At 38.4% G+C, this 72,089-nt stretch overlaps 1 protein-coding gene across 2 annotated transcripts; it reads left to right on the forward strand.

The window, feature by feature from the left end:
- Nucleotides 1-16,939: 16,939 nt before the first annotated feature.
- Nucleotides 16,940-50,308, forward strand: upp1 (uridine phosphorylase 1). Of its 2 annotated transcripts, none has more exons than XM_039737637.1 (9): nt 16,940-17,005; nt 23,965-24,064; nt 29,480-29,541; nt 39,263-39,380; nt 39,466-39,624; nt 40,102-40,216; nt 46,419-46,628; nt 47,478-47,624; nt 48,634-50,308. In XM_039737637.1, the coding sequence occupies exons 3-9, from the start codon at nt 29,492-29,494 to the stop codon at nt 48,777-48,779; spliced, it is 945 nt and encodes a 314-aa protein (XP_039593571.1). In that variant the 5' UTR covers nt 16,940-17,005; nt 23,965-24,064; nt 29,480-29,491; the 3' UTR covers nt 48,780-50,308. The 2 variants fall into 2 exon arrangements, with proteins under 2 accessions (XP_039593571.1, XP_039593573.1); XM_039737639.1 differs by having other exon boundaries at nt 39,266-39,380.
- Nucleotides 50,309-72,089: the final 21,781 nt, after the last annotated feature.

The following is a 72,089-nucleotide window of genomic DNA, read 5'->3' on the forward strand; positions in this document are numbered from 1 at the left end:
TGTATTTACTCAACCAGAGGGGGTTCAATTACAGTATATTTAAGCATATACTGTATAAACATGAGCGGCAGGGAAAGGGCTCAGAAAGAAACGGAAAAGACAGCTAAAGCTTCATCCAAGCCTAGACAGGCATCAAGTCCAAGCTTAATGTACGGCCTTTCAGAGACTGACCTGGGAACAGATAGGCAAAAGCACTGATTTCCTGGGACCTGATGCTGCTGCATCGTCTCCAGCCGAGAGCGGTCAGGATAGCTCATTGATTCCAGAAGATTCAACAAAATTGAAAATGGCCTTACCTTCCGCGTTGTCAACTACCCCTCGTGAGCCGGGAACATTGACTCCAAGTGGGCTTGCCACTTCCCGCGTGAAGCATGGAGAAAACCGAAACGATCTGTTCGAGCCGTCATGGCCACCGCTCTTGTGGGGGACATAAAGGAGCTAAAGAATAACATAAAGAAGGATATACAGTGGTACCTCGGTATACGTCTGCTTTGGAATAAGTCCAACTTGGTATACGTCCTGTTTGGATGCGAAAAATTTTGCTTGGTATACGACCTTTGTTTGGAATATGACTTGCGTGCTAGAACACCGTGCGTTACCCTTGTTTACCTCTCTCGAGACAAAGCCACAACTGCTCACGAACGTCAGTGTGCCAGTTGCTAGCATTCAGTGAACAACCTGCGCTATAACTCTCTGTGAATTTTCACGTGTGTGGTATAGCGGGTCCACAGCTCCTGTCAAAGGTCAGTTTTAAAATAAATAATCACCGCGCTCGCTGCTTGGTGAGGGGGCATGGTGGTTGTGTGGCTGAAGCAGTTCTCATGGCGATTCGCGATGTGGGTGTTTCTCACCTAAGTGCACAGGTAACAACAACAACAACAAAATTTATTTATATAGCACATTTTCATACAAACAGTAGCTCAAAGTGCTTTACATAATGAAGAATAGAAAAATAAAAGACACAGTAAGAAAATAAGTCAACATTAATTAACATAGAATAAGAGTAAGGTCCAATGGCAGAGTGGACAGAAAAAACAAAAAAAATTCCAGACGGCTGGAGAAAAAAATAAAATCTGTAGAGATTCCAGACCATTAGACTGCCCAGTCCCCTCTGGGCATTCTACCTAACATAAATGAAACAGTCCTCTTTGGATTTAGGGTTCTCACGGAAGGACTTGAAGATGATGGTCACGTAGACTTCTGCCTTTTAATCCATCCATCATTTTTGGAGCATCATGATACTTGGAGTAGGTGGTGGTGGCACAGGCCAGAGAGTAGGTAAGAGACCATCCACAATCCTGATTGCTCCTGGGGCTGCTGATTTCAGCTGCCATGCCCTCTTGATAAATAGAAGCGTGAGTCGGCTAGAAGGGGAGGAAAAAGAAAGGAAGGAAGAACAGATGGACGGACAGACAGGAGGTTGCAGGACAAAGGAGGAAACAGTAGAGAGGGAGAGCGAGTGAGCGAGCAGGCTTGTGTTGCAGCTGGACAGGGAGCCTGGGTGTTGGGCCGACACCCGGGGAATAGTAGTAGTGGTCACTCCCGCTGAGTGATCATGGAGCGGGATTGACTGGGAGGAGGATGACTTTCCATGTAAGGCAGCGGGAGTTGGGACTTGGGCAAGTGTACAGTATTCCCCAACCCTGGTCGTTGTGGATCCCAAGTCGCTGTCAGGAGGAGCCTACTGGAGCCAGGGATCGGAGAGGTGAACTGAACAGCCGAAGTAGGTAGAGTAAAGGTCAGCTGCAAGTAGGGCGACTCCCCTGTTGAGAAGCCCAGACAGGGGAAGCAGGGGGGCCTCCAGGTAAAAAGGCACTGGGCTTCTTCTTTTTTTTTTTTTAAAGAATGCTTCCTGCTGTATTTTAACCTCGTTTTTAAGAAGACTTTTTTTCTATTGTTTTTAACCTCCACGTTTCACTTCTGATTTTATGGATTTATTTATTGGAACTTTGGACACTGCACTTTAATTTGAACACCTTGTTTTGTTGATTGTTTTAATAAAAGCACTTTGAACTTTTTCACCATCCCGTACTTTGTTGTGCCTCACTGCTAAGCTCATCAGTGACATTACCGACGGTGTAGGGTTCAAGGGCTCCCGGACAGCAGATGGGAGCAAACAGCAAACCCACATCGTCACAATGTGATTTTGTGTTTTTTCACGTAAATTTGAATTGATTGTTGAAAAGTATGAAGGTGGCATGCGTATCCGGGACATGGCTGTTGCATACCGTTTGCCGAGAACGACAGTATCTGCGATTGAGAAAAACAAAGATGTTATTAAAAAGTAAAGTGAGGTTAAATTTCCATTTATTTCATCTAATTGCTTTTGTATTTATGTATTTTAGTATTAAGCAGTGTTTAAATTTTATACAACCCCATCAATGTATAATATGCCAATAACAATAGGATTTTTTTTTCATGGGAATGGATTCTCATACCGAGGTACCACTGTGAATGATATAAGGAAAGAAATAAAGGACATACACAAGACAAACAAGAAGCCATTTCAGGATATTAAAGACCAGGAAAAATGTTTAAATAATCGCTTTGAAATAACCTTTAAAGGTATGCAAGAAAAAATTGAGGAACAAATACAGGAAAATGCATCTAAGTTTGAGAATAAACTGAGAGCACTTGGCACTCAGTTGGAAGACATTAAGCAAAGTTGAATTGAAATAGCTGAACAACTGGCATCTATCACTGATGGGAAAGCAACGGCTGCAGATTCCAAATGAAAATTACTCAGAGACAGACTTGCTGTACTGGAAGATGGATGCAGAAGGAATAATATTAGAATCAAAGGTCTTCCTGAGAATTGTGAAAATCCAAACCCAGTAAAATTCATAGCTGAATTATTCACTAAAATAATTGAAGAGGACTTGAAATCAGACACAGAGATAGCAGCAGTTTATTGTATATGGGGATCAAGTACCTCTAAACCTAGGACTCTTATCGTGCATTTTGAAAAATTACAATTTAAATTACATATAATGTTACTTCTCAGACAGAAACAAGAGATTATATTTGTAAACGACCACATTCGTATTTTCCCTGATTTCTCACTCTCAACAGCTGCTAAATGTGCAGTATTTTCCAACATTAAACAGCGCTTACGGAAAGCCGAGATCAGATACAGCCTCTTGTATCCTGCCAAACTGAAAGCGGACATTCAAGGCAAGCTCAACATTTTACTTCTAGGAAGGAAGCAGAAAAAGAGCTAAGAAAACTGATCCCGACACTTTTTTGAAATACGATCGTGAGTCGCCTCCTGTCCTGTCATGGCAAAGATCTTACCGGCTGTTTGATCCGCTTGCAATGATATTGTTACCATAATTATACATCCTATTTTTTAAATTACAATTATATGCATATATGTTGTGGAGCCGACCCGGACACAGACAGGCGGACATGCTCTTAATCACCACCACACGTTTATTATATATACAATATTTACAATAATGGTCACTCAGACCCAGTCCAGTGCACACTCACAAACCCCAATATACAGTCCTGGCCACAAATGCCTTCTTCTCGGGCCGCCTCCACTCTCCTCTCTTGCCTCGTCCTTCTTCCACCCGACTCTAGCCTTGAATGAAGGGAGACGGCCCCTTTTATACTCTCCCGGATGAGCTCCAGGTGGTTCCTGGCATTCCCCTCTTGGCCACACCCCAGCGTGGCGGAAGTGCCGGCTGTCCTCCCGGCAGCTCTCCAGGTAACCTTCTAAGTCTTCCCCCCAGCACTTCCTGGTGTGGCGGAAGTGCTGAGGCAACAGGTCCCCAAGGCATTGGGGCGCCTCCTGGCGGTGACCACGGGCCCCTACAGGGTGGGGATCTCATGCCCTCAACCTGTGGCCCCCAGAGCAACCAGGAAGGCATCCCCAACGTGATCCAGGGTGGGCCTTGACCCTCTTCCGGTCCCTCACGGCGTCCCGGCCGGGTCGTTGCCCCTGGCATCCCTGACAATGTATATATGTGTCGTTTTTTTCTTTTTTTAACATCATACCCTTGGTTTATTGTATTAGGGTTTACTATGCTTATCCAGGGATACTGTTTAACATCATTCTCTGGGTTTACTCTCTTAAGACTGTTTAAGATTATATTTTATGTTCATAGTATTTAGACTGTATTGTCAATAGATATCTATGTTTTAATCCTTATATGCTGCTGCTGTTGGGCTTGTTTTGTTTTGGACTTGCTCTGTCTCTAGGTATGTCAGAGGACTGGGACTTTTGAAGTGTGGTCTAGCCTCACGTCGGGAGGCCAAATGAGGGGCAGAGGAGTAGGTGGGAGAGAAAGAGAACAAGCTATATCTCATCTGTTTTTTTAATCCTTATAATCACAAGTGGCAAATTAACAATAGGCTTCATAGTAATAACTCCTGGGAAAATTGGAAATTAATATAAAGGCTGCCTTATCTTAAGTTAAGACTACAAAATGACAATAAAAGTTCAGAAGCAATGTATTCATGACCAAACAGTTAACTTTGTGAGCTGGAATGTTAAAAGTCTGAATCACAGATTAAAGAGAAAGAAAGTATTCTCTCACCTAACAGGTATAAATGCTAAAATAATACTTTTGCAGGAAACCCACTTATTAAGCAAGGATCGGTTTTGGCTGCACAGAGGCTGGACAGGCCAAATATTCCATTCCAGCTTTACAAAGAACAATCTCATTTGTAGTATCAGATGTAGTATCTGATCCTGAAGCGAGATATGTGATTGTTATGGGTAATTTATTTAACTGTAAAGTGATTTTGATAAATATCAATGCACTCAATGTGGATAATAGGGACTTCATCCAAAATGCATTTGCATCAATTCTCAATGTGAACACTTATGAAATTATAATGGCTGGGGACTTTAATTATGTTTTAAATCCAGACCTAGATAGGTCTCCTGCCACAGGTGCGATGACATCTAACACTTTAAAGATAATTACACAATTTGTAACTGATCACAATTTATCAGACCCCTGGAGATTTCTAAACTCAAACTCAAGTGCATATTCCTTCCACTCACCACTGCATCACTGTTACTCAAGAATTGATTACTTCTTTATAGATAACAATTTCTTGCCTATGATTAAATCCTGTAAGTACAATGCCATTGTTATCTCCAACCACTCCCCTCTGATCATGGGGCTAAAATCATTATACCTGACATACTCATCTCATGCCGAGTGTCTTAACCCACTTTTATTAGAATACGAGAAATGCACATAATTTATATACAAGCAAATCACTTTTTTTATAGACACATACACTGGGAATCTCTGAAGGCTTTCTTAAGAGGAAAAAGTATGTCATATCTTTCCCTCAGAAGTCAATTGGAAACTAAGAAGGTATCTGAGCTAATCAGTGAAATTACCAGAATAAAGCAAGATCATGTCAGGTATCCAAATGAGGCACTTCATAGGAAAAGACAGGCTGTACCTTTTGACAACTAAAGAAACAGAACAACTCATGTTTAAATCAAGACATCATTATTATGAACATGGAGAGAAAGTTAATAAGATATTATCTCAACAAATCCACAAGCAGAAAGTTCGCAATGCAATCCCAGCAATTACCAACACAGACGGAGACAAAATCATTGACCATAAAAATATAATGCACACATTTTATAAGTCCTTATATTCTACTGAGTTTAAAGAAGACAAGACACAACCTAATGCATTTCTGGATGCATTACAGATACCACAGCTCTCAGTGCAGAGGAATTGGGTAAATTCACATTGGAATTACTAGAAGCTATAAACTCACTTCAGAGTGGGAAAGCAGCAGGCCCAGATGGCTACCCTGCCAAATTTTATAAAATATTCTCATTTCTCAATTAAGCTAGCTCCCCTTTTATTAGCAACATTTACAGAAGCTAGAAACAATACAATTCTGCCTCAAACTTTTTGCCAAGTATTAATTACTGTCTTTCCTAAGCATAATAAGGACTTATTACAGTGTGCATCACACAGACCAATTTCACTTCTGAATAATGATGTTATGATACTCTCCAAAGTCCTAGCTAGAAGAACTGAAAAAGTGCTTCCTTCGGTAATATCACAAGACCAAACTGGATTTATTAAAGGTAGACACTTTGCTTCCAATCTTCAACGCCTGTTTAATGTAATATATTCACCCACACAGTCTAACACCGCAGAGATATTATTATCGTTGGATGCTGAAAAAGCATTTGATATGGTGGAATGGAACTACTTTCTCACTACGTTGGAGAAATTTGGGTTTGGACCGAACATTTGTGCATGGATCAAACTACTGTATACCAGTCCAGAAGCTTCAGTTTGTTTTAATTCAGACTACTTCAAACTAGAACATGGTACTATACAAGGATGCCCCTTGTCACCACTGCTTTTTGCAATCGCCACTGAGCAGTTCACTGTTGAAATGCTTATGAAATAAAAGGGATTATCAGAGAAGGACAAAAAATTTCACTATATGCAGATGACATGGTACAGTATATGTCAGATCCACAAAACACTGTGCCTGCAGTCCTAACAGCACTTGCAGAATTCCAGAAAGATTTGTGGTCTAAGAATTATTTTGAATAAAAGTGTGCTCTTTCCAGTGAGTTCTCAAGCACACAATATTAGATAGGGCACCTTCCCTTTTATTATTGCAGATCAGTTTAAATACCTAGGGGTAAACATCACAAGTAAAAATAAAGCTTGTTATCAACAAAATGTTGCCGTCTGCGTGGAAAAAAATATGCAAGACTTGCAAAGATGGTCTACCCTTCATCTCACTTTAGCTGGAAGAAATAACATCATCAAGATGAATATCCTTCCTAAGCTTCTTTTTCTATTTCAAAGCATTCCAATATATATTAATAAATCATATATATTAATAAAGGGCGACCCTACAAAGACCTAAGGCAGAAGGTGGCATGGCTCTACCTAACTTCAAATTTTATTATTGGGCAGCAAATATACAAAGATCCCAGAGTACAGTGGGAAAAGGATCTCTCACTCAACATCTCAGAAAAGGAGAGGAAGGTAGCAATGCTCCATATGTGCAAAGCATACAATTATTCAACTTAAAATTATATACTGAGCACATCTGTCTCACTTAAAATTGTCCAAAATGTTTCCAGGGCAAGATCCAGCCTGCAGACATTGCAATAAAGTTCCAGCCTCATTGGGCAAAAAATTTTGGGCTCACACCAAATTAACATCATTTTGGACCAATATCTTTAAATGCCTTTCAGATATCCTTGGTGTCACAATCTCTCCTAATCCACTAACAGCTGTGTTTGGTGTACTCCCAGATGGGCTTAAAGTGGGGAAGGTCAAACAAACTGTAATTGCTTTTACTTCACTATTGGCACATAGATTTGTCTTATTGAAATGGAAGAATCCTAACTCACATATTTTAAGAGAGTGGGTAACTAATATTATATATTATCTGAAATTGGAAAAAATCTAATTCTCACTTAGAGGATATATACAAAACATTTTCAAAACCTGGCAGGATCTAATCAATAACATTTTAGAACAAGCATTTAAATTGAGGAAGCGGATTCTCTTCCCTCTTTTTTATTCTATTTATTTTTATTAATTTCTTAATTTATCTTTTTACTAGTTTAAAGGTTTACTCGTTTGGCCTAGCTCTCTCTCTCATGGGTGGGGGTTGATTTGTATTGAACCTAGTTTTGTTAAACTTGATTTGCTTGTATGGAATGTTATTTGATTTAAATAGAATCAATAAAATGTTTAAAACAAAAAGACTCCACAACCCTAAAAAGGAAGAAAGGATAGAAGGTTTAAAAATGTAAGACTTGATAGGCAGTGTTTGACACATTTGATATGGCATACAGATGATTTACCATGTTTATTCAGATATAGAAAGCTGGATGGATAGAAGCATCTGAGCCATTACTATGTGATGTAGTCCTCTTAATCTAAGAGAGTTCTGTTCTTCCATTGGACATTGTTCAATTATTTCATCAACAGCCGAAAGCAAGCAATAAAACTCTAAGAAATGGTGAATAATTAGATCTGCAGCTATAAAATTTAAACATTAGAATCTTGTACTTTTAAAAGCGGCAATAAAAAAGGAGCAGCAAACTGATTGTGGAAGTGCACGTAATGAAGGAGGGGTTGCTTAAAGGCATGGAAAATTGCCAAAGCAATCAATGACACATCTACTGTATGGCTACAGGCAGGGATGATTAAATACCACAGATTGCTTTCAGATCAATATGTTAGTTGTCAAAGGCCTATGACTGCACATTCTTAAAAATCCCTGTGCTCTGCCTCTCCATGTTAGGCCCGCTCATTCTTCAATTTGCTATTCAGCCCTATGAAAGGCAGTTTTTTGTATATTGTATAAAACCAGATACATTAAAACTCTTCTCTTCTCCATCTCTCCATTATCCAACCTCGAATAGTCCAATAAAGGGTTGCAGGGAATTGGTCGTATCTCTCCTGCTGGAATCGGTCATTCTGTTACTGCTTAGTTTTACCAATGGTGGGCTTGCTGCTGCAATGGTGAACTCATTTCTAATTTGCAAATGAATTCCCTCAGGAGGCAGTAGACAAATTTTAACCAATGCACTAAGTATGTGACAGGGTGTAGGCCATTTCCAGTATTGATTGGTTACCACAGTCTGCACCTTACTCAATTTGGCTGTTATAAAGTGCTGTGTTAGCTTTCTAGATTCAAAACATAAAAAAATAAGGAACCATAAAAATGTTATAAATACTCATTTATTTCTGGGAGGATGAGTCATAATGAAACATAATTACCCCTGTGATCAATCACTTATAAATATATATATATGGGGGAATTCAAACCTGAAAACCCCATCCAGCTATGCCTATGTTCACAGCACATACCTTAATATGCTGTATTTCACTTGACAGGTGCAAAACATGTCCAATTCTGGCCATCATGTTGTCCTTTTGAGTAAATGGTCCTCCTGCCTCACAAAACACAACAGTGCACAGACTGGATACCCCCCAATAGAGTTTGAAAGTCTTTATCACAGAATCATTTTTAAATTTTCATAATTAATCTGAGCAGGTGATAAATAGCCCCACTCCTCAAGTTTCTGCTGGTGAGTCACCCATTTATCCTATGCAGTTCAACTGCCACAGGTGAGTGAGCAGACCATTCACAACATCAGTGTTTGTTGCTGTTGTTGTTGTTAACTGAGAACAAACACTAAAAATGCTCTTTGATACAAATTATATCAACAGTTTTGTGTTTCCTGGATACAATTAGTTGCACTGTACTGTGTTAAAATTAATGATTTTAAAATAGTCCTTCCTCTATTACAAGCTTGCATCAACCACATATATTTGGGACATCCCATATGCATGTTTTCTCACCCTAGAAGTGTGAATATCAGGTTTGTTGATAACTGTAAATGTAAATTTGCCTCTCTTACTGTTACTAAGTGTGACTGTGACCTATGATCGTCCCGGATACGGCTGCTTCAAAAACTGAAAAAATGAATGGTTCGGTACAGACATATTTTATTTATTATATGATGCCAGTCAATCGCAATTGTATGACTGACATAAATTTTTTATTATTTCCTTATTGCAGTTTTCCTGAATTGTTAGAACACTAAACCCTTTTCTCTGAACCAAAAGCTCAGTGGCCTGAATTCATTTATTGAATCATTCACTCTTTTGACAATACTATAAATAATTTTCACCTAGTGAAACACAATTTGCAGATCACATTGCCTCTTTTTGCACAACTCTAAACAAATTCTCATGCAATAAAGCACGTTTTGCACTACGTTGCACTTGTGATGCATAATGGTAAACCGCAAGTGGCAAAAGGTAAACACAAAGCACAGCTGTCATAAATTAAACACTGTGACTCAAAATTGGTAACACTTGCTTCAAATGATGTGACACAACCAATATAAGCCAGTTCAGAGTGCACACAGGTTGTTGAAGGTTCATATCAACAATGGACAGAAACAATCAGAGATGCAGAAGATGAGTGTGTCTAAGAGGTGGGGTACAAGGAGGAAGAGGAGAGGGGCAAGGAGGAAGAAGAGGGGGCCGAGGAAGAGCAAGGCAAAGAGAAGTAATTTCTGATTAAATTTGAGATACTGTCATAGACCATGTTCTTGTCCATAGAATGACAATGAGGGAAGCAGGACAATGAGTACAACCCAGTATCAGAAAATTCACCATAATCCACAGATTCAGACAAGAGAACAGGTACAGTATAACTGTTTTTTTTGTCTTTGAAAGTTCACAGTACTACTATATACAGATGTTTCAGTAGACAGGGAGGAAAGTCCATCACTGTTTATATTGTACTGCATGAATATTTTTGTAACTGCACTTTCACTTTTCGTAGAATTGCAAGACTGAAAGGACAGCTATGTTCATTCAGCAACAAGAGGCCATTATAGTTGACATGGTCAGTCAAAACAATACCATTAAACTACAAGTACTACAGCAATGTGTTATTGAAAACAGCACAAACTTTGAAGGATTCAGTGTGTCAGCCTTTCCACCATCGACCGTGTCCTCCAATGCAACACGGTGCACATGAAGCAAGTGTGCAGAGTACCCTTTGAGCACAACTCAGAAAGAGTTAAAGAGCTGCAATTTCAGTATGTGCAAGTAGGTGTACATTCAGGCGCATTTAGAGTAGTCCAGATTGTTTACAGTATAATATTACTGTGTTCATACTACTGTCAAGCTCAATGACATCACAGTATGTACAATGTATGTAAATCAAGAGTGCATATAGTGTACTCTACAGCATAGGTCTGTCTTTCTGTAGCACTTACAAAACTATATCTATTTCTACATAGAGAATTTTTGAATTGGATTCCATGGACAGACCCCATGAATACATTTATGTGGATGAAGCAGGGATCAGTCTCACAAAGAGGAGAAGGAGAGGCCAGAATATAATTGTCCAGCGGGCCATTGTTGAAGTCCCTGGCCAGCGTGGTGGCAATGTGACACTATGTGCTACCATAAGCAACCGTGGGGTTCTATAGCATCATGTCACACTGGGTTCATATAACACCCAGTATCTTATTACATTTCTTGGTGGTCTTCAGGATGTCTTGTTTGGACTTGAACAGCAGGATCATGAGCTCAACGAGCATCCTACCTATGTAATACCTACCTAGGACAATGTCAGTTTTCACCGTGCTGAACAGATAAGAGAATGGTATAACATCAATGAGCAATTTATCGACATGTATCTGCCACTGTACTCCCCTTTCCTCAACCCAATAGCAAATTTATTCGCTACATGGCGATGTAGAGAATATGACAGACAACCCTACACCAGGGTAAATCTCCTACAGGCCATGAAATTGGCCTTTGGTGACATAGTTGTGGAATTGTGTCAATGGTGGATTCAGCACATGAGAGGGTCTTCCCCCATTGCCTGGTGAGGGAGAATATAGCATGTGACACTGATGAAATGATGAGGCTGACCCAGCCCAAAGATGTGATGAAGCCCAATGACCAATCACTTGTTTACAATCCTTTGATTTTGTACCATTTACAGTGCATCATAGCCTGTGGACTGTGGTGTACTTGTCATTTACAGTATGGAAAATTCTGTCTTTTCTAGTACTTTATTTTACTTTATGTACAGTAAATGCTGAATCCACTGAGTTATGAAGCCAGAGTCCTCACCCACACAAAGCGTTCTGCTCACATTTCCTTTGTTCCCTCCCATCTTCACTGGTTACCGGTTCCAACAAGGATTAAGTTCAAGATCCTTCTTCTCACCTTCAAAGCCCTACATAAACTTGCCCCTCTCTACCTCACTCAGCTCCTAGTATCATACACTCCTTGTCGCTCTCTCAGGTCCTCGTGCAGTAATCTCTTTACTGTCCCACGCACCAGACTCTCCACCCTGGGAAGCAGGTCCTTCAGTGTCATGGCCCCTCAACTCTGGAACTCTCTTCCTCTGTCTCTCCAAGATTGCTCCTAATTCTCCACCTCAAAACTTTCCTCTTCGACAAACTTGTCTTTTGTGTGATCCTTTTTTTGTCCATCTGTATGTAAAGCGACTTTGGGTCTGTGAAAGATGCTCTATAAATGTAACTTATTTTTATTATTATTACAGTTTTTGTCTGTTGCTTGAACACGTTTTGTAAAACTTGGCTCATCGTGTCAAAACTCTACACACAAGTAAATAAGAAACAACAATGGAAAATAAACCATTCACATCTATGTCAAATTGAAACTCTGCTATCAAAACCTAACAATCCTTTGTCAAAGTTTCATTCTAATGACATAATGATACCCATTTGCATCATATGAATACATTTTCAAATCAGCAGCAACACACTAGTCTACTTTATATAAAACACTGCAGGCTTTTGTTTGCACTGTTTTTATTCAGTTCCACAGAAGGCACGTTTTCACAACACCCAAAAAATGGAATACTAAATACTGTACATTACAGTTGTGTACTTTACAGTACAGTAAATTCAGTTAAAGCAACAATAAAACAAACAATACACTACTGTAAACACAGAAAAACATAATTGTGCATAATTGGCCTTATGGATTCTGCCGTCTGTTGGGGTCTGGCCACAGGATCTCATCAACATCACCAGCAATGTCTTCTCTCACTAAGCATCGGGCAAAATATCCCCTTGTGTGCCGAATCCATCCATGGATTGACCTTACCTCAATGTCTCCGCAGACCTATTCCATTGCCTGCAGAATGGTTGGCAGTCATATACGCTCCATCTCCAAGCGGAAAAAAACTGTTCTATAGGGTTGAGAAATGGCGAGTAAGGGGGCAAATACACAACTTCAAATTGATCATGGTTGGTGAACCAGTTCCGGAAGATAGCAGCCTGATGGAAACTGACATTATCCCAGACAACAACAAACCTGGGCTGCTCTGGTCTGTCCTGTACAACTGCATCATGAAGTGCATCTAGAAATGTGATTATGTGTCGCGCATTATAGAGACCCAGTTTGGAATGATGGTGCAGTAGCCCTCGGAGGCTTATGGTGGAACACAATGTGATATTTCCCCCGCGCTGCCCCGTGACGTGCACAATCGCCGTTTGGCCCAATATATTACAGTACATCCCCGTCGTCTACTTTTGCTAAGGTTAAATCCAGCCTCGTCAATGTAAATAAATTCATGAGGCTAAGCAGCTCCATCCATGTCCAAGACTCTCTGCAACAAAAAATACATATTGTGGATGGCATTACTCAAAACACACAACTACACTACTACACATACAGAACCACCCCACCCCACCACACAGGTATCTGTGTAGATTTCTGAATATATCTATGTGGCACTGATCCAATGGTACATATTCAGCAGTTACTGGACTGCACCCATTCTGTATTGTAAATGTAAAGGACTGTAACACTTACCTGTACATATTTATGTTGAAGTCCTTTGACCCTGACACTGTTCCTCTCAAATGGGACCCTGTACAGTTGCTTCATGGTCATGTTGTGCTTTACCAAGATGCCTCTGATAGTGGTAATGCTTACTCCATTTATGTTGTTGATGTTTATATTTGTTGCTGTAGCTGGTGGAGATGGATTGCATTTTTTGCTCTGACTAGGTTCACAATGGCAAGTTCCTGCTGTTGGGTGAACTGGCGTTGGTGTCCACCCCCAGTAGGTCTTCTAGCCATTCTGTAGAAGAATGCAACCACACATTGTTACTGTATTGGTTTGCTTCTTTTTTACAGTACTGTATATACTGTACTTTACTGTGTATACCATACACAGTACTGAAACATCTCAACATGTTATCATCATATGTTTTACCAAACTACCACTTTTGTTCGAAAAGGAGCATTACCCACCCTGAAATATAGTATATGTGATATGGCAATGTGATATGGTACAGTACTGTAAATACTCTAGATACAGTCTGAGTAGAGAAGAGAGTTGAAGACATACCTGTCTTTCAGTCGGAATTTCCTTATTATGGATGAAACTGTGAAACGGCTTAGATTAGGGTGGACTCTCTGCCCAGCTTCCCTCATAGTCAGGCCCTGGTTTATGACATGGTCCACCAAAGTTGCTCTTATGTCATCAGAAATAATGGTCCTTGCATGGCCTCTTCGACCATGTCCTCCTCTCTGTCTCTGTCTACCTCTTCCTCTACCTCTGCCTCTAGTTCTCCCTGCTTCCATGCTTGCAAAGTTCTCAAAATGGCTTAAGTGAAGTCTTTTTTTAGCTGGCTGATTGGTGTTCCATTTTGTAAGTAAGTATTTTCATGTGTGTATCTAAGTATTTTCAATTACCCAGTGTGTTTTGTATTTTGAATAGATGTGTTTTCCCAATGGTACCCTGAGATTTCATTTTTGAACGAAGTGTCTTATGTATGAAATAGTGTGTAGTGTGCAGGAGCAAGTGTGTTGTAGAAAGGAGCGAGTGTGTTGCAGAATTGCAACCAAAGTGCAAAGCAGCACTTTTGTTTAAGGTATGGTTCCACTTTGTTTAAGGTATAGTAACAACAACATCAAGTTATGTTACTTTGGTTTAAGCATATGTCTATAGTGTTCAAGGAATGGGTAAAAACTGTAATATAGTTTTGAGAAAATCGTTAGATTTTGCAAGATGAATCAAAGGTTTTATGGTAGCTTGAATTTTAGGGTTGGTGCTCAGTGTTTTGAGAAAAGGAGAGGAGATTTTATTAAATGTGTTTTAGCAATTCAGAAAAACTGTATTAAAGTTGGGACCGTTTCTGGGCATAGGTGGTCTAAGCAAGTGCCCAGGTCAGCCCCTAGTGGTTAGGGAACATTACTGCAGCCCCATGTAGAGATTCCTGTCTTTATTTTGTTTAGAAAAATTTGTCAGGACAGGACTGGAACACAAAGAAATGTTTATGTTGTGTGCTTCAGCAGCACCAGCACTGTCTTCACTATGCACAGCACAATCTGTTGCCCAGATACTGACCTGGGTGACAAGTTATTTTTTAAATAATACAGACTTATGAACACACACTCAGACTCAAAGCAAATGTATAAAAAAATGTATATTGTTTTATATTATCTTCGCACACTAGCAATGTTTGGTCTTAATGTGTGGCGACATACACACAACAGCAATGATGATGATGCCAACAATAATAATCCTTAAACTGTAGCCAGAAATAGCAAAATAAAATTAAACAATCAAAATGACAACAGGACTGTAGCTCTTGAGTGAATTGCTAAAAGCTGATTTAACCCAAACTACGATTGTCTCCCAAATGGAAATACATTAAAACTCATGTTAAAACTTAGCAAATATCGTCCTCTGTTGTTCAACACCATTTCTGAGATTCGAACTGAGAACACTAAAAAATGTGGACTTTTTTTTGGATAGGATGATTGAATTATTTGCATAGAAGCATATGGCAAAAAGAAATTCAGATCAGGTCAAGTGGGGGACATGCACATGGCGAAAGAGCTTGGGATCCTGGTTGGCAACCATATGACAGACACGTGGTCCAGTCCCACCCTCCAGAAATGACCATCTATGTGCCACAGGCTGGTGTTACATGGGCATCCCCTTGGCCTGGTCCAGCCATTCAGGTCCTCAACAAAGAGGATCCTGCGAGTTGGATCGCCCTCAGGAAATCATGCCACATGGCTGAAGTGCCGTAACTGAAGCTCCCTCAATGCAGGAAATGTGGATCATTCAGGACTCTGTGCAACAGAATGTATCTTGTGTATTGCACCTTTTGACTCTGGAGGATGATATTTCGTCCTACTGTGTACTGTAAGTATATTGTTAGGATGACAATAAAGCCCTACTTGACTTGACTTGACTTGACTAATTGCAGACTGCAGTACATCTGATGTCAGTCATGAAATGCCCCAACATTATGAAAAGCCCACAATGCCAGTCTTGTAACACTCATCGCATTAGACTATGGTTAACATCAGGACCCCATTAAACTATGGTTAAGAGTATGGTTGTGGGAGGGTTATCTGACTGAAACGGCGTTTTGTCACTGATGTTGTGGACATTACCTGACCTATGTTGTAGGTATTGCAGGCTGCAGTTAGACCCTTCTCACTCTGTGAGCAACTGCTCATTTGAAACAAAACCAAAGTCAAATATGAATTGTGGGTAATGATTCCTATCTAAAGATAATCATTATATTCTCAATTTCACTGAATGTTGTAATTATTTATTATTAAAAAAATATATATGTAGAAGTCACCATCATCAAAAGGTACATGTTTAGAAGGTGGTTTAAACTATAAATAACTATAGAAACACAAAATGTGTTTTAAGCAAACATTTAAGTGCTGTCTTTCTTGATTTTCCTTTAACATTAAAAGCAATAAATAAAGACTACTAATACAGGCTAATTCCTACTCATTTTCTGAAATGACACCCCTCATGAGTATATTTTTTCTAGACAGTCTTCTAAACAGACATTGCTATGACTGGCCATTCTCAAATTGTGAATTTATGGTCCTATATACTTCGCTGTCCCCAATCCTATCTTCAGGTCTCAATGTACAGGTCTGGCAGTGATGATTCCTCTCAAAGCGAACTTCGCCTTGGGCAGCAAAAATCCAAGAACCTGATTGGAGGTCTTACATGCATCACCCAAGTAACAAAAAGAGGCTGATTGCTTGCTGTGGTGTTATTGTGTCCCACCATGTCTGTATGTTAAACATTTAAGATTTCAATTTAATCTAAATCTTATTCCAAGGGCGTTATAATGTTTAAACATTCTCTCCTAGTAAACTAGAATGGGATGTTTCGCTTCTTCTAAATATTAATCGCGTCTGCACTCGCAATAATTACAATACAACTTTATTATCTTGCGAAGAGTGTGCCGTGAAATTCGTTTCTATGACCGCGCTCTAAACCTGACGACATTATTTATTAAAAAGGCAGGCGTGTCGTGAATACCGGAATCCGAATCCTGTTGTGCCGTTTATGGACAGGCGATGGCATCACAGGAGGCCGTCCTCAAATTCCGGAAGCAAGACGTTACAGTTACAGTAGAGAGGCAGTCGAGAGGCGGTCAGCGGTGTGGCTTCGTGACGGCGCTGCAGGTAGGAAATTGGCGTGTTCGAGCATTTCGCTTGGCGGCTTTTTCTCTGTGTCTTAGGGAGAGACATAAACACACTGTGAATGAAACAGGGAACAGTTGCACACCTGCGATTAAAATATATAAAGTAAATTTCCGGAGAACCTCAAGTATCAGAGATGCAGCACGCTAACAGGGGACACAGATCGGGATTCGCGTTCGGGGCTTAGAAAACTCACAAAATACAGGAAGAAGCTGACATACAAATAATGTAAAATTGACAGGATATGTGTCCAAACTTGACACATATTGGGTGGTAAACGTTTCTTGGTAAATTAAGGCTTTGAGGCACTCGGCAAAAAGGGACTGGGGGTGGGGGGATACATGGACAGAAATCTTGATGGAGTGAAACAGCTACAGAGGTCGCCACCTGTGTAGTCAGTGGATGGTTAAATGGACAAAAGATGACAAAAAAGGAACTTCGGCGATCTCATTGCCGGTAAGTCTTGAGCAATATAAGAAGAGTCACCTCCGGCAACACATTTTAAAATTAGGAAGCAATTCACTGATTCCGGCGTCCTGGTTATTGCCCAAAAGTCATTACACTTACGTCTCTTTTGCACTTTAGTTCAGCAAACATAAATGTTGACTTACAAGGAATATGAATATGCATTTCATTTCAGTTTGCCCATTACTCACCCGTTTACCAGTCTGATGAGTTAAATGCCGGCCGGCTTGGTGTGCGTGTCAACAAGCAGGTGACGCTGTTAGTGAGCCTGGGTGGTGAGGAAGACCGTGGACGCGCCTTCTTCTGTCGAGCTACAAGGATGCCTGCGCGCCCACTTGGAATATAATGATTCCAAGATGACTTGGCAGCACTGCGGGTTCAGCGTTCATCGTGTGAGTTGGTGCGAGTGTTAACAGGAAAACGAGGTTCATTTTTTCATCTGCCTGTCGGGTGATTTGGCAGCGAACTATAAAAAAAAACTTTTATGACGATTAAAACACTAACTTGAAAAGTTAGAGCTCTGTAGAAAGCGAAAATCCCTGCCCATGAGCACAGTGCTCAGTTTCATACTTTAGTGCACTGGATCGGATCATAATCAACCGCGAGAAAACGAGATTCTGAGGGACGACTGGAATTCGCGCAAGGTAAAGTTAAATGAATGAATAAAAATATGGGGAGACTTCCGCGCTTTAATGTGGACTTATTTAAAACCTCATATACTGGTAGAAATTGTGAAAAGAACATTGTACTGCGTAAGGAAAGAAACCTCACCGCAAGGCTGGTTGTCCTGTTGAACACGAACTGCCAGCATTGCGCAGGTCTGTGTGTTCCTTGTCAGTTTAGCGTACTGACTCAATTTCAAGGGTAAATGTGGAAACGATGGCACTAATGAGATGTGAATGCTGAGACCTGGCGCTTATCGTTTGGTTGGACTGGAAACATGTTTGCTTTGCGATTCTGACACTGATGTAAAGAGCCGAAGAAAAATAAACACCTTAGAAATCAAAGATGCACAGGACCCATAATATTACCCTACTGGTTACAGTGACCGATTTTCTACTGAGAAGGTCTTTGTGCTGGTTACTTACACCAGCATAGCCTCGTTTTGGTCTGGTACCCCAGTCAAGACAACGGATAGCTCCATTGATACCATTTGTTGTCATCCCTGAATTTGTTTAAGATATGGATAAAGGAGTTCTGAAGAAGTCAATTTGCCAATGCTTACCTGAAGAGAATAAAACTAATCTGTGGCATAATGTTCAATATCTTTTGATTTACGATTGAGTTTTAATATCTCCATTTTCTGTTTCATATGTTTGATATTTCCATTTAATATCATCTCTCCATTTAATGAAACCATTAGATCCATTTTAGTGGTGTGGAAGCCAAACTGCACACCTGGCGATGTTAGCAAAAGCGTTGCAGTGTCAGATAAAATTTACTGAAGATCTAAAAGATTATTTGAAGAAAACCATAGCTGGTCTCACTCATTTACCAGCAGATACCAGTGATTCACTTTTTTCTCAATTGCCACTAAAAAGAAGTCTATATATATTGTTCAGTGGCTGACTACTAATAGCAACAGGTTAACTATCTGGGGCTAGTGAGGACAGAATTGATATCCTTTGGTCTGTACATAAGCCATTTGGATTGATAAGTGAAAGGGGAGTAAGTGGTAGAATACTGAATGTGGCAAACTAATTTTGACTATAACAACAGCAGTATGTTTCTTGTATATCCCATAATCACACAAAGGTTGCCTCAGTGGGCTTTAACAGGCCCTGTTTTTTTACAGCCCCGCAACGTCTACTTTCCAAGAAGACAAAACTCCCCCAAAAAACTTCTAGGAATAAAAATGGAAGAAATATTGGGAAGGGCAATTCAGAGAGACCCCCTTCCAGGTAAATGGGGTGTTAAATGAGTGTCAGAAAAATGGGGGTAAATACAACACATAAAACAGAATACAAATAATCCTCTTCAGAGTAAGATGGCCAATCTATTGTTGCCACCTCAGAAATACAACAGTAGAAACTACTTTGTTCTTGCACAGCTTTTCATCCTCGCCAAGGGTAGGCACAGAACACCGTAGCAACTCTCAAGGCAAAATGCAAGAATAGATTATATAATTCACTACAGAATTACCACCTATGAGGAAATAGATTTGTTCAAATACATCAAAAACAAAGTAGAAAGTAATTAACATAAATGAAAACCAGCAGTATCTATCCATCAGAGATATTGGGAGAGCCTAGATATTAACAAATTATCAAATTTCTTATGTTCTTATAAGTTAATGGTAAAACTGTGGCCAGATGATAGAAATGGAGTCAGACAAACCTGACACAGTCTCTGAGACCTCGGTCAACTAACCACCTCCTCCCTGCTGGCCATTCTACCTCCTCAGTTTGGGCGAGCCATTCAGACAATGGGGCCTTCCTAGCCAATGTTTCCTTTGCTCCTTTATCTGATATGACTTTTCCATAGACAGGCAAACTACTTGTCAGTAAAGCAGTGTTACTGTGTGCCAGGCAAGGATACTAGGACGACAATATACAGTAGAAGACAACTTATCCATAATTGAATTTACATGAAACTTGAAAATTAATCAGCCTGTCTCCATCCTCCACAAAAAACCTTCAGTTGATTTTCGCCTAATCACCAGGATGCACTTAAAACTTAAGTGTCTTTCCACAACAAGCATATATTGGTAATGTCTGTCTTTTGAGCGTACCTCATCTTGATGAAAGCCAGCCATGATTTATGGATTTTGTTCCTGAGCATCCTATGATTTTTGATAGATTCAGACATTATGAGAGTCTAGTGAAAGAGTTGTTTACTTATCATCAACAACAGGAAAATATTTCAATGTATTAATTTTGTTATCTACTGAGTTTGAGGTCTGATCAGATAAAGAATTAATATTTTATGTCATGATCCTTGTATTATGAGATGGCTTTATGTGGAACACACTAGCTGTTTTCTCTCTTTGTACATTAAATTTGCTGCCAAAAATGGTGTTGTGCACTTCTGCAACCATCATGATTGCCAATTGTAAGGAGCTGTGCCATTTATAGTTCCACAGCTTCTATGCTGTCTTTGCGCAGTGCTTTTCCACTTGTAGAAGTTAATTTGCAGCTCCTCTCCCTTTTTCACATCAGAAGGTAAGCCAGCCAGCCTTCTTCCCTATTTGCTGCTAAATGAGCACAATATCAGAAGTACAGTACAAGATGCTTGTTTCGCCACACCTTTTTTGAGCATGCATGTATGCTAAACAACTGTTCATATTACCTAATAATTGATCCTCAATCTACTGATACCTATTATTATCAGTAAATTATGTCCATTTTATTTATGATGTTCACAATGCCTTGCTTTTCTCATTTTGCTGCCCTCACTATAATGCAAATTCAACTATATCTAAATCATAAACTGGGGGTGAAAACTGAATAAGCAAAGTTTAGAGGACAAGGCCAATCACATGGGTCATGTTTTTCTTTTCATTCATGGATAACTTTAGGTGAAAACTAATTACACAACACTGTTCTGTAAGACCTAATTCATAAAACAGGGCGGAGAAGAGGTAGGAGTTGTTACGTTATGCTCCATGTATTAGGGAAATTTGTCATGTAATTGCCAGCAAACACCCAAGCTGTTACAGTCTTATGATGAGAGGACAGCCAAAGTAGAACTCAGTTTTTCTTTTAGAATGATGAAAGCTTGATTTATTGGTTTTGTTTTGCCTGAGGTTTGTAATTTAATGCTTAAAAGGGGGTGTACACTTTACTTGTGGTGTTGTGACATTTATAAATAACAATAATAAAATAAATAATACACTTTTATATAAGTTGACATGACTTAAAGCTCATTATATAATAAAACTTGCTGTGGTTACTGCTGTTTTTGTTTTATTCTGGCCTCAGCATGTTACAAGTGATGATGCATGTGTAGGCTTAAACAGAATTCTAATTTGAGGATATTCAGAAATTTAAGGTAGCACAGTGGCCAGTTGTGCTGCCTCCTGAGACTGGTGTCCTAATTCTCTGCATTATCGTTTATGAAGGTTGTTTTCTCATTCTCCCTTTCTGGAGTTTATCTTTGGGTCAATGTTTCTGAACCAGTGGGTTGCAACCCACTTTTGTCATTGGCTGTCTCTTGTGGGTAGTGAGCTGGTATATTTTATAATGGAAGATGGTCACAGCGGGTTGCAACTCTGACGATTGCACTTATATCACCAAGGCGGATTCACCTAAAAGATGAAACGATTTAAAGTATGATACAAAAATATAAGCAAAGATTCTGCTGTACTGCCTGAGACACATATCCAAAAACCCTGTTTTAAGTGCTGCTTAGCCCAGTAGTTCTTAAGTTCAGTCGTGGAGGCCCTGTGGCTAAAAGCTTTGACTGCAACAAACTTCAACTTTTACAGTATATAAACTTAATTTCACAATCACAGAATGAACATCTCATTAACCTTTCCAAAATAAGTGCAGCAAATGACAGAGTGGCGTAATTGCAAAATTGCATATTAAGTGAGTTTAGATGTTCATAGTATTGAGGTTGTTAATTAAATCTGCATTATCATTAAGACAGATATGTCACAAGCACTATCATTCTGTCATTTCTTTCTACCCAAGCAAGTAATTTAGTAGTTCACACATTATATACTGCAGTCTAAGGGTATAATGCACATTTAGTGTGGCAGGATATATATAATTGGACACCTGTCTTCATAAAATTACTTGTTATTTCATACTTGCTGTGTTTCAGTATTAGTCCAAACATTATAAACTTGTTTTCTAAATTATGTTTGTATTGAAAAATTAGCAAGCATAAGTGTATATTACAAGAGAATAATTAGCATTTGTATTGGATTTAAAGGGTTTCGTCATGATTTTTAGGGTACATTTCTAGGTGCTCTATTCTCTTACTGTATGAACCTTAGCAGATCTGACATTGAATTAGCTGTAGCTTGGCATTCTTTGTCATTTACCCCCATGTCTACTCTTCTCATCATTAATTGTTACTATTAGGATGTGATTAAGAGAGCACATTTCTCAAAAAATGTTGAATTAATAAGAAGTAGAGTTAAACATTTAAAGCAATAGGAAAATGCAAATAGTTCTACTTCTCTCACAGTACTGTGGTTTTCTGAGGACAAAATAAGAGAATAAAAAAAAAACATCCAGCTTAACAAACAGTGAGATCAGTTCAAGTGAAAAATGACTCACAGATTCTAAAGCTGGTTGGAACAAAAGCCACAGAGGGTCCTCAGCACTGAACTTGACTCTCTGGCCGTGTCCCTCTGCATGTTTCTTGATCATGTGACTGGTTCAGGACATGATGTAGTATTCAAATAAGCCTTCCTGTTCTTTGGAGGGCCACTGTTGTAAAGTCATTAGAAACATTCCATGACCAGAAGTCATGAAGTAGTGGTCTAAAGCAGGAAGTTGCATCGTGAGAAGAATTTTCAAATTCAGCTGTTAAACAGTACTGGAGTGACAAGGTTCTCAGTATATATGGTGCTTTAAAAGTAATACTGTGCAGGAAAATTTGAGGGTCGCTTAAGCTGAAGGTAATCAGAGTTCTTTCACCCTGCAAGTTTGAGGTCATTGATCTCTTTTGTGTAGGATTGATTCCCTTGGTAGCCCTTTGATAGGATATCCAACAATGATAATATAAACTTGGGAAAAAATTCGTCTGGAGATGCAGATTCTCATTTTAACTGCATCCCACTTAGCTGGAAATAGTTATAGTTTGATGTGACCAACTGGATAACAACATACACAAACAGAGATTCAGTCCTGTTTAAGCCTTGACTGCAGCTCAGTATTCTGTTTATGAATAACACAAGTTGCACCTTTAGTGGAGTGCTGCACAAATGTTAAATGAAAAGTTAAGGCAAAGAATGGAAAAACAACTAACTCCACAAATACATAAACAGAATAACATAGAAACGGCCATAGAACCCAATACTTGTGTAAATCATTTGACAAGATGATGCAGATATATGGTCAAGGGAGTTGGAATATTTGGGGGAGAAGTTAAATGTATAAAATACTTTCCGGTGTGCAGAGGCACAATTGTTCTGTTGGAGACAGTGGAATGAATTACAGATGCTGTCACTATGCAAAATATACTGATGTGCACAGTTTCTTCAGTTGTCCTACTCTAGCAAATCTCTTTGGGACACAAAGATATTCCAAAGCTGCTACATGAGCAACAGTCTCTGCAGTTAAGCCTTTTTGTAAATATTGTAACATAAGCATTGTAAAATCACTGGTAAATGTTGAGCAGCCTTAGATATTGTAAAGATTTAAGTGTAGTATTAATATTACTGCTTCATTAATAACATGCAAGTGTTTAAGTTAATAGCATTATTTTTTAATGTGTGCATCAGTTTGTATTGTAAATGTCCTTATTGGCTTTGCTTAATATTGCAATAAATTTTACAGTCAATTTCTGTTTACTTTTTACAGACAAACATTGTAATCTGGTTTACACTAATACTTCTACTACTACTGCTACTAAAGTAAAGAAGAATATAGTAAAATATAATACAGCTTGCAGGATTACAAGGTAAGTGGTAAGAGTAATGAAATGTACATATTGTAAATACTGGAGGTGGTGGAACCACATGGTTCTTGTTTGGGGCCTTTACATTGTCCACATGGAGCATGCGCCTTCTCCCTGCATCTGAGTGAGTTTTCCTCTGACACCCCCTAAAGATATGTAGATAATTGGCAATTCGCAGATTGGCCCATGAGTCTTCTCCAATTTAGGCACTGTTCAGGGCTGTTTCCTGTCTTGTATCCAGTCATACCAGTACATGTTCTGACCATCCACAATACTAAATTGGATAAAGCATGTTTTAGGTGTATTGCACTATAAAGCAAGTAAGTAAATTCAAAATGAATTATTATAAATTAAATCAAGAATTAGTAGACTATGGGGAGGGCCTACAAATCAGAATCCAGCCTGAATAAAAAACAATGAGAATGAGAAAATAGTTACTCTTCAATAATAGATTCCTACATTAACATTATTTTAAGTGTGTTTATGCCTCAGGCACACTCAAAACTCTACCACCTAAGACAAGATCTTCCCCTCCACTTTGTCACATTTGCTCATCCATTACATCAAATGGGAGTAAAAAAGTACTGAAAGTGATTAGAGTAAATAAGAAATGATTACTGCCATGACATTCAAAATACATAACTTTCTGAAATACATTATTTCAGGAGAGTAATGAGTAAAGGAGAACACAAAGTAATCAGAACAAAACTCAAAACCTTAAGTCACTCTGAGACTAAACAAACAGATCGTTTGTCTACATAGCAAGGGGAATCATACATTTACCAGTCCAACTTATACATCTATTAACAAATCCCATTCTCTCCTTCTGCCACTCTTTCTGTCAAACTTGGATTCTTTTGTCCTGCAACCTTTTTCACTGTTATCCTTTATTGTTTTGTCTTTTTCTTGTTCGCCTCATCAAATGACCAGGCATTCCTTGCACATGCTGAGTCACATGCCCTCTTGGGTCCTGAGGAAATATTGTGCGACACTTCAAAAAATTCCCACTAGAGGCGGATATTCCGCTGAATCCCAGCTAGATAAAAGGACAAACCTGACATCTTTACAAAAATAAAGAGCTCTCTGGAGCACTATAGGCAAAATGGAATTGTCTATATCAAAAAACAGAGCAAAGAGGTAAAAAATCAAAAAATACAAAAAATCACAAGACCAGAAAAAACACCAAAGCTCCTCAGCACATTAAAAAAAAAATGATAGGAACTATGGGGGTTCCCCCTGGATTTATAGGGCACAAGGTAGTTCCTGGTGGTGATTGGCAGGTGGTCCTGCTTCTTAGGAAACCACCCACAGAACACATGAAATATAACCAAGGTATACTACAAAGTTCAGATAATAAACAAAGGAAAAAGAAACATTGGCATAAGTAAATTAACATGAAAATGAACAAAAAAGACATGAAACAACAGGTTAGGAACCCTGGCTGAGACAGAGTAGATGTGAGGGTTTTGGTGCACTTCATGCTGAGAATTGTCTGCAGCTGTTTGTGGATTGAAATGAACATGTCACATCTAAGTCTAAAAGAGGATTCACTGAATAAATGGTGATTTACCTATATAAATACATTGAATTTGAATTTAAAAGGGGTTTGCAAAAATACAAATCCACAAATGATTAAATAAGTAAAAATCTGATAATGAGTAAATAAAAAGTAAGCAAACAAAAGGTTATAGTGAATAAAAATAAATGAAAACTATAGTGCACATATTTTCATTATTGTTCAGTAATTGAAAATTAATTATAATTTTATTTCTCATAGATGGCAAAACTGCAATCATAACAGAACAGAAGTAAATAAAGATATGAATAAATGCAAGAATTAAACTAACATGAGCTGAAATTTCACAAAATGTCCTTAGAATACAGTTTTATGTAAGGAAGACGAGGTTGAATTTCACACTTGGACACAACAATGGACTTTTGTAATTAAAAAAAGAAAAGGCTTGGTCCGCAATAGAAATAAAATCCTGCAGTACTTCTTTATATTCCCTACTCTGTGCCCCAATAAATACAAGTTATCGGCAATATACTAATAACCCAATTGTGCTTCACTCACTTAGAATATGGAACCAAAGTAGAAAGCATTTTAAGATGGAGAAGCTTTTATCTGTGGCACCTCTGCAAGAGAACCACCTCTTTCAACCTTCGCAAACATATGCAGTTTTTAATATCTGGAAAAAATTTGGGATTAACTTGCTTAGAGATCTTTATATAGACAATGTCTTTGCATCCTATGAACACTTACATTCCAAATTTAACATTCCAGCTACACATTTCTTTCACTATCTTCAAATTAGGAACTTTGTTAAACAGAACCTTCCCGATTTTCCTCATCTTGCACCCTCATCCATGCTGGAAAAAATATTGCTCAATTTCAAGGACTCAGACACCATCTCTACAATATATAAAATCATTTTACAGTCCCTCCTTTTCAAAAGATCCAAGAGGACACTGGGAAAAAGATCTCCCAATTAATATATCAGAAAAGGAGTGGAGAGTAGCAATACAGAGAATTCACTCGAGCTCCATATGCACAAAGCATACAATTATTCAACTCAAAATTATATATCGAGCACATCTGTCTCATCTAAAACTTTCCAAAATGTTTCCAGGGCAAGATCCAACCTGTGAACGCTCCAATCAAGTCCCAGCCTCACTGGGTCACATGTTCTGGGCCTGCACCAAATTAACATCATTCTGGACCAAAATTTTTAATTACCTTTCAGACAGCCTTGGTCTCACAATCCCTCCTAACCCATTAACAGCTGTGTTTGGTGTTCTTCCAGATGGGTTTAAAGTGGAGAAGGACAAACAAACTGTGATTGCATTCACTACACTTTTGGCACGCAGACTTATTCTGCTTAACTGGAAGAATCCAAACTCTCCTCTTTTAAGTCAGTGGGAAACCGATGTGCTATATTATTTGAAATTGGAAAAAATGGCATACTCAGTTAGAGGATCTATACAGATTTTTTTCAAAACATGGCAGGATCTAATCAGTAATATTTTAAAATAAGCTCTTAAAGCATAGAGAAAGCAATTATTTCTGTATTTCTTTTTCTTCTCCATTCATCTCTATTGGCTTATCAAACTTTCAATTTAGGTATGTTTACAAGCCTTAAATTTTACTCCGTTGGACTTGCTCTCTCTTCTCAGGGGTGGGGGTCGACTTGTTTTCAATTCTACTTTTTGTAAAAATTGATTGATTTGTATGGAATGATTGCAATAAAATTAATAAAATCTCAAAAAAAAAAAGGAAAATTCAGTTTAAGCATAACGTGATCCAGTAAGCTTAACGTGCACCATGGCTAAATTAATGAAAGCAATTATTACAGAAAAGATTGCATATCTTATATCATGAAAAGGTGTGTATTATTGAGCAGTCAGTATCGGTTTAGGCAAAGAAGATAGTGTTTCACTAATAACATGCTGGAATTCTATGAAGAAGCAACAACACATCTGATCGAAGTGGTGCATATGGTATTTATTTATCTTAATTTTCATGAAATGTTTCGTAAAACACATGAGCTCAAACTAGGGATCAAACTTCTAGGAGTAGAAATTGGTGTTGCAATGTGTAGATGATTTTAAAATTGGCTTAAACAACTGGAAGTAAAGGGCTATTGTCAGAGGACATTTTCAAAATTTGGTGATGTTAAAAGTTGTGTCCCTCAGGGGTTAATGTTTTGGCCACTGCCCTGTTTAGGATATATAAATGATCTGCATAAGCATGTAAGTGACACACTAGTTAAGTTTGCAGATGATACTAAACTAGGTGGACAGTAGATAATGTAGAATCAGGTATGTTATTTCAGTCCAGATTTATGGCAGATGAAATTTAATGATCGTAAACATGTAGGAAATAAAAATATTACAATTGAATACACAATGAATGGTTCTTAACTTAAAAGTGCACCTTATGAGAAGGACCTAGGAGTCTTCGTGGACTGGTCACTATCTATATGTAGACAATATACAGAATCAATTAAGAAGGCTCAGAAGATGTTAGATTATATATATTACAGTGTTTAGAGTAAAATGCCAAGAAAGGTTATACTTAAACTTCATTACATTCTCGTGAGGCTTCACCTGGAATACTGTGCTTAGCTTTGGTTTCCACATTAAAAAAAGACATAGCAGTGCTGTAGAAAGTCCAGTGAAGAATGACTAGACTGATTCCAGGACTGCAAGGTATGAGCTATGAGAAAAGATTGAAGGAGCTTTTTATTTAAGAAAAACAGATTTAGAGGTGAAATAACTGAACTGTTTAGAACTATGAAGAGAATTAGTACGATGTACCCTGGCTGTTTCATGAAAAGCACAGGGACAAAGATGGAAACTTCTGCAAAATTGTTAGAAAGTGTTTCTTCACATAGAGAGTAACTGATGCATGGAATAAACTACAAAAGAAAGGGATAGACAGTACTGCCTTGAGAACTTTAAAGAAAAACTAAATCCAATGTCCTTCCAGATACCTATAGTACAATGAAAAGCACTTGTTTCTAGTTCTACTGGTTCAAGTAGTGTGAATCAAGCCTGAGGTATCAACATACTTTTATAAAAACAATATGAAATAGCATAAGATGACTGCATTCATAAGAAATGTACAGATTTTTTTTTGTTCTTAATTTTAATTATACAATTTCTTGCATTAGGAATTTGTTAGTTTTCAAATACCCCTTGGGGTTAGGGCCAGCCATTGTACTGATCCCCTGGAGCAATTGAAGGTTAAGGACCTTGCTCAAGGGACCAGCAGAGTAAGATATCTTTTGGCAGTGACTGGGATTTGAACTGGCAACCTTTGGGATACCAGTGTAGATCCTTAGCCTCAGAACCACCACTCCACCCTATAAAATTTTCTTCATGAGATACAAGTACTGTACATAATAACCAAGTATAAGGGCATCAGATATTTGAAACATTACAGCATGTGCTTCACTTTAAATATTTAAATTCTAAATATTCTCTATTGTAATAGAAATTTGTCATTTTCTCCCTCTGATTTTCATAATGGTGTAATTTTCTACACAAAATATGTAAATATGTTCAAAAATAGGGGTGAACCTCAAAATGTTTGACATCTTGTATAACTAGACATCAAGGTGAGCTGAACAGTATATCGTATGTGGGTTTTTCATGCCAGTGCGTCAGGAGGAAATGGCCAAAAAAAAAATCTGAAGTGAATTCAAAGTGTTTATAAGTAATTCTTTTGAATACAATATCTATGCAAATTATTGCTGTATTGTAACTTTGACTGTAATTGTTAGACCTTGTGAAAAAATGTTGGTCTCTGTGTAGGTGCTGTAAAACTGGTTTAATAAGTAATATATTAAAATTACTTTACTGTGAATTATATACCTTGTGAGTGACTTCTTTAAAATGGTTGTTTTGTTTTTTCAGGTCAGATTTACTATGTTGCAAGCAAGCCCCAAAAAGCAGAAAAAGGAGGATTCAGATGTCAAGTAAGACAGTAGTCTTAACTGCATTCAATATTTATTTTTTACAGCGGCATGGTGAAAAGAGTGTCTTGACATATTAAGGAGCCATGCTGTATGCAAATTTAATTGCACAGTATTTCATTTATGACCATGAAAGGTCCCATATAAAACAATGAAAGAATAATGCTGTTTATTGTTGCCATTATTATTGTTTTATTGTTTATACCTGATTTAATTCTGGCTGTGTGTGTCCTGCCTATGCTCTTGTAGCTTTCATCAACCTGTCCAAAGAGATGTTGTCTCTTACGTTAATGATATCTCTTAATGCATCTCTTTTTGGCTTTTGTGTTGCACTACATTAAAACTTTAAAATATTATTCTTCCGTATGCCAAATATTTACTGTGTGCTATTCTAAATAAGCGGTGTTTCATCTCTCTAGCTGTTGGAGTAATCTGAGGACATTTTTAATATCTATGTACACACGCATAATTTGATCAAGTGCCTAGCAAGTTACATTTTAAACCACAACCCTTATTCATCACGTGCTCTTATCAACTCACTTAACCTCCCAGATCTCCATTTATAAATTACCTTCAGATGTTGTTTGCTATAAAAAGGTGCTTTAAAAGTTAATGTTTTAGATATGTTGGTAAGATGCCAACCACAGCCCTGGTGCCTTCCACAGAAGTTGACCAAGCAGTGGCCACTGTGAGAAGATCCAAGGACATGTTCAGGACATGATAGAGGAGCTCGTGAGTGCTTCTGGGATAAGCTGGCCTAGCTGTTTCAGCTTGGGAAGATGCCATCGTGTCAGAAGAGCAGATGGACTGAAGTGCAAAGCTGTTTGTGAAACCGTTAATAGCAAATTCAAGACCAAGATTAAATGTTGTGTTTACCTGTATTCAGTTGGAAAAACAGTTGCTGTTATTCTTAGCATAACATTTAATTTTATCCATTGTTACATTACCATTGTGACATTTTTCTCCTTTGTATCAATGAAACCAATTGTTATTTTATATAGGACTTTTGACAGCGAGCAAGTTTTTTACAGTTTTTCTCAAATGCTAAAACACATTTCACAAACGTTTCCACTATGTTCCCCAATGTCTAAACACAACACCCTTTTCTAAAGCTACATAAACACAACCACACCTTCTCACTTCAAAACTCAAACTTTCACACCAAAAGAGCAGCTCGAAGCTTTCAAAAATGTAAACACTATACACATCATTACACACTACAGCAAAACAATTGAAAACACAATGCTCAATTTGTGAGAAGGTTCTTTGTTTCATAACTGCCAATGCATATTTTTAGAAACTTTACAATAACGGATCTTCTTAGATCTCTGCAGAGGATTAGGCATTTAGATTTGTGAGTTTCATATGAAGAGTATAAATCTATAGAAAATTCTGCATGTACACTACTGTAACACAACTCAATGCAAAAACAGAATCTATTGCACACAACAGTACTCTTGAAAACATGATCAGGGTGTGAAGTTTTTTTATTTACTTTATTCACACCACACACACACCACAATCACTGTGCGGCATCATGTCGCTGAGCTGCATCGGGCCACATCACCTCATCCACATCGCAGGCTATATATTGTCTCTTGCCAGGCACCGCGGGAAAAATGCCCTGGAATGGCGAATCCATCCTTGGAAGGCCTCCACTGGGATGTCAGCACAGGCCAGCTCCATTGCCCTTAGGAGGTTCTCTCTAGTGTATGGTTGTCTGTCATAAACCTTCCATCTCCACGATGAGAAGAACTCCTCTATAGGGTTCAGGAAAGGGGAGTAGGGTGGCAGACAGACGTTTAAAAAGTGGTTACTGTTGGTGGTGAACCACTCTCTGATTTGGTTTGTTCTGTGGAAGTGGACATTGTCCCAAATGATCACATACATGTGATGTGCGGGTCCAGGATGGTTTTGTTGGCGGTCCAGGAGGATGTCTTTTAGCTCCTCTGGGAAGGTGAGGAGACGTTGGGTGTTGTAAGACCCAGGACAGCATGCCGGTGGACAAGCCCCTCCGAACCCATGGCCGCACAAAGAGTAATATTACCCCCCCGTTGGCCAGGAACCTCAGTGATGGCTCTTTGGCCAATGATGTTACGGCCTCTTTGCCTTCGTTTCTGCAGGTTGAAGCCAGCCTCATCCAGGAAGAGGGACTCATGAGGTCTGGCCATCGCGTCCAACTGTAATATCCTCTGTGAAAATGTGAAAGTGCACAGGTGTTCAGAACAACAGTCAATCAGGTAGCACAGTATTGTCCAGAAGTAATGTAGGCCACTGAGCAACACAGTATGTCTACTAACTGTACTGTGAACATGGATGTATACTTACTTGCACATACTCGTAACGTAGGTCTTTGTGCCGTGCAGAGTTGCGCTCAAAGAGAACCCTATAGACCTGTTTCATCCGCATCTTTTGGCGCCGGAGAACTCGGTCTATTGTGGCTAAGCTGACATCATTAATGCTCTCAAAGTTGACATTATCGGCAATGACTTTGTCTTTGATCTCCCGGAGTCTGATGAGGTTGTTCTCACGAACCATATCCACAATGAGGGTTTCTTGTGCCGCTGTAAATATGGCAACCCTCCCACCTCTATGTGGCATTCTTTGAACTCTAAAGAAAGAAACATGTGTTGTCAATTGACATGTTTTACAATAACAACTGATTTGAAACCAATAGACTACTTTCACAGGCTTGTAAAATTGTATTGTGACATAGAAAGCAATAGAGTACAATACCTGTTGTGTTGTCTGAATGCCCTGATAATGGTGGCCACGGTGAACCTACTCAGGTTTGGACGGACTCTTAGTCCTGCTTCAGCCATTGTCATGCCATGGACAATGACATGTTCAATGACTGTTGCTCGCATCTCATACGTAATTATGGTGCAAGGTTGTCTTGCTCTCCCTCCTGGACCTTCTCCTCTCCCTTGTTGGCCTCCTCCTCTTCCTCGTTGGCCTGCTCCTCTTCCTCCTCTGATTTGAACTCCTCTTCCTCGTTGGCTTGCTCCTCTTCCTCCTCTGATTTGAACTCCTCTTCCTCGTTGGCCTGCTCCTCTTCTTCCATGGCCAGCTCTTCTCCCTCCTCTGACTCGAATTCCTCTTCCCCTGACTCTGCCTTCATCCATTGTGTTTGTTTGGAATCTTCAGCAAACTGTGCACTCTGAACTTGCTTTTTATACATGTGGTCACAGCATTAGCAACAAGTGTCTTCAATTTTGAGTCGTTGTGTGTAATGAATGACGCCAGGTGTGTTCATTGTGTTCAAATATTGTTGACTGTGGCAAGCATTTTGCATCACATGAGCTTTCATTTGAGAATATGAGCAGAGTTCTTTTGCAACTTGTGTTTTAGCAAGGAAAAATGTGTTTAGATTTATGAGAACAGAGGATTGTGTTTTGTGAATTGTGTCTTCATGTGAAATGTGTTTATGATATTGGAAAATGATGGCTAGATTTAGTAAATGTGTTTAGACAACTGGTCATTTGGTTTAGAGAATTGGCTTTTGTGTTTTAGCATTTGAGAAAAACTGTAAAGTCATGTAGAGTGTCCCATAGCATAACAAGGACACTCGAACTAGAAATGAAATATTTTCTCAAAATAATGAAAAAGTAAATTCAAGATAAATTACAGAGATGTATTTACTTTTTTTTAAAATGTTTGTATATGTATTTTAATTAAATGAAAAATAAGAAGAATAAACTGACTCATCATAGGGAGTATATTAACAATTTAGAGAGGCTGCACAAGACAGACAGCATTAGTAATGTAGATAATTTTAAAAGAATTAGATAAAGGATTAATTGATTTAACAAGCAATAAAGAAGAGTTTGGAAATCTGAACCTTATGAACAATGGAGTTTAAAAGAGAAACCAGCACCTAGTAGCTGTAGTGCTTACTGTGGGTTGTGAAGCAATACTTTGGTGTGGTGATTAGATATCTCTAAATGTTGTAATGGTTGAATAGCAAAGAGGTTTTCCTGGGGTTTAAGATGTTGAATAGCCATTGCACTAAGGCGAATGATGAGGCAATGCGAATCCAGAAATGATTGGGATGCCAACCGGGTTAAACCCCATTTAATTCTAACAAAAACAAAAACTTCAAACAAAACACATTCTCTATGGTCCAACAGTGACAGGCTAGTTGCTTTTAAATCAATCTCATGAGAGGTCAGGTCCAAATGAGACACCGCCTTCCTTGAGTGTCTCACTTTTATACCAGACAGACTGGAAGGGGCAGAGCTGCGCTGGCTCTATTGCCCTTAAGAGGGGTGGTTTCTTTAGTCCGTGGTGTAAAAAGGAGACAAAATTGTTAGCGACAGCAGCCCCTCTCACCTTAGCCCAGAAGGCGCTCCTCTAGCTCTCATTCAAGACATGAGATTCATGTAAACGCCATTAACTAATTCTTCATGTATTGACTATTTTTTTTAAGTTGCTTTTTCAGAGTGGCTATTAGGATTTTTTTAGAAGGTAAAGACCAGTTAGGTTTGACTGATCTTAAATAATAATAACTTGATAGAAGTGAAACATGATAATTCAGACAAGGGTTACAACAGGAACATGGACACAAATGCAGATAACGGTTGGGAAGATATAAAAAGAAAAGGAGAGAAATACTAGTTGTAGCAACACAATGGGAGACTCGATGAACAGTCAAGATGAGGACAACAGTGAGAACATCAGGCAATCCTATACAATTTATCTTCCTCTACTGGCCATGGAAATTCATAAAAACCAGCATGTGCTTTGATCATTGTTTTTTAGTAACATGAGACTCCATTTATTGAAGAATGGTGGTGGCTGAGAAACGGGGGTCATGAAAGAAGCAGATAGGCGAAGATGATTGTACATCAAGCGGGAGCCTGTGTGGGGATGTGATTATAGCATTAGGTTGAGTCAAGACTGTGATGGCAGCATTTTAAATCAATTGTATACTGATACTTTAATCACACTTAACTATATGCACAAGTTTTACTTACAACCTTCATGTAACAAATAAGAATTAAAAATACTGACCACTGTTTCAGAATATAGAAATTACAGTTTTACTGAAGTTAAAAGTTGAATGTGAGTAAATAAATCCAGAGTAATTCTGTTGAAACTCATTTAGCTGATAGTCTATAGCTAGCACAAGAAAAGGAAAATGTGAAGAATAATCCAATTGCCAAAAATAATTTTCTGCATGTCCATAACTAAAAAGTGACTTTATAGGTCCTTTATAGATCCAGCATCTTCTGAAAAAGAGCTAACATATCCATTCCAATTCTAGCACTTAATCCCCAAGTTTAGCTATACCTTGTATGGAGTAGGTTGTGTGCTGTCTGCTATACCTTTATCTACATTTCCTCAGCCCTTCACACTTACTACTGTACAACTGCTGACACACCAACAAAAGTGGAACAGTACTGGGAGATAGTTGACAAGTTGTTATAATTTCACTTGACATATATATATTCATTGATTTTCAACTGAAAATGCATCTCTACTTCCAAAATTGAATTTATCTATATTGTGAGCTCATTCAGAGCTCATTGTATTTGTTTTTTGTTAAGCCAAACCATACATACCTCATTGTTTTTTTAAATACCTGATGTTTCCAGAGAACTCCAAAAGCAGCATGAGAATAGGAATTGTCAGTTGTCTCTCGGTGGGGATACTTACTCAAAGCAGAATGCTTTGAAAGCAAAACCATAGCTATTCATGAAAAGCTGCACAAGAGACTTTTAGTGTTAATGTATTGTAAGTTATTTTAAATTGAAAACAGAGAAAAAGGCACACATCTGTATTATTTGAACCAACAAATTCCAGTTAGTGGGCTTCAGAGCTGGAGTGGTCCTAACAGCATTGGACACAAGGCAAGAACCAAACATGAACCAAACACGGAGAGGGTGTCAGTCAGAGCACATTCATGCACACTCTCATACTCACTAGGATACTAAAGATGTGAGGGTGCAGGACAAAATTTAACACACCTAATTTTGCTATACTTCAGCGTCTTCTTGTTTAGTTGCATTTCTGCCCTATGACACTTAGGTACTGTTTCTGTCTTGGGCTGCATTTTCTGCTGTTTGGAGTGTGGTAGAAATTTAATATCTTATTAAAGAAAGAAACATCACCTAACAGGACAAATCAGTTATCAGGCAGGAGAAAAGCTGTTCATTGTATCTTTTAATTACTCCTCAGCAAAATTCCTTGTAGGGAGCATTCTTTAAAAGCAGTCTGTTACATCATGGTCAGAATGGTCACAAACACAAAGAATAGAGGTTCATTTTATAAACTATTGAATTTGCATACATTGTGAATCAGTGCATACATTTACTCTGGTTGGTTTGTTGGTTTACACACAACGACTTGTATAAAATAAGTCTATTATATTATATTCTGGTTCTTCTTTATACCCTGGAGTTGAGCCACCACCCTTTAAATTTCTGTGCATATAACAACTTTCCATTCAGGTTCATAGGACATCTGCTGATTTCTTAGTCATTTCTTAGTCATCCTTCAGTACAGTTTGTATATTACATCAAATTTTCGTCTGGTACATTCTTTATTTTCTTGACCATCTCAGTATTTTCCTTATATTCCAGTGTACATTTTGTTGTTCACTTGACAATTATCTGGTTTCCTGGTGTGCCAGAACAGGTTTCTGACATTTATTAACCCTTTATGCTATTTCTTTAAGATGAATGCTATGTCACCCTAAAATTATTCTTCCACAGGAGTCAACATGTTCTCTCATATATTTGCATGGGTTTCAATAGGGAAGTCCAGTTTGCTTGTACCGTAAAAAGGAAAACTATCAGGTGGCTTGACATCTCTGTAAGTTTCCTTGGAAGTATGCTGTCTAATTTAGAGATACCATATTAGTCTGTTGTACAGTCCAGAACTGTTACTGACTTGCATAAAATACTGCAATGATTTGCTCAATTATCTTTTCTGCAACACAGATTTTTTAAATATTCCAAGCTTACCTTTAGTGTATCCACTTGTATATTATAATTAACAGTTGTAAATTGTGTTGACAACTGTGGCATAAGCAACAGGATTCAAATGAGATACTGTACCTTAGTTGTGGTGATGGTGGCTCAATGAATGTGCATAATGGCTGTTCCATGACAATCACTTTAGAGAAAAGAACAGGAATTTAATTTAATAGATACGCATGAAAACAGCAAAAATGTTCCCCAGCAGTTTAACATTTTTTAGCTATATATTTTGTGCTTTGTGAAGACATATCCACTGTTTTTGAAAACCTCCATTTCAGAGCTAGAGGTGTCCAAATCAAATATGTCCCGCATACTCATCACCTGCAAAAGTTAATGCTGACATTTGGATGAGTGCCAATTTTAGACTTATTCTTGGGATTGCACAAAATCTGTTGCTATATTATAAATTGTCCAGTACAGCTGTAGTGGTTGCTACATACATATTGTCTGAAATATGTTCTGTTTTCTTCTGTTCTTTTTCTTTATGGGTGTATTTTAATATGCTTTTAGTTTAAGTGAAAAAATTATAATATCAATTTAAAAGAGAGGAGGAGCCATGTTTTTCATGTGGGAATCTGAGTTGTGCACAACTGTGCGTTTGGGGCTTTTGTAATTTCCTAATGCTAGTTTAATAAGGAGGAGGCAGATGAATAAGATTTTTTAGTACTTGTTGTTCAATGGAGATTCACCATGTTTTAGAACTTGCTTCACTAAAAGACTAGCTTGGAGTGAAATTATCCAAGAGTTCTCCAAAGACAGATTGTCCTAAGTGTTTCCATTTGATTATTATCCAAGAGCTTTTGATAGCTAGATATAAGAAGTCATGTATAATGGAAAAAAGGAAGAAGATGGAAGGGTAAGAGTAGTATGAAGGTGGTTGTGTGATTGCTGCCTTTGCCAAACCACGTTTTCTGGCATCATTGCCAAAAGAAAGTCAATAATGCAACGTTTATCCAGGTGAAGTGTATCAATTTAAGGAAGGAGGATATTATCAAACCAGTGAAGCATTTAATGTGCTTTAAACACGAGAAAGTGCAACACAAATAAAATTCTTATTATTGTTATATTTAATAAGAAGAGTATTTTGGAAGCTACAATGTTCTTCTTGTACTGGTGTGACAAACTGATTTGGACTTGATCTTTAATTGGTAATTCTAATATTGGAGGATCTTGGGAACATTTCTTGTTTGTTGTGGGATTATTTTTGGAAAGTTTTGTTGTGGGGGTGGCAGTAAGTACTTTCAGTTAGCTTTCTTTATATATGTTTTTGTTTGTGTTCTTATATAAATGGGAGTGGCTTTGAAGGGTATTCATTTTGTACCCAGCAATGTTCAATGTAATTATTTTACTTGTTATTTCACTGAATATTTGCTTTGTTATGTTGAATTTTGAGTTTCACTGAATTGAAGAAGAGGTAAAGCAGGACAAAGATTTTACTTACCTCTTTGAACAACTTTTTAAATATATTTACTTCCTAAAATGAGGTGTCTCATAGGTTACAAGACTCATAGGTTACACAGTAATAAAATTGGGGTGTGTTACACAGTTAATCCTATTATTTATGTGGTTTTGTGTTTCCTGGAAAGGTTCAAGTATTAAGTATGACTTAAAAAATACAAAAAGTTGCACAATTATGGTGTCTTCATTTTAAATGTTTTAGTGAAATTAAAGGCAAAACTGTTCACTCAAAAAATAAAGCGGAAACATTAACAATACACACAAAGAAGAAAAACTTCCTTTCTATGATGTTTCTGTTTAAAGCTTATGTATCAAAGTTGCATTTCTTTAAGTTTCTATATGTTATCACAAATGCTGAGACATAAGGTCATGCCTTTCGATTTACAGGCAAACAATATAATCCATCTACTATTTCATGTTTCTGTGTAACTATCTAACATAAGATCATTCTATTTTCACACTAAAAATTATATATAAGAGTACTGAGAATATGCTATTGGCAAGTTAGCTTAGGGAGATAAAAAAGATCTTTCCATTTTCTATATAGATACTTGAAACTTGCATTCTACAGTATTCAATTTAGACAAATACTTGTGTGAATTTACCATTAACATTAACTTTCTAAGATTGGCTTTTACACTACCATTTGTGTATACTGCCTGCTATGTTTGGTTTTGCCACATTTTCTTTTTTCATTTTTAGTGTTTTTATAAAATAATGTCTTTCCAGTAAATAAAATGATCTTTTCAGTAGTAAAATCACCATTGACAAGAGGCTTTTCTGTCATAATTTTGTTATAATGTTTTTATATGTAATGAAGAAATTATTACCAAGAAGAGTTTACCTTACTTTAAATGTGTATTATTAACAGTGAGGGTTTCCTTTCCAGTGTGATGTAATTATGTGATTCCCGAGTTCTTTTTACATGAAAGTAATGTTCGATAGGTATAAGAAATCTAGACACGTTAATGATCCATAACTGACACTGGATAGATCCATAACTGTGGTTATGCTGTAACTAAATATTTAACATAAAAATTTGAAGGAGACTCAAGCACAGTAATAGTTTGATCACTTTAGCTACTGTAGTTTGAATCAAAATGAACTGCCCAAACATATTACATTACTGTAATGCTTAGTTAGATATTTTATTTTATCCTACTTTGTAAGATATTGGCATAGATTTTACATGCTTCAAACATTAAATCTTTGAATTTTCATGACGCATATAAGATTTATTTAAATGAATAAGCAAATTATTAATTAAAAAAAACTTTTTACAGCAGCTGCACGGTTCATTTGTCAAATCCTTACTTGGATGGACTGAAAGAAGACATACTGTATCATTTTGACCTTGGAACCCGCAGCCATGATTTGCCTGCAATGTTCGGTGATGTAAAGGTAAGTTAAGTAGTTTATCAGAAACAGTTCATTATCACATACTATAGGGATTTTAACTAAAGTGTCCTATATAACTCATTTTTAGTTTGTATGTGTTGGTGGAAGTCCATGGAGAATGAAAGAATTTACCCAGTACATTGCTGGTGAGCTGGGAATTGGAGACCCGAATGCAGACTATCCAAACATTTGTGCAGGAACTGATCGGTACTGCATGTACAAAGTGGGCTCTGTCCTGTCAGTGAGTGTAAGCATCAATGATCTTATTTATTATTGGTGACTGTGGTTGTGTTTTATTCATATATTTTTATAAACCGTAAAAATGGTTTTGATCAAATGCATGATTAAGTACCATAGTTTGACAACAACACCAAAAAAAAGGTGATGGTCGATATATATATATATATATATATATATATATATATATATATATATATATATATATACTTTATACAGTGCTTTAAATTATTTTAACCATTATACTCTTTTTTTCCACCTTATCTGATTTTTTTTTTTTAATTTCTGTCCTATCTATTTTAGATAAATGCATACTAATTTATTCTTATCTAATGTTTTTGGTATGCTATATTAAGTATTCTTTTTATCTATTTCTAATTTGTTTTTCTTGCTTTTTTTGTTTTTGTCATCTTGTTAAGCACTTTGAGCTACATCTTTTGTATGAAAATGTGCAATATAAGTAAATGTTGTTGTTGTTGTCTTTCAGCATGGCATGGGCATTCCCTCAATTGCAATAATGTTACATGAACTCATCAAGTTGCTGTATCATGCAAAATGTTCTGATGTTACAATCATTCGGATTGGCACATCAGGGGGCATAGGTAATTTTATTTTACATTTGTTATAATTAACATACACGGCAGTGGTTGTATTCTTTATTATTGTGTGCAAGTAGGGGTCTATTTTGGGATTAAGCTGAAATAACCATTTTACTTGTACTGTGAGAGTTCTCCTGTGTATGTTTGTGTATTTTTTATTTTGCATATACAGATTTGAAGACATTTAATTAAATGTTTTATTAATTGCCTGTGTTAAGTAGTCATATTATTTTAGTAATTTAGTAAGCATTGATTAACTCTGTTAATAATGCAGAGATGATAGCATTACTGTCCATTAAAGGTCACATCAAGGTCAAGCTAAAGTGTATTATGGCTGGGAAAAAAAAATCTGTTGCTCATATGAAGTACAATTACCTAATAAATATAACTGACAAATGAAAGAGAAAATATACAAATTAAATATAAAAAATACTGTACTTATTGCACTATGCATGGAATCTCTATAGATTTCTTGGTAATTTATACTGTACCTTTAAAGATCCCAACAGCTAATAGTATAAATTATCTCTTATATTGCATTACTTTTTTTCAGAATCCTATTCTTGCCAAGCTGTAAAATGATATGTAAAGTGCTGGATCATTAGGGCTTTTTATCAACATTATGACCAAAGTCTCCATACAACTGCACAGTTGAATCATTGTTTCTCATTCTTTATTCATATTTTGTATTTTAGGTTGAGCACTTACAGTTTTGTGTAAATGTCTTAGGCCACCCAATAAAATTTTATATAAAGCTATACAGTATATGTTGGCATTAAAGTCAGCAAGGTGGCACAGTGGTGGTACTGCTGCCGCAAAATAAAAAGACTGGGGTTCGCATCCCAGGTCCTCCCTACATAGAGTTTGCACGTTCTCCTTGTGTGTATGTGTGTTTCCTGTGGCTGCTCCAGTTCAATTGGCGACACTATATTGGGCTGAGTGTATGAGTGTGTTTGTTCCTGCCTTGTTCTGTAGATGGGACAGGCTCCAGCACCCTGCATCCCTTGCCTGGATTAGGCGGGTTAGAAAATTACATGACATGTTAACAATAAGTTGTTTATTTGCTTTTGAAAACACTATGTAACATTGGAATAAACATAAACATTGATACAATTAAAAAATATTCTATAAAAAAAAAACAATAAAAAATTTACTTCTGTCTTCTGAGTTGGGTAGATTAACATAAGAATCAAGACAAAAGATAGAACATCCTGCCAAACAAATACAATACAGCATGCAACTTTGAAATTATTTAATTTAAGTTTTCCATTTATCTGAGTAACGTACCTCACCCCCACACCTCTCTTCTTATAATGGTCTCTTTAGTTTGTATTAAGTTACCTCACAAAAAACATCAATGATTGTCAATTCACAATGGTTTCCTCAAGAGTATAACAATTCTAAGAAAAGAGATGATATTACTCATCATATCGTGTAAGCCTACTCATCATTTTCTGCTTCCGATGTCACCATTATTTTCAGTGCATATTTATTTGTCAAGCAACCACACCCTATGCCACATTTCATATTGCAGAGTCACTGTCTAATGCACATTCAAAGGAAAAACTCTTTAAAACATTTTATTACTCTTTGGCAAGCAGAAAGGAAAAAGGAAAGCTCACACCCATCCTTAAACCCGGAAAGCGTATTGCAGGAATCAAATTGAATTTGTGGATAGCTTGTTTCAAATCTACATCTAGTCTTTTTAAATGTAATTAAAATTTTGGCCTGTGATCATAATTTAGATACTAAATTAAGCTACTGCAGAATCACATTGGAAGTATTGTTTTATACAATTTACAGTTTTAAAGTAAAAGTTATACATTATATTTAATGGATAGATAGATAGGCGGCATAGTGGCGCAGTGGTAGCGCTGCTGCCTTGCAGTTAGGAGACCTGGGTTTGCTTCCCGGGTCCTCCCTGCGTGGAGTTTGCATGTTCTCCCCATGTCTGCGTGGGTTTCCTCCCACAGTCCAGAGACATGCCGATTAGGTGGATTGGCAATTCTAAATTGGTGCTTGTTGTGTTTGTGTGTGTCCTGCGGTGGGTTGGCACCCTTCCCAGGATTGGTTCCTGCCTTGCGCCCTGTGTTGGCTGCGTTTGGCTCCAGCAGACCCCCGTGACCCTGTGATCGGATTCAGCAGGTTGGAAAATGGTTGGTTGGTTGGATAGATAGATGTATAAACTTTTTAAAGTATTTTATTTGGTTTTATTTTTGTGAATACGTTTTTTAAATGTCATATTTTTCGAAGTATTACCACATCAGACTTCTAACAAATGATTTGAAAGCTTCAGAATGTACGTAATTCTTTGTGGCATTAATTCAGCAAGGTGCTGGAAACATTACTTAGGGATTCTGGCCCATATTGACATGAAAACATAATGCAGCTGTTGCTGCAGATTTGTCAGCTGCACATCCATGCCACAAATCTCCCATTCCACCACATCCCAAAGGTGCTCTTTTGGATTGAGATCTGATGACTGTGGAGGTCATTTTTTGTACAGTGAACTGTTTGTGACATGGCGTGTTATCCTGCTGGAAGTAGCCATCAGAAAATGGGTACAAATGTGGTCATAAAGGGATGGACCTGCTCAGGTAGGCTGTGGCATTTAAACAATGCTGAGTTGCTACTAAGGGGCGCAAAGTGTGCCACAAAAATATTCCCCACACCATTACACCACCAGCAGCAGCCTGAACCGTTCATACAAGGCAGGATGGATCCATGATTTTATGTTGTTGACGTCAAATTGTGAAGCCTACCATCTAAATGTCGCAGCCAAAATCGAGACTCATCAGACCAGGCAATGTTTTTCCAGTGTCCTGTTGCCTAATTTTGATAATTTTGTGTGAATTATAGCCTCAGTTACCTGTTGTTAGTTGACAGGATTGGCACCTGGTGTGTTTTCCTGCTTCAAGGACCAACATGTTGTGCATTCAGAGATGCTCTCCTTGCCTACCTCAGTTGTAATGAGTGGTTGTTTGAGTAATTGCTGCCTTTCTATCAACTCAAACCAGTCTCTGTAAATCCTATAGATGGTTGTGTATGAAAATATCAGTAGATCAGCAATTTCTAAAAAGAGCAGCCTGTCTGGCACCAACAACCATGCCATGTTCACAGTCACTTAAATCAACTGTCTTCCCCATTCTGATGCTTGGTTTGTACTTAAGCAGGTTGTCTTGACAATGTCTGCATGTCTAAATGCATTGAGTTGCTGCCATGTAATTGGCTATTTAGATATTTGCATTTTGGAGTGTACCTTGCTTACTTGTTTGTTTATTGAGTTTTTAAGTTTGTCCTGTTTCACTACTATGCATACTATACTATAGTATTTATCTATCTATCTATCTATCTATCTATCTATCTATCTATCTATCTATCTATCTATCTATCTATCTATCTATATATATATATATATATATATATATATATATATATATATATATACATGAATTTATGTATGAATGTATATATTGTATATATTGTCAGAAAAATTAAAAAGAGCCACAGAAAGGTTTGGGGCAACCACCTGTATATTATTCCCTGGCTTCAAAATGGATAAAGATTTGTACTGATATGTACCGATTGGAGTCCAGAACAGAACTGAGGGGACAGAGGAAAGGTGGCGGCTTTAAAGGTAAGTATAAGAAGTGACCTCAAAGGGGCCAGAACCAGAAGGGTCTTCATCCATAGGTTTAGACCCAGAAATGACATCAAAGGGGTCGGAACCGGAATTGACGTTATCAGGGCCAGGCGGAATTTCCTGTGAACGGTGTGCAGAAAAGCAAGAAAAAGAATTAGTGCACTCCGCCACCTCCCGGTCTGACTCAGTATTACTCTCATTCAAGCCCTTTACATGCCTCCCATGTGCATGTGTGTGACAATATATATATATTATATACTGTATATGAATCATTTCCATGGTGAAGAGAAACCCCTTCACAACAGCCAACCAAGTGAACAACACTCTCCAGGGGGTAGGCGTATTGATATCCAAGTCTACCATAAAGAGAAGACTGCATGAAAGTAAATACAGAGGGTGCACTGCAAGGTGCAAGCCACTCATAAGCCTCAAGAATAGAAAGGCTAGATTGGACTTTGCTAAAGAACATCTAAAAAAGCCAACACAGTTCTGGAAAAACATTCTTTGGACAGATGAAACCAAGATCAACCTCTACCAGAATGATGGCAAGAAAAAAGTATAGAGAAGGCGTGGAACAGCTCATTATCCAAAGCATACCACATCATCTGTAAAACATGGTGGAGGCAGTGTGATGGCTTGGGCGTGCATGGCTGCCAGTGGGACTGGGACACTAGTGTTTATTGATGATGTGACACAGGACAGAAGCAGCCGAATGAATTCTGAGATGTTCAGAGACATACTGTCTGCTCAAATCTAGCTAAATGCAGTCAAATTTATTGGGCAGCATTTTATGATACAGATGGACACTGACCCAAAACATACAGCCAAAGCAACCCAGGAGTTTATTAAAGCAATGAAGTGGGAAATTCTTGAATGGCCAAGTCAGTCACCTGATCTTAACCCAATTGAGCATGCATTTCACTTGTTGAAGACTAAACTTCGGACAGAAAGGCCCACAAACAAACAGCAACTGAAAGCCGCTGCAGTAAAGGCCTGGCAGAGCATTAAAAAGGAAAGGAAAGGAAACCCAGCATCTGGTGATGTCCATGAGTTCAAGACTTCAGGCTGTCATTGCCAGCAAAGGATTTTCAAACAAGTATTAGAAATGAACATTTTATTTTCAGTGATTTAATTTGTCCAATTACTTTTTTGCCCCTGAAATAAAGGGATTGTGTTAAAAAATGCTTCAGTTGCCTCACATTTTTATGCAATCTTTTTGTTCAACCCACTGAATTAAAGCTGAAGGTCTGCACTTCAACTGCATCTAAGTTGTTTCATTTAAAATTCATTGTGGTAATGTACAGAAGCAAAATTAGAAAAAAGTTGTCTCTGTCCAAATATTTATGGACCTAACTGTATATAAGTGTTGACCCATTGACTACTATGTAGGCAAGCATCATACATGCCACTACAAGAAGCGAGTGCAATGATCTGAAGAGGGAAGTGACATGTCCCCCCCTCAGCTGGTTGAATGCATTGAGTTGCTGCCATGTGATTGGCTGATTAGATATTAGTGTTAAGAAGCAGTTGTACCTAATAAAGTGGGTGGCACGTGTATATAAATACCTTAGAAAAGTCATTTTTCTATATTTTAATAGCAAAAGGAATTCTTTAATGTAAACATTACTCCATGAAACAATGCAGCCATTTTTGTATAAATCAACAGAGAGAAGTGGACCAGTGATGTTACTGGTCTAGTATTGAGCTACTGGAAAAACTAAAATCCCAAGAATCAATGCAGTGGTTAGCGGGGCTGTTTATGCACTGCAAAGCTTATGGCACTAGGTTGGTTTTTGGGATTTCCATCTTTAGCTTCTGCACAGTATATATCCAGTGACATCATAGGTCCTTTCTTTTCTGGTGATTTATACAAAGACGGCCGGATCATTTCTTGCTGTGTTTTTTCCATGGCATCCAAATGAGAAAGTATTTTTTACTGTTAAAGATAAAGAAACTTGACTGTTCCACTTTAAATCAGTGTACAGGACAGGATAAGTGTTTACGAGTCACAAGCAGACTACATGCAACAAACAGTACTGCTATTAATCAAAATATTTTATTTTTTTATTTCTACAGTATCAACCGTATCAAAAATATTTGGATTTCATCCTCACTTCTCCTTATACTTAGGGTATACTAATATATGTAGTTGAGTAAAAGATGTATTAATTTATTGTAAACAGTTCACATTTGCACAAACAAGTCATTTATTTCTTTAGTTTTTTTGGATTCTCCTTGGGGTCGGAAATCCAAACTGTAAAGAATGATGATACATTTTTAGCATCTGTGAAAACATCCATACATCTGTTTAGAGTAACAACATTCTAATCTTCAGAAAAAACTTATTTTTATAGTATTTTTATAATATTTCTTAAGCCTCTATTAAAAGCTAAATTTCCCCTTGGGATAAATAAAGTACTAACTAGCTATCTGGTAAGTATTTGGTGACTTTTATCATCTTATAATTCTTACACTCTGACACAAATGTAATTTAAAAACAGTGAAACTTCAAATATCACTTCTTGAAATCTTATTGTTTTGATATTGTGACTTGTTCCCCAGGGCTTCAGCCAGGCACAGTTGTTGTTACAAAGCAATCAGTTGATCCCAAATTCAAAGCACAGTTTGAGCAAATCATTCTGGGTGAATCAGTGTTTCGCCGCACTGACTTGGATGAAGAGATTGCAGAAGAACTCCTGCAGTGCAGCAAGGAACTAAATGAATTTGAAACTGTTATAGGCAACACGATGTGCACTCTAGATTTTTATGAAGGTAATACATTCTTATACTGTTGAACCTTTTTACTGTATTAAATAGATAATTCAAATCCTGTACCTTTTAGGAGCTAAAAATTTAATTTATCTGTGTCAAAGCCAGAAATCGAACACATTAACAAAATGAAAATTTTCAGCATCAGTCCCTTTACTGGTTTTCATGACAAAGAAGATTGGGCTTGAATAAAATACTTCAGTTTAAGGCCATCATTACTATTTAATGCAAAATTAAAAATGAAATTTAGTAGTACGGGTGGCACGGTAGGCAGTGGTAGCGCTGCTGCCTTGCAGTTAGGAGACCCGGGCCCTCCCTGCGTCGAGTTTGCATGTTCTCCCCGTGTCTGCGTGGGTTTCCTCCCACAGTCCAAAGATATGCAGTTTTAGGTGCAATGGCGATTCTAAATTGTTCCTAGTGTGTGCTTGGTGTGTGGGTGTGTGTGTGCACCCTGACTGGGGTTTGTTTCCTGCCTTGCACCCTGTGTTGGCTGGGATTGGCTCCAGCAGATCCTCGTGATCCAGTAGTTAGTATATAGTGGGTTGGATAATGGATGGATTTAGCAGTAAAATACAGTTTTCACATTTTCTGTATTACAAAAGGGAATCTTATTAATACATTTGTTTTACAATTATTATATACTGTATAGCTATAAGATTTAACATCATGCTAAAATGTTTATTTTTTCATAGAGGATGACTTTTCAAAATATTATTACAAATTTTCCAATAGAGATACACTTGTGAAACTTAAATGTAATAATTTATACACAGGTATACATCATTGGTTTAGAGTTTAAAGTTATGCTAAAAATGTTATTTGTTAATCAGTCTGAGTTATACCCCCTTGCAGGACAAGCCCGTCTGGATGGTGCATTCTGCTCCTACACTCCTGATCAAAAGTTCAATTACCTAAAAAAAGCTTATGATGCTGGTGTCAGAAATATTGAAATGGAGTCATCTGTTTTTGCCTCAATGTGCAAAATGGGAGGAATAAAAGGTACTCTTGTTTTTTACAATACTATTTATATTTAAACAAAACAGTTTTGTTCAAGTGAAATCCACCAATCTATGCATTTTCTCACTGGCTTATCTTGTTATGAGAAGCAGAGATGTGGCTCAGAAGCTTAGAACACAAGGTAGTATCCAAACTTAGATGGGGGTGACATTTTCAGGTAAACACCAGAACAAATTTATTTTCATGTCAAAATTCAGTGTAGAGCCTGGGGCTTCCTCACAGCTGCAGGGACTTTGGATGTTAGCTACTTGTGTGGAGTTTGTACATTGCCACCGTCAGTGAGGTTTCCTTTCACATCCCAAACACATGTTGGTCTGGTGTGGGTCAGGGTCTTGTTGGACTGACACTATTTTCAGTGTTGGTTCTTTGCTTGTTTTCAGTCTTGAATTACTTCCTTGTGTGTTTGTAATGGAAGCAAGCACATTTAGGAAATGTATGAACAAAACTAAGCCTTTTTCATTTCAAGTGGACACCAACGGAAGCAGTGGTCAACAAATTTCTTCTGATTTCTTACAGTGTGACTCAACCTTTTACCATGAAAGCCCTGGTGTTTGGAAGCAGAATTTCTATATCATTCCTTGTCTGTCTGAAATGTTCATGCCAGCTGACTCAATCAGAGCTGCTAAAACTGATTTATCAGTTAGTTACCAAATCTCAGATTATTTTCACCATAGCAGCAAACACCTTCAACACTGTAAAAAAACAGTTCTTTCCAGTCCATTTTAGCATGACCACATGGCACACACATATTTGAAATGTGAGAGGAAACCCAAAACCTGGAAAAACCCATAAAGACACAAGAAGAATGTATAAAATCCACAAACGCAGGCTTCTGGTTTAAAAAGACAGACAGGAGCCTGAACCAGAGGTAGAAGTATACTGAATATCACAATAGGAAGACTTTGAATGTTTTTTATTTATGAAAGATGGACTGGTTGTTTTTTATATACTTTTCTATAAACTGCTGAGTGTTTTTTATAATGTTTTGCAGCTGCTGTGGTGTGTGTGACATTGTTAAACCGACTGGAGGGAGACCAGATTACTAGCCCACATGATGTTCTTACAGAATACCAGCTACGTCCACAGAAACTGGTGGGGTATTTTATCAAAAAACAACTAAAGAAGTTCAGCCTGTGAAGTGACACAGAATTGCTTAGGAAACTTTTTTATATTTATATTAATTTCTTGCCTGGTTTTTAATTTAATAATTTGATCATTTAGCTAGTTCACTTTTGGAATTAGAACACTTTAATAAATAACAGTAATGATTCCTGTCTTGCGTGTTTTGAAAGCACTTTCTGAATATATATTTATTCTTTTAGAAACTATACAGGGAATAGTATATGATTTTTTTAAGGAAAAATTTCTTATGCAGTTCAAATGCAGATTTCTTTCAGTATAATGTAAGGTTGTCTGTCTTATATGTATAGTGTATTATGATTTTATGAACAAACATAAAGTGTGCCAGCCATTTCATTTATTCCGTTATGTTACTGTGCACTTTCTAGCTAGTGAGGGCAGAGTCTCATCTCTCTGTAGGAGACAGTATTTACAGTTCCTGTTTTTTACAGTTTCTAAACAAGTATGGATGTTAACATTCCTGTACTCTTAACTAAAAGCTTGCATGTTGAGAAATTGTTAAAAAAGATTGAAGAAAACAAAATTCCTATTAGTAAATTGCACTATGAGAGCTAGACACTTAAGTTGGTATAGAAATGCTCTAGTGTTGTATCAGAAGATAAAACTTTTGTGTTTGAGGGATTGAAGGAGTGAAGCCTATCACAGCAGCCCTTGGTGCACATGGCATCAGTACCTTACATAGCCTGCTCACAGCTACACCAACTACATGCTGGGACAGTTTACAATTTGAGAATGCGAGGGGAAAATCAGTGCCTGTAGAAAAATCCATTTCCAAAGACAGTGAGGCTATAAACCTAGAACACTGCGTCCATGAGTCAGCATCACTGCCCATTGTACCACATGTTTGTGAGGAGATCTGTTATTTAAATCTAAGGGCAGAGTTGTGTTGAAACCTAAAAGCAGAGACATTTGCAGCAAATATTGGAGAACAAATTCCTGTGCATTATAGTGAACAAATAAGAGGCACTGTGTTAATAGAGTCAACATATACATTTGAACTGACATTTTATCAATTGCAGAAATGATCCTTTTCACACAATATATAATATATCAAGTAGGATTTAGTTTTACCCTAAAATGGTTGCCTGGCTAAATTAACTTTGCTTTGCATTTCAATATCATCCAGTTTACATTTCTTATCCTTGAAAATTATTTAAATAATAAAAGTACTGTATATTTATTTAAGAACTGAGAAATATACCAGTATACTGAGTTTACTCCTTGTCTGGAGGATTTCCTGTTTCCTGTAATCATTTTGATGGAGAGTCTTGACCAGTGGGCTCTAAGAGAATAAGACACTGCAAGCATGGAAAATACATCCAGGCAAAAAAATGGCTAAGGGAGCAGGCTGTACTGCCAGCTGACTCGGTGACAGGAAATGCAGGGGGTTGGAAAGATTACCCAAGTTGAAACACACATTTTAACACTGTGTTATGTTCTCTTTGTTCCAATTGCCTTCTTGGGATACTTTTTTGAAATGTGTGCTGTTTAATTTAGTATGCCTTTTCTCTGAATAAACAAGAGCAATGTCACAAAGGTAAGATGGACTATATATTTATAGTATAAATATTTTTGATTTGGTGCTCTGACTTGATTATGATCATGATGTTATAGCTAAATTACAATTGTAAATGTATACTTTATACACCACAGTCTTGGAATCAGCCTAGCTGCTCTCCTCTTGACTCTTGCTAGAGGTGGTTAAGTCTTTTTTTGTAGCCTGGAGATTACAGGGAATTACTGGGTCTCTTTCCACATAGCATTCTCGGAGAGAATTGCATGGTCCCACCAAGTTTCTCCTGCATTTTCACACTGGCCTGTATAGGACCCTCCCTTCTGCCAGTTCCTCTCTGTGTTTTTGGAGGCTTGCTGTGGAATTTCACCCTCCTGTCTGTGATCTTTTCACAGCTTGACAGCCCTTTTTCTGTACATAAACCTACTAGTCACTGGTATCTCAAGTACTAAGGAACTTCTTCAATGGCTTGTTCTGTCTCACAGCTTGTTTCACATCATCAACCCACCATCTTGAATGTTTCCTATCTGGCTTGATCTTCTTCCGCCTGCATATCTCATCACTTATCTGAAGAATGGTTATCTTCAGCAAGCACCTTTTTGTCCTCCTGCCAGATGTTCTCCTTCATTCCTCTGAATTTGGCTTGGTACACTTCTGTCTACACAGGCTGTTCCTGATTGATCTTTTCATAGTGATTCACTTTGCTGCATCTGCCACATACAAAATAAGTCACAGCAACCAACAAGTGATGGTTGCTACCCATCTAATAACCTTGATGTCTTGGAAATAATTCTTTCAGCAGTAATGAAAGTATTGACTTTGTCAAATCTCTTCAAGCTCCAACAGACATAACTTGGTGGGTTGTTTTGTGACTGCTATAAAAATGGCCAATTATCTGCCTTTTTGCTACTGAGAATTCAGTTATCTTGTGTACATTCCAATGAGTTGAGTTTGCTCTGCCAGATTCAGGGAGAGGTAGAGGTATTTTGGAAGGACCAGAAGATATGACATAAACAGAAAAAATGGGCAAGAATTTGCAGCCGGGAATTCAGAACTACTTGATAATCAAACCCCAGACTTGTAGTCAAAAAAACTATTTGCCAGGAATGCTAAACAAAAATGAAAATGTATTTGTTTTTTTTCTCTGTAAACACAGAGGATTTAGAAAGTGCATGGTGTGTCCACTGGTCATCACACACAATAAATACTCTTCTAGGTCATTTCCTGATTAACGCAGAAGCTCCACAAAATGGCAGTTGAAGACACCAAAATATTTTAACTTAATTAAATAAATTCCAAATATCTCCATGTCTCAAAACTTCATATTGATTTTAAAAAGCCCACCAAAGTACCACAGGAAAGCCAAAATAACATTAAAATGAAAACAAAATTATAACAGATTTTGCAGGCAGAGTAAATTACTTTTTAATTCTGTTTATAGCACTCCCCCATTTCGTCCTTACTTCTCTTCTGACCTCACTGGTTTTCTGCTATGATTGCATGTTTCTGTTTGGCACTGACGTGGACACTGCATGAAATCCATTGCTAGACATGACTCGACTGTCATCTCTTGCCAAGCACACGCCTCATTCTATATCATCTTTATGCAATTTTACTGTCAATTTTAATTTAATAGATCTGTTTCAATTACTCTATGGTCATGCTAGAAAATTCTGTTTAGCTTATCCTTTCACAATTTACAATTCCGAGTTTATTATATTTTCATTTTACATACTCTTTTTTTCTCAATCACCTCATTGCCTCACTCCATGCCCTTCCCTGCCATCAACCACAGCTATTTTCACTACAAAGCACTGAAGAAGACGTACGTATTTCCACCACTCAAGACCGCATCAGAACCTCCACGCCAAGAATGGCAACAATGACAACTGTTTTGTCTTGAGTAATATTTTACTCTGCTTTCCCTATTTTGTATTATTATGTAGCATTTGTCAGAATGCCTCAAATCTCACAGAGCTACCACTGTTTATAAGGTATTGTACCATTTCTCCCCACCTTCCCTTCTACATTTATAACCTCAGGGAATTAGGTGTAGTAAAAGACAAGCAGGAGTTAGTTATGTTACAATTTAAATAATGTATTATTGATAATACTAATAACAATATGCAAAATACATTTGAATATTGGCAACCATACAACCTGACAAATGGTGATGTGTAAGCACACAGACTTGTTAGTTACATAAAATGTCTCTAGTTAAGGCATCATTTGAGGTCAGCTTTCTTTAGAACAGCCCGCATGCCTGTCTCAATATGGCTGCCGAGCTGTGCTCTTCATTGTGTTGTCCTTTTCAGTTCATTGCGTGTGAGTTGCTCTTTCATCAGTTTTGTAAGAGAGAGAGAGCTGGGTAAAGCAAGCAAATTTATAGATTTTCTCTCCAACCCCTACAACCAATAGGGCATTGTGGTACTTTTTGATTTTGATACAAGCCAGTTCCAAACAGTCACACTTCAGACCAATGGTGGGAAAGAATACCTTCACACCTATCCTCCAAAACATGTGTTAAGGTAAAATTTGCCAGCTAGGCAGTCAGGCTTTCCTGAGGGGGCCGACTGATAGACTTCAGCAGAGAAATATTGGCCAAACGTGTTTGAGGCACTTCCCCCAACCCTGTCATAAAATTACAAAGAGACTCATTCCTAAAAGGGGGAAGGAGTTCTTAAACCATTGCTGTTATTATCAATAATGTAACACTAATATAATATTGCTTTGTCTAAGTTACAAATAAAGACTTACAAAATATTTATCAATTTGTATGCAAAATTTCACATCACAACAACACTTCACATCACTTGCTGTTGCGAGATAGTCTACAGCACCTGTATGGTAACATGTCTTTTTCTAATCCTGTCTATTGAATTTATCCTTATTTCCATTTTCTAGTCCACTTTTTTAGTTCAGAGTTTCAGGGAGCACTCACAGCCCTGGAAGCATGGTAGGATGCCAGAATTAGGTGCAAGTCTATAAGGCTGGTGATCGAGGGCCAATATAGAACCCCTAATTTCCTACAATGCATGTCTTCGTGATGTGGAAGAAAAACACACAAACGTTGGTTTATTGTAAAATGTCGAAATGGGCCATGACCAAGGCAAAATTTGGAGCCAGGACTCAGGGACTGTGAGGCAATAGCATTGATCAGTGTGCCAAAAATAAAAAATGAAATACAAAATTGGTATGTATTTGCAGGATAAAACATCTCAACTACGCTAGAACTGTGTGCTGTTTATAATTTCTTTAAGAGTTTTAACAATAATGAACTTGAAGTGACTGGTGATGGCACACAGTGTCTTTAGTATCCATTTCAGTACCACTTTAGACTCAAATCTTTTTGCTTTTCATCTTTCACAGAGGGTGAGATTGTGCTTACTGTACACACTGCTTTGTTAGATTACTTTGAATAGAATAAAACTCGGCAATAAAGTCTGCAGCTTCCTCTGCAGTGCAAGGTAAACAAGTCAATAAATAGTATTTCACTGTTATTTACTTTGGTGTAAAGGATAGTGTAAAGGGCAGTGAGCATGGACAGACGACCCAGCCAGGATGGAGCAAGGTTCCAATTCTCACCTGGATGGGAGGCCAGTTCATCAGACGCTCAAGAAAAAAGGCATGGTATTCCCTGCCTTAGCCAGAAAATGCCAGTTTAGAACTTGTCCCAGCGGTGTTGGATCAAGGATCCATAACTGGCTGGGAGTCCGGTGTGAAAGAAGGACCAGGGGAGACAATTGGTCAGGGCCACATGCACCTTGATACGTTAGGCGGAAGCATCCCCGAGCGATACTACCAGCATGAACACCCACAAGTCATTCTGGGAGCTGTAGTCCCTTGGGGCACTCTTGCTGGGTTCCAGGGGTGCTGTGAGAATTTGTGATTCCTACTCCCAGGGACTTCTGGTCAACCTGGAAAGGCTTCCATTGGGCTATACCCTATGCAAAAGAAGTACTCTCTGGTCTAAGATAAAAGAAGCCAGTCAACCTCATCCAGGCGAGTTGAGGTCGGGAGAGGAGCTGGACAACACTTGTCTGGGAGGAGTGGAGGAATAAAATGAGAGAGAGAGAACATTTGTGGATACACAATGTGTAAGAACCTTGTTGTAAGGTACTTTGGTTAATGAACTTGTTTTATTTGAACCCATTATTTCTGTAGATGTGGTTGCGGTTGGGATTTGTGATGCTGCAATGCCCCCTTACTGGTCACAATGGTAATGCAGACATATTAAATCTTTTATTTTCACATTTGGACATACAGTTCACTGATCTTGTATTTAAACAAATGTCAATTAAAGAATTTTAGCTTGTTCTAGGAAAAGTATTTTACATAATGCAGACACTATATAAGGATCATTTATAAGCTATTAAGACATGGCTTCTTAAAAACATAAAGAGATGAACTACATAACAAGACAGCTTTTAGGTCAGACACAAGATCTGTTACTGTACATTATCAAGGAACATTGGTACTTCTGAAATGAAAATTCACGTCTCTCTGGAGGTATTCTGGTGTCGATTTGCTCACCGTTGAAAAAAAATAAACATGCCATGTAGCTGTGTGGGAACTGCACATATATATATATACACTGTATGATCTGCTTCTCACAGCTGAGAGGGTGTGGCAGATATTTGGCATCCAACCACAAGCATTGCCTGGTGGATATAATACTCCGATCTACACCCTGTCAAGTAAGCAAACCAGCTGCCATGCTGTTACATCTGAGGCTTTACCTCAGTCACTGATGTTCGAGGTTCGATCTCTGCAAGAGGATGCAAAGGTGCATACAACCTGATGAGCCTCAATTAGAGTGAAGCACATGTCGCGTTGTCTTTGTATTATTTGACAGGTACTCTATAACAGCCACTTTAGTAGGTACACCTTGCTAGTATGGGGTTGGGCCCCTTTTTGCCTTCAGAACTGCTGTAATTCCTTGTGGAATAGATTCAGCAAGGTGCTGGAAACATTCCAAAGGGATCAAGCAGTTGCTGCAGGTTTGTTGGCTGCACATTCATGATGTGAATTTTTCATTCCACCACTTTCCAAAGGTGCTCTATTGAATTGAGATCTGGTGACTGTGGAGGCCATTTGAGTACAGTGAACTCATTGTCAAGATCAAGTAACCATTCTGAGCTGATTTGAGCTTTGTGATATGATGCGTTATCCTGCTGGAAGTAGCCATCAGAAAATGAGTACATGGTCATAACGGGATGGACAAGGTCAGCAATGATACACAGGTAGGTTGTGGCATTTAAACAATGCTTAGTTTGTGCTAAGGGGCCCAAAATGTGCCAAGAAAATATCCTCCACACCATTACAACACCACCAGCCTGAGCCATTGATAACAAGGCAGGATGATTTCTATGATTTAATTTTGTTGATGTCAAATTCTGACCCTTCGAATGTTGCAGCTGAAATGAAGACTTCTCAGACTAGGCAATGTTTTTCCAATCTTATATTGTCCAATTTTGGTGAGCCTGTGTGAATTGTAGCCTCAGCTGCTTGTTCTTAGCTGGCAGTAGTGGCACCCGGTATGGTCTTCTGCTGATGTAGCCCATCTGCTTCAAGGTTCAGCGTGTTGTGCATTCCGAGATGCTGTTCTGCCCACCTTGGTTGTAACGGGTGGTTATGTCAGTTACTTTTTACACAAAACCGAGTCCAAAACAGAACTGAGGGAATAGGAAAAAGGTGGAGGCATTTTAAAGGGGAAGACAGGAAGTGAGATCAAAGGGGTCGGGCTCATGAAGGTCTTCAGCCATAGTTTCGAGCCTGGACATGACAACACAGGGGCTGGAGCCGGAAGGTCTTCTTCCATAGGGTCGGACCCAGAAGTGACATCAAGAGGGCCAGGTGGAATCTCCCGTGAATGGTCTGCAGAAAAGGGAGAAAAAGAGTCAGTGCGCTTTGCCACATCCTGGTATGACTCGGAACTGCCCTTACTCAAGCCCTTTTGCTGCCTTCTAATGTGCACGTGTGTCACAAGATACATATGTATATTTGTCACAGATGGCCGGGATCCTTACCTGGCCAGGACACCTGTTCACTAGAAGGATTGGTGAAGCAAGCCTGGTCAGGAAGTTACCTCCCCCGTAATGCTAGATGGCAGCCTCCATGGGTGGCAGCGGTGCCTCAGACTCCCACAGGGGCTCATGGGAAATGGAGTTGGATACAGCCTTGTTGGGATCCAGAGGCGCTGCAAGGTGGTGCTGCAGCAGATTTTGTGGACCATATGGACGGTTCTTCTGCAACACCCAGAAGTGCAGCAGGAAGTGGGGCAACGAGCACCTGGAGCACTTCAGTGTGCCTTATATAAGGGGCCAGCGGAACAGTATTTGGTGAGCCAGAGTCGGGAGGAGGGAGATAAAGCTTGTCGAGGAGGACAGGAGGAGAAAGAGAGAAGAAGAAAACTATTGTGTATTGTGGCGTTGGTGTTTGGGACTGTGTTGTGCCTGTGGGAAATGGGGAAGGTAATGCCCACAGGTGAAGAAAAAGAATATAAAACATTTTGTGTTTTATTAGTGTGCATCCTGCGTCTGTCTGTGTTGGGATAAAGGCTGGTATAGCGCCGTCCATCTATTGTCACAATATATATATAGTGGTACCTCGGTATACTGTACGTCCTTAAACCGTTCCAGATCCTTTGACTTATACCAAACAGGATGTATACCAAAAGAATTTTTTCCATAAGAAATAAAGGGAAAATGATTAATCCGTTCCCATGAAAAAAAATCCTATTGTTATTGGCATATTATACATTGATAGGGTTGTATAAAATAATTTAAACACTGCTTAATGCTAAAATACATAAATAAAAAAGCAATTAGATGAAATAAATGAAAATTTAACCTCAATTTACTTTTTAATAACGTCTTTGTTTTTCACAATCGTAGATACCGTTGTTCTCGGCATACGGTATGCAGCAGCCATGTCCCGGATACACATGCCACCTTCATACTTTTCAACAATCAATTCAAATTTACGCAAAAAAACAGAAAATCACGTGAAAATTCACAGAGCGCGGGTTGTTCACTGAATGCTAGCAACTGCTGTACTGATGCTTGTGAGCAGTCGTGGCTTTGTCTCGAGAGAGGTAAACAAGGGTAGCACGTGAGTCGTGTTCCAAACAAAGGTCGTATACCAAACAAAATTTTTCATGTGCAGAGGTTAACAAACACATTTTGGTTGATGAACAAAATCCCCGCTAGCCGAGCATCCTGTCCACTCTCTCCCAGTCTTTGTTCGCGGTTGACGTGCGTGCAGTACTGTACGTACTAGTTCTTACTGTACACGTGTTGTTCTTTGTTACGGTAACTACTGTTACTATTTCAGTATGGCCCCTAAGAAAGTGAAGAGTGATAGTGGTGTTGAAATAGAAAAGAAGGTGGTTAGGAAAATCACCGTACAAGTGAAGAAAGAAATCATTGAAAAGCATGAACATGGTGTTTGCATGTCGGATATCGCATCCGAGTACAAGATGGCAAAGTCCACCATCTTGACAATTCTGTAAAATAAAAAGGCCATCAGAGCAGCTGATGTGGCAAAAGGTGTAACAGCTTTAAGTAAGCAAAGGCATCAAGTGTTAGAGGAAGTTGAAAAACTGTTATTAGTGTGGATTAATGAAAAACAGAGGACTGGTGATAGCATTAGTGAGGCAATGATCTGTGAGAAATCAACTAGGGGGTTGTTTGAAAATTTCAAATGTAGAAGTGGCTTTCATAGTATGGTAAGACATGGTGAGGCTGTGAGTTCAGACAAGGCAGCGGCGGAGGTGTTTGCGAAAACGTTTGGCAAGTTTGTAGATGGGGAAGGGCATCTTCCAAATCAAGTGTTTAATTGTGATGAGACAGGCTTGTTTTGGAAGAAGATGCCAAAGAGGACATACAGTACATTAGGCAGGAGGAGAAGGCATTGCCTGGCGCAAGCCAATGAAGGACAGGCTCATCCTTTTGTTGTGTGTGAATGCGAGTGGGGCTTCAGAGTGAAGCCAATGCTCATCTATCACTCTCCCTCACAAAGGTGAGCTAAGTGTTCTCTTTTTTTTATTATCGTATTATTAAGGCTTTTTTATACTGTAATGTCTTTTTTCAGATTTTTTACTATAAAAAGCAAAAAATAATGAAACAAAATAGGGTTATGTGGGCTTGGGAACCAATGAATTACTTTTCAATACATTCTTATGGGAAAAATTGCTTTGGACTATGAACAAATTGGTTCACGAACAGACTTCAGGAACGGATTGTGTTTGTGAAACCTCAGGCACCACTGTATATGCTTATATCATTTGCATTTACATTTGTTAGCACAGTGGTTCTCAACCTGTGGGGTGGGGGCACGAAGTAACAAAAAGGGGGGCACGAAGATGTGAAAAAAATGAAACAAGAATCAAAAATATGAAAAAAAATCTGTTGAAACCAAAACAAATTAACTTAAACTACATTCTGATACTAGAACATTAAATATAGAGTTAGATAATTGTTGATAAAAGTTAAGTAGGTATAATAAAATATGCATCTACATTTCAAAAAAATGTTAGGGGGGGCGCGATTAAAACTGTTATGAAAACTCAGGTCTCAGATACTTAAAGGTTGAGAAACGCTGTCTTAGGGAGTGTTTGGGAACAAGTGTTGCAGGGTAAGGGTACAAAACTGATCAACACAAATGAAGAACTCAGTTATGATGCTTACAAAACCTAAGAAATAAAGAGACAAGAGAGTCTTCAGATGGTTCTTAAACACATTGAGATAGTTAGAATTTTAAATGGAGGAGGACTGCTTGTTCCACCATCTACAAGCTACACAAGAGAAGAGTCGGGACTGAGATCTGATACCACGTAGAGGTGGCATCACCAGGCACCATTTAACAGCAGACCTGAGTGGTTGAGAAGGAGCATAGGACTTCATAAGTGTCTCCATATATATAGGTGTTGACTGACTGACTGGTAAAGTGACTAATGACTAATAAAGTGTATAGGGATCTGAAGAGGGAAGTGACATGTGCCCGCCTCGGCTGGTTGAACACCAGATGTGCCACTGCATTTAGAAGCCTGGCAACACTCCAGAACCAAATTCTGGACCTGGATTAGTACATATTTATTTTGCTGTAACATCTGATCATTCTCAATAATGAAAATAAATGTCAATATGTAAATATATCATGTAAACCATTTGACAGGAGAGTTGAGAAGCCAGGGCCAAGTCTACATTACAGTTATTAACAAAAGTCAAAGCACCATCTGTTGTAGGCTAACTGGCCACTCAGCTGCCATCCTGACCTGCAGGACATCGGGGCTGTTGTACCTGTTCATGGCTTATAATAGAGAATCTGATGCTACGTCTCTCACTGGAGATGTCGGTATCTCTTCACCTTAGGTCAGGATGGAAAACTTAATCAGTGTGGCTATAGGTGTGTAGGTCTGTACTGGCAGACCGTTAACTGGTTCAATGCAGTAACTCATTCATTTGTATTTTTTTTGGATGACAAAATTTTAACATATAACATGTAGCGCACAATCTTTCACTGTATTTTTGATATGTGCAAAATGTTTTGAAAGTGTTTTATGCTCATAATTTAATCAGCAATAACTGTGAAATACATTATATTTAGTTAAAACCAAACAGAGTCTTTTAAGTAGTTAACACTTAAGGAAAAAATCATACTTGTTCTGTTGTTGTTCAACAAGCTTTTTAAATAAGAATCAGACACTTTGGACACCAGAGGGCACTCTATGTCCAGCTTCTTTTTTTTTGTTTTTTGCTATGAAAACAATTGGCAGGAAATTTCATCCTTAGATAGCTGGACCAACGTACAATACATCCCTAACCTCTGCTGCTTGGATAATTAAGAATTTAATAAAAAAATTGATTATTTAATACAACCCCAAAGCAACTTGATGTATCCTTTTTTCCTGCTTCCATTTACTCAAATATACTCTCAGGCCCCAAAAACTGGACAAAACTCCCATCATTGTTAGCAGTATTTATAAACAATTTATGTAGAAAAAGATGTGGACATCACAAACACAATGAAATGAAGCTGCTGATTGTGTATTATTCCCAGAATCGGACACAAAGCAGGCAACACAAATAAACACTTTTTAAATACTGTAACAATAAGAAGCAGGATAAGATAAAGATTTGCCCCTTCCAAAGGTGAAAGTCCCTTTTAATGAATGAAAGTAAATAAAACTGGCACAAAAGAGAAAATTCAAAAGAAATCAGCCTCAGCCACAATCCAACAGTGGTTGGTGTCATCCACTGAAAAAAAACAGCCCCTTGAGTTAGAGCTGTCGTCTTCCTCAGTCCCTTGCAGGTCCAAAAATGAATGACCACTTCCAGTTGTTGGCTTGCTTATAAATGGGGGGATCCTGAAAGGGGTGTCACTTCCAGGGATGTCGAGGAAGTAATATCAGTCAGCTTCTGGCTGGTCTTGAAAACGCCAGAGGAAAAAGGTGAAGGTGTTACCAATCGCACCACCCTCTTGGTGTGAACTGGCACTACTTACCTTAGTGGAGCCCTGACTGTGTCCCCTAAGCACTGGTGTCTGACACACTTGAAAGTAAAAATAATCTTCAGCAATTTGTATCTTTAGGAACATCCCAGAAGTGAAATGAATTCTTAACCGATCATAGAGATGTAACCTCCTCATTACTACGATCCCATTTAACTCCTAAACTCTTTTTTCGCCTTGAACTTTCCTTGTAGAGACTTAGCTTCCTCTTATCACTTAAAGGCCTGATAGTGCCTTTTATACTTGCATGTTATTAAGTTTGTTTTATGAAAAATCTTGATGAAGAAGATAACTAGGATCATTTCCCATCATGCTATAGCTTGCTGTCTCCTGATTTCCTGTCAGAATTGACTCTGAACCCTGGATGGGAAAAGCAAGTGCTGATGATGGATGAATTGATATTGTGGCATGTTGTAATAGATAAATAAATGTGTCGTTGTGTGTTTTACTTACATGTGTCGTATGGGTGCCTAAGTGCTGAGGGCAGAAGAATCACAGTTCTTGTCTGTGTGAAGTTCTCTCCATATTTTTATGACTCTTTTCACATGTCCCACAGATAAACATGTTAATGTGGCCATTGATGGAGAATCTCTGTGTCAGTGTGTCCATGGGTCCTAGAGTACATTGGTTTGCTTGGTTCCTACCAGCCCTCTTTTGCTTCCAGGAATGCTGTTGTTTCTCCTGAACCTACAGTGAGGAACATGAGTTCTGAAATCAGATGAATGAAAATATAGTAATGGTTGACTTGAAGGTGTAGCAAGTACTGTTTCTACCTCACAGTGCCCAGGTCCCATTTCAGCTTCTGTCCAGGAGGTTTCTTGCATCTTCTGTTGTTGTTCATGCTGAATTCCTCTGTGTTTTCCTATAGGGGCCGCTAGCTCCCTGGTTGGAATAAGTACTTTTTAATTGTGACGTCTTAAGTAACCCAAAACTATATAGATATAATATTAAAAGGCAATACCTTTCCCTTAGTGAAATGGTGGTAAGAAATCACATAGGAGAAATAACTTAGCTTTCTTCAATGACGATTTATGCGGCATTACAGATGAAGGAAGCCATAGCAAGACGTTTTCACCAAAGTGGGATCTCGATGTATACAGTCTGCCATTTTCGTCACTGTGCTGGAAGGATTTTCAGGATCAGATGACGGTATCTCCCATCCATCCGTCAGCTTCAAAGGTGTGCTGGGCAATGTTCCAAGGCTTTATACTCTTTCACCAAGTGCAGACCCCTACTTAGGTAAATTCTGCCATTCCAAACAAGGAAAAGAAGATCCAATGTCATGCTGACTCTGTCACACAGAAATAGTACAATGCCCATTTTCATAGTTGTCCCATTCTTGTCTTCTAATGCTTGCCTAGCGGTTCTAAATGATGAGCTCCTGTGTGCTAAATCTGGCCTTGTGTTAGCTGTACATGTGAGAAGAAGCAGATTTATAAAATAATTTTTGTACAGAGCACAGAGAGACATTAGACATATAAACGTATTACACTCTGGTGCTTGTGGATTCCTCTTGCAGTCCAAAGATTGTTCCAGTGTTTCCCAAACTCGGTCCTGGGGACTCTATAGCTGCAGGTTTTTGTTTCAATCACCTTCTGTTTTTAATTGGACTCCTGGGCTAATTAACTGAACTGTTATTTACAAAGTTCTGTGTTTTGGGAACGGTATAGAAATTAGAAAACTAAGTTGGGTTAAAAAAATATTGAAATGTACCAAGTAGTTATATGGGAACAACGTATTTTTTTCTTTTTATCAATATTTTCATCTTGATTTTCATTCTACTTTTCCAGGTGTTCTAATTGTTTAATTAATCCATTACTTACTAATTAGTGGGTCTGACGCTAAAGTAGTTGCAGATTATTCAGTGTTGCTTGCCTGTGTTTCTGCTCTGCTCATTTTTAATTGTCATTAATAAGATACAACTGTAAGAGCCAATCTTAGAATGTTAAAGTTTTGAGTTAAACTCATATTAATGTTTGTTTAATTTGAATAAAATATTAATTTCTTTCTTAGTCATAACTTATGGTATAGTCTTTTCCCCCTATAAGTTAGTAAGAGATAGAACCTTTTTGCTATAACTGAGAAACAGTGTGATAATAAGCTCAGTTGTGGTAAGAACAGGTCACAGTAAAGAGGGACTTGAAAGACCCATTTTCTACTCAGAGATGGGATAAGCATACAGTTTTCTGACCGTTTTGCAATGGTTCAGAAATGTTAAGTAAATAGTAATGATTTGAGATGTAACAAGATTTAAGCTTTGAACTGAACTTTTCTTAACATTAATTTTTTCTTTTTTTGCTATTTTGATTTTCTTTTTTGAGTGAACTGTTTTACTTTGAAACTTAACTAAACTTTTCAAAAAAACAAAGATATTTTGTCTGTGGAATCATTTCTGCGTGTCAGGCTTTTGTTGAATCCCATTTTTTTTTTGAGTTGAAGCTGCTGAACTTTGGTAATTTTGGGAAATTGCAGCTACGTTTTCGTCAGAAAACTTACCATCTGAAGGCCTGGAACTAGAACTGGAATCTACCATCCGAGCATGGAGGACGCTTCTGCTCCAGAACTTGTCAACGAAAGAAAAAGAACTGAGTTGTTCCGAGGTACTGTGCTCTTACCTTTTATCTCTGCATGATCGTAAATGAAACCTTGAGAAGATTTGAGAGACTGTGATATTATAAAAAGACATTTTGGATGATCGGTTGTGCTTTTGCCTGAGTCATTGAAGCCTTGTTGCAAGGAAGTAATCTGCTTTGTTGGAACGTCCCAATTGTGACAAAACTGCTGTTTGGAAACGTCCTGTCATTTACTCAAGCTGCTGTCATGGCAACGTCTAACCATAAGGGCTCATTTATACTTCACGCTCAGAACGCGTACGCGCCCGCATCATGGCTGCCACGCGTTCCCAGCGCTCATTTCACGCGTCCTCTGAGCAGGTCCTCAGAAATTAACGTGACGCGTGCGCGAGTTGCAGTACCAGCAAAAGTCGGGGGGCGCAGTGTGCTAAAAGTCGGAACGTGACGTCAGAGTCTCTGTTTACTATCTACATGTGACAGCAAGCCTCTATGGAGATCCTTCAGGGATCGATGTGCACACTTTGCTGTTTGATGAATGGCTCAAATGCAGCGCTATACATTATGTAGCTGATGTGAAGTTGCAAAAAAAAAAAAAAAATAGACGGCACAAAAGATGGCATGTGAGACTTTTAAAATTTATCGTGTCATTTATATGTCTTTTTTATTTTTTAATTTTTGCAACTTAACAACAGCAACATAATGTATAGCGTTATATTTGAGCCACTGAGAAAAAAATAAAGGACACGGTGAAAACGTGTCCACTTTAACCTCGTAGTTTACGTTATCATTAAAGCAGACGGTCGTAAACGTCATCCCAGTTTTTAATCGCTACGAGCTTCTTGGACCTGACAGCAGGTAAAGTAAAACAATAAAAAATAGATGGCACAAAAGATGGTATGTGAGACTTTTAAAATGTATCGTGTCATTACGATCGGGAATATGAGACGCTTGAATATAAAAGCACCACGAATGCATCTGTATGTCGGCATTTTGCTTCAGCAGCGGAAAGCAGCAATAGATCGCCAAACAGAACAAATTAAATGTATGATATTCCAACTCTCTGCACATTTAGAATCTTTAGATTTATACTTGATATCACTTTCATGATGAAATGCATTAAAATGTGTATGTTATATTTTACATAAAATTTTGTTTAAATAATGAATACTGTTAATAAATACACACATGGGGGAATAATTACACACATGGGGGTGTCACGGTGGTGGAGTGATAGCACTGCTGTCTCGCAGGGAGTTATGTTGCTGTTATTTCCTGCTTGTATTCCACACTGTGCTCCGGTTTCCTTCCAAAGATATGCAGATTTGGGGATTTGGTGCCGCTAAAATGACGCTAGTGTATGTGTGTGCTTGTATTCACCTTGCGATGAGCTGAGGCCTCGTCAAGGGACTGTTTCTCACTCGTGCCCAATGCCTCCTGGAATGGACACATACATTCCTGGATTTATGGATTTAATCAATAAACATCCTTTTCAGAGATACTGCGGTAAGGTGTTACCGGAATTTAATAGGTGTTTTAGGTAATTCACAACACAGAGAAGCTGAACATGTTCTCACCGCGATAATATCTCGCACTGCCACCTGGTGGATTCCTCCAGATTTACGTAAAGTACGTGCGCAAGTATAAGCACTACAACACTTGCGTAGCAGGAGCGTCCGCTGCAGCATGCGTTGCGTCGCGTGAAGTATAACTCCGGCCTTACTCAAGTGAAGTCGGAAGCGATCTAAGTACAGACTCAAAATCAGAGAATATAATTAGGGATCTTAAAGATCATATAAGTAGAAGGAAAGAACGGCTTTCTGAGCTTCAGGCTGAAGTAGAAAGCCTTAAAGATACTTCAGAAAATCAATTAGAAGTAGCAGAAAGACTTGAACAATTTTGTGAGACGCACAGTGAGATAGAGGATCTACATAAAAAGCTTCTATCAACGCTAAGTAAAGAAGGTGCAAATAAGAAACACAAAACACCATTCACCGAAAGCTCTAAGAAATGGAATGAATTTATTGACGCTACAGCGGCATGGCTGAAAGACACAAATAGACTGTTAACACACACATCTTATGAACAGCTAGTTAATCAATTTGAAGAGATGCAATTACAAGAACGGGATCACTCAAAGTCAAAAACACGAAAGACGTCTCCTCAGTTAAAGCACGCTCTTGATATTAAATTTGATTCTTTAGCCCAGAAAACTGCTGCCGCATCATTACCTTCTACAGCAGTGTTGATTGAATAATCGACACTTGATAGAATCCTACAAAGGTTAGATGAACTAGAGTCCGAAAGGCAGGTACGGTCAGTAACTGCCTCAGGACAGCCATTTTTGTATGGACACGGTGTTATTGATATATTAGCACAGAATCAAGCTGAATGTCAGAAAGCAATTACAGAAATGGCAAATTGACAACTGATCAAACTATAACACCTGCTCCAGCACCTCCAGCGCCGCGTGGTGAAGTACGACACAGACAGATCCCTTTATTTTCAGGTAACCCACTGGCTTATGCAGACTTCATCAGAGCCTTTGATCACGCTGTAGGTGATGTATTAGCAGACTCACAAGATAAATTAGATTACCTGATCCAGTACACCAGAGGTTCTCCTCACGACATTATTAATGGCTGTTCACGAATGTTGCCAAATGAAGGCTATTTAGAAGCAAGAAGGTTGCTTGAAAGATATTATGGCAATGAGTTATTCGTAGCAGACGCATATCTCGATAAAGCATTGAAATGGCCTCAAATAAAGCAAAACGATGGGGTGGCTCTGCAAGATTACGCCAACTTCCTCTCAATCTGCATGAACACTATGAAAAAGTCAGGGAAAGGTGGAGAATTCAGTAACAGTAGAAATGGGCATGTTGTGCTTAAGAAACTTCCATTTTCTTTGAGAAACGAATGGATGATGTATGCTTACAAGCTTGAAGAAAATAAAAAAAACACCTGGCGTACCTGAACTAATTAACTTTTTGTGTCGCAAAGCTGAAATGCTGTTACACCCTGTGTACAGTGCCGTTTCACAAGACTACACTTGTATAGAGAAAAAAGAAAAAATTGACAAGGGTGGGTTTCCACTAAAATATGGACAGAAATCAAGAAGTATCTACACTACAAGCATATCTGATGCTGCCCGAAGAGGGGACTCAAAAAATCTCTGTCAAAAAGACTGTTAATGATACATGTGCATTTAGAAAGCCTTGTGTATTCTGCAATGGTCAGCATACTCTTGCTGAATGTAGTAAAATCAAAGAACAGCCACATAAAGAAAGAATTGACTTTTTAAAATCTAAAGGTTTATGTTTTCGCTGTCTCAAACAGGGGCACCTTGGTAAGAACTGTAAAGAAAGAATGAAATGTCAGACATGTTCTTTTCAGCACCCAGACATCCTGCACATCAAAAAAGATAGTGGAGCAACATCTAAAGCTACAGCCAATGTGGCAACACCAACTGAAAAAGAAACCGAGACTGGAACTTGTGCCTTTACTGGGGCCGGAGAAGAATGCGATCTGCAAGTAGTTCTTGTTAAGGTAAAATCCAAGAAGAGCGAGAGGTATGTAGGAACATACACCCTTTATAGACCTCGGCAGTACAGTAACAATTTGCACTGAAAGGCTACAGAGACAGTTAAATCTTCAAGGGAGAAGAACACAAGTATTCCTCAAAACTATGAGTAACTATGATGATGATTCAAAAATGCTAACCCAATGTTCTGTCTTATCAGATTTACAAGTCTGTGGTCTCAATGATGTTGAATATATTGATTTGCCAAAGGTCTTCACACAGGTCTCCATTCCAGTGAACAGAGAAAGTATTCCACTACAAGAAGATATCGGTAAGTGGGTATGTCTTAAAGAGGTACGTCTATCTCATATTGACTCTGAAGTTGATCTTTTAATAGGAATGAACTACTCAGAAATCTTCAAGCAGTCACGAATCATACCTAGCCAAGGAGGTGGACCTCACGCCATGAAGACTGCACTTGGATAGGTAGTTGTTGGACCATACAAAGAGATAGATGACCTCACAAAACAAAGTGGTAAGATGCCTAAGCATTCAATCACTCGTGTGTCAATAACAGAGATTGAAGATATGCAACAGTATAACAGAGACTTTCCAGAGCGCAGCTGTGAAGAAACAGAGGAGATGTCACAGGAGGACATCAAGTTCATGCGCATAGCTTCAGAATCTGCAAGACTGGTAGGTGGCCACTATTGTTTAAATTTGACTTTGAAGGATGAAACACTTAAAATGCCAAATAATCGCTGTATTGCTGAACAGTGTGCTTTTGGACTCAAAAGAAAACTGAGCAAAAATTCAGGTTTCCACGAAGACTATAAAGCCTTCATGAAAGACATTATAGACAATGGTTACGCTGTCAAGGTACCCAAAGAAGGCCTGAATTGCAATGAAGGCAGAGTGTGGTACATCCCACATCACGGTGTGTATCATCCAAAGAAAAATAAGATTTGAGTGGTCTTTGACTGCACTGCCACCTGCCAGGGGATTTCACATAATGAACAATTATTAAAAGGCCCGACCTAACTTACACACTCATTGGCGTCCTTACCAGATTCAGAAAGGAGCCAGTAGCCTTAATGGCAGACATTAAGTCAATGTTCTACCAAGTTAAGATACCAGACAAAGACACAGATCTTTTACGTTTTCTATGGTGGCCTGAAGGTAATCTAAGTAAAGACCTAGAAGAATTCAAAATGACAGTACATCTTTTTGGTGCTACTTCTTCACCCAGTTGTGCTTCTTATGCTTTGCGTAGAACAGCTGAAGATGCCAGAGATACATTTCCTGAGGAAGCTGTTAACACCGTTCTCAACAACTTCTACGTGGATGACTGTTTAAGGTCAGTGACGACAGAAGAACAAGCAATAAAGCTGGCAAAGGACCTCCAAGCTCTATGCCTCAAAGGGGGATTCCATTTGACTAAGTGGGTGAGTAACAACAGAGCAGTTTTATTGTCCATACCTGAAGAAGACAGAGCTCATGAACAAAAGGACTTAGATTTGAGCCACAGTCTCCTTCCCACAGAGCGTGCCCTGGGCATCCAGTGGTGCACAGAAACTGACAGTTTCAAATTTCAGATTAAGTTGCAAAACAAGCCCGCTACAAGGCGTGGTATTCTGTCTGTTGTTAGCTCAGTTTATGATCCACTTGGTTTTCTAGCACCTGCCTTACTGCCAGCAAAGCTTATTCTAAGAGACTTATGCAAAGAGAAATTTGGGTGGGATGATGAAGGAGAAGTCAAACACATTCAGAAATGGAAAAATGGATGGATGATTTGCAGTTACTTACAGACTATAAAGTGAACAGATGCTTCAAACCTACCGGTTTGGAACCATAAAGACAGCACAAATGCACCATTTTGCAGATGCTAGTGAAGATGGATATGGCACTGTCACTTACCTTGTCTTAACCAATGAAGAGAGCAAAAAGCATTGTTCATTCCTGATGGGCAAGTCAAGAGCTGCACCATTGAAGCAGGCCACGATTCCAGGATTGGAACTGACAGCAGCCATTGTGGCAGTCAAAATGGACAAAATGCTTAAAGGTGAGCTTCAAATGCCCTTAGAAGAATCTACATTTTGGACTGACAGTACCACTGTGCTAAAATACATTTCAAATGAAAGCACTCGATTCAAGACCTTTGTTGCCAACAGAATCTCCATAATCAGAGATCATTCACAACCTTCACAGTGGAGGTATGTCACATCTGCCCTTAATCCAGCTGATCAAGCATCTAGCGGGCTAAGCATAGAAAACTTTCTCAAAAGCACCACATGGTCACATGGACCAAGTTTCTTATTGAAGTCAGAATGTGAATGGCCAAAAAGACTCTTTGAAGATGATCCAGAAGTTAAAACTTGTGCAGTTAACATGACAAGAATAAAGGAGGCAACCAAGCCCACCAACAAACTAATCACTTACTTTTCAGATTGGCATCGCTTGAAGAAAGCAGTGGCTTGGTTCCTCAAGTTTAAAGACATACTGTTGACTTAAGAAATGAAAGAAAAACATTCCAACAAGAAGTCAGTCAGACTAAAAGTAATCTAGAAGAACAAAAATCACAAAACACATGGAAAAGTATAAACTGATTTTAAAACCAAGTCCAGTTTCTCTAGATGACTTAGTTAAAGCTGAAACAGAGCTTATTCGCCTCAGTCAACAGCAAGAATTTCCAGAAGAATTAAAGGCTCTAAAGAAAAAGACTTGTGTAAAAAAGAACAGTCAAATCTATAAACTTGACCCAATCATACAAGATGGAATACTGAGAGTTGGAAGAAGACTCTGCAAAGCTGCAATGCCCGAAGAAACTAAACATCCTGCAAGTCTTCACAAACATTCACATGTTGCTTCTCTCATATTGCAGCACATTCATAAACGTATCGGTCATTGTGGGCACAACTATGTGCTTGCACAATTGTGCCAGAAATACTGGATACCTCAAGTGAATTCAGCTATCAGAAAAATAATTTCAAAGTGCACAACGTGCAGAAGATACAATGCGTAAGCAGGTGAGCAAAAAATGGCAGATTTGCCAGAAGATCGCCTAGCACCAAACCAACCACTGTTCACTAATGTTGGAGTCGATTATTTTGGCCCCTTTCTAGTCAAAAGAGGAAGAAGTCTAGTCAAGAGGTATGGAGTAATCTTCACGTGTTTAACTACCAGAGGTGCGCTAATAGAGATCGCACATAGTAATGTAATTTATGTAATTTATGATACTTTATTTATTTGGCACGGACATGCTCAAAAAATACATGTGTAATGCCACAAAAAGTGCATGCAGACATGTCCGTGCCAAATAAATAACATTTGACGTTTTGAAGAAATCATTTTATGACACGATTTACCTTTATTTATCTGCTTACTTCCTAAAGCCTAAAGTCACAAGTAGTATGCAGAGGGCATGCTCAAAAATGTTTGTAGTGCCACGAAAAGTGCCTGCTGACACTTTAGTATGCAAGCAATGGTATGTGCATTCTTGCTCCGATGTAGAAGGGAGCTGAGTTTACCTCTGTTACAGCGCGTCTATGTGAAAACAGCAGTATCAAATGCGGGGGTGGGGTGTGTTTGGGCTTGTGAATGCGGCTGAGATAATAAAACTGACTAAAAAGAAAAAAAACCAAAGCTAACCTTTACAAGTATCATAAATTACACTGGCTGTTACAGACTGAAATCAAATGTATGTTTTTTTATTCTAAAATAGTAAGACTATGAGCAGTTTACTTCTCAAAACAGAGTGGTGCAGGATTGAACTCACGACCTTTTAATTCCCAGTCAGCAGCTGATTCTATTGCGCCACGGAGGCAGTCATAATAAATAGGTGTCAATGTCGCATGTTAAGGCGGCTTTTTGTTTCTGCAGTTATATTTTTGAATAAAAGCACAATTTTTGTGTTAGATTTGTACCTTTTATGAAAGTATTTCTGTGATACTTCAGGCTTCATACATTATATAGTTTATGCCTACATTTTGTCATCTACTAGTAGAATATAAAAAACATTTCTGTTTTAACAATGTGTTTACACAGATTACTGTAGAAACGGAACAGACATGAAATGCGTGTGTTCCAAACAACGATCTATTATTTCCACTCTAAAACTCCACTTCACTCCCAGAAAATCAATCAAGGCATGAGCTGGGAGAAGTTTGTGCACGTTCTCAGTCAGTGGGGAGATGGAATAGCCGGCTGCTTGCAGCCTGATTTTTATCAGCACATTTCGATGACAAAAGACGCTGGTGGAGAGCTGTGAACGATTTTAAGAAGCGATTTAAGGTGGGATGGATTTACGAGTTTTTTCGTAGGCTCTGATAATTCTAGTGTTAAATGAGATCAGTGTTATCAGGTGTTGTCACTGATTAGGAATCTTGTTGGAACAAAAACCTGCAGCCACAGGGGGTCCCCAGGACCGAGTTTGGGAAGCACTGGTCTGTTACATTAACTGGCCTTGTGTGGTTCTGAGTGTATCAGCTGATATATGTTTGCTGCCTGCCTAGGAAACTATTGCTTCTGGAATAGGCTGCCACTCCATACAACCTGGTACCGTAAAACACAGACTCAGGAAATGGATGGTCGAATCGGTGCACAGTCAGGCAAATGACTGTTATATAAAACAAAATTTCATCAGTGTTTAAAAAAATCTGAAAACTGTGGGAAGCCAGACCCAATCATTGGAGTGATGATAAGTTATCAGATCAATTTCAAACATTAAGACAGATCCTATGTTAGTTGTTTAGGTAACTTGGTTGTCCAGCCTCATGCCATCATGAAGAACAGAGGTAACTGAGTTTCTTGTATTATGGGATTCAATTGGAACCAGTGGGCACAAACACCATTAAACAGCAAACAATATTAAAACAGCCATGAAAAAATCTGAAGTTACTTGCATCTCATAATCCACATGTCAATTATCCAGTTGGCAGGGCTCTTGGACAATGAATGAGGTATCTCCATGAAGTCAGCCTTTTTGACCACTTAGGTCCATATCACATTACAAGTCTTTTCCAGTGATTTTCAGCTGTAGACTTCATTTACATAAATTTAGCAAGTCGGAGGCTGTTGGCGGCACACTCCTGTGAAGCTGGTCAGGTAATGTGACATGCCCCCTGACTCACCCCAACAAAATCAGCATGGTTTTGTCTTTAGCTATAAGGGCAGGCATTGTGCACATCAGTG

This window comes from Polypterus senegalus, chromosome 15, assembly GCF_016835505.1.
Source record: "Polypterus senegalus isolate Bchr_013 chromosome 15, ASM1683550v1, whole genome shotgun sequence".
In the NCBI taxonomy this organism is placed as follows: Eukaryota; Metazoa; Chordata; class Cladistia; order Polypteriformes; family Polypteridae; genus Polypterus; species Polypterus senegalus.

Excerpts from the sequence above, each read along its gene's own strand:
- upp1 (XM_039737637.1), top strand. The coding sequence starts at position 29,492 with ATGTTGCAAGCAAGCCCCAAAAAGCAGAAAAAGGAGGATTCAGATGTC. Across the intron at positions 39,625-40,101 it reads GCTCTGTCCTGTCAGTGAGT|CATGGCATGGGCATTCCCTC; the intron begins GTAAGCATCAAT and ends GTTGTCTTTCAG. Across the intron at positions 47,625-48,633 it reads CAAAATGGGAGGAATAAAAG|CTGCTGTGGTGTGTGTGACA; the intron begins GTACTCTTGTTT and ends AATGTTTTGCAG.